The 59983-nt window shown below is 40.2% G+C and overlaps 1 protein-coding gene across 1 annotated transcript; it reads left to right on the plus strand.

The window, feature by feature from the left end:
• Positions 1 to 7016: 7016 nt before the first annotated feature.
• Positions 7017 to 55305, plus strand: LOC139467052 (uncharacterized). The gene is made up of 5 exons (XM_071248765.1): positions 7017 to 7250; positions 7735 to 7988; positions 51853 to 51994; positions 53379 to 53541; positions 54044 to 55305. Exons 2-5 carry the CDS (start codon positions 7883 to 7885, stop codon positions 54170 to 54172), a joined length of 540 nt encoding a protein of 179 aa, XP_071104866.1. The 5' UTR covers positions 7017 to 7250; positions 7735 to 7882; the 3' UTR covers positions 54173 to 55305.
• Positions 55306 to 59983: the final 4678 nt, after the last annotated feature.

Below are 59983 nucleotides of genomic sequence, written 5' to 3' on the forward strand. Positions count from 1 at the left end.
TTTACCATGTTTTCTAGTGGCCTACACATGATGCAATTACGGAGTTTATCTCCCATTGCCTTACACATACTTTCATTCCGGTTTCCTTTGACGCTTGAGGGTAATCAGCATCCTTGGTTTTCTTACATTCTATGTTGTGTATGTATGTAGATTCTATGAGATCTTGATGTAATTGTGTGACGTAGTGGGGCAGTTAGGTTTAGGTTAACGGTTGCGAGAGTGATGACGTGGTACGGAGGGCTGAGCCGATTGTGTCTCTATTTATCGTTTTGTCAATTGTACATTGATTGCAATGTGGGCCAAAATATTGACCCTCTTCACACTTTCTTCATCTTGGATCGAATACGAGGCTTGGAGAGCAAAGGAACTCAATGTACCCCTGTTTCACTGAAGAACAATCCAAAATGGTATCCTCTGGTAATGGCATCCAAAATAGATTGTTTTATCATTATTACCTTGGCGAACTCAAGATCGTCATGTTTATTTCACGTGTTTTGGTGGTGTATGCTGCAGCCTTCACTATCCAAATGCCTTGATTCCAGTAGAAATAAAGCACTCTTTCTGGTATGATCTTCATCTAAACATATTACGATGTGAATGAAAACAGTTTACAATAATTCGTGTGTCAAAATAAGTATTCAGAAGGGGTGATAACTCTCTTCAGTTTTTACAATGACAGATAAAACTTTACTTTTCCTGCAAACATCACATATTTAACCGAATAAGATTGCATCGTACACGACAAAGGTAGGAATGGGTGGAATGTTTTAAATAGATTAAAATAAAATAACCAAATTTAAATATTTCATGGAATATAAGAAATCTATGAATTGTACAAACATATGATTAATATGGCGATAGGGAATTATAAAACAAAAGGAGGCTACTAATATAATATACAATGTCTGGATCAGATATGGGTTCATATGAAGGAATCAAGGATGAAAAGGATCTTCAATCGGTAATCAGATCAAGATGAAACATAAATGTACTAACTACATGTATGTTGATGGAGTGAGACAAAGTAAACTAACTAATCAGTAAATACCAATCCCTGTCACAGGTTAAAATATGTCATGTGCAATTTATGACATCGAACTGAAAGCCAAATACAAGCTGGCTGTTGCTATTTAGTCGCAGGAGAATAATCAATAATTAGTTTAATTTCAGAATGTCAATAGAAACCTTGTCAATGGATTAATTAACGTAGCGATCTGGGCCTGTACATATATTTTGTTACACTTCAGTTCAGAGTGACATGAGTATACATAAAGTCATCTTCTAACAAACGTTTGTATATTATTTCTTGGACACTGATCATGATCCACTAACAACCAAACTATACATACATTAAATCTGCTAAACATAATTACACAAATACTGTGGAGTAAGAAAATAGATTTGGCTAACTTCAGGGTAAGATTTAGTGAAACAGATATCCAAATATACCAAGTGTCTCTGGTAAAGATAATGAAGTTCAGGAAATTAAATATTTTATTTGATAAAAGTCTTGACCAAACAATATTTTGAAAGTATTCCTTTCATAAATGTTCACAAATACATACACAAATATTTATTTACAGTCTATTTTCAGTATTTCTGGAAAGCTGGATATGTGTACATATTATATTAATATTGTTTATGAATAATTCAAGACTGATTGCATATACCATATCACACATGTCCATTATCATGTTTCTTGATGCCATTTTCATCAGAGGTTCGAAGGGAATATTGAAATTGTCATTGTAATATGATTTCAGCCATTAGATGATTGAGATATCACACGAAAGGTTCGGCATGCTTAGAATATCTTTATCATGTTCATACGTTTTTCAGATATTATCAAAATCTAATGATATTATTTTCCAGCAAAACATGTAATTTTACCCCCAAACTGGAACATGATAGAATTATAAATAAATAAGGAATTAATAATAAATAACTATCTGACATATCATCCCCATACATTGTTATTCTTACTAGGTTTCCAAAACCCGACAATACATTTAATGAATCACTATTATTCTAAGTTCAACCTAAAAACCAAATAATTAAAATCAATTCTAGTATCTAGAACAGGTAAACAAAATGTTTGTGGGTTCAATTAAATGATTCTGATCAACCTTATGGTTGGATATTATTAGTGAGTGCTTGATATGCAGTTATCTAAAATATTCCGGATTTCCCAAATTTAACACTCCAGATTTACCATATTTAACAAAACAACAACAAATAAACAAAAGAAATACCATGCCTTTATTCATCACAATATGAACTTGTTTATCAATCATATCAATTATTCAAACTTTTCAAAAGTGAATATGGCATGTGCTTTGCCCAGGTGTCCTTGTTAGTCAAAAGAACCTGATTAAATTTCAGGAGACAACAATTTTATTGGTTGTAAACAAATGGTAAAAGGTCTTTTTCAGAATAGTGTCTTTCATAAATCATAAGTCTGATAAATATATTGACCACATGGCCGATGAATATGGTTTTTCACCACATCGAGTACCATATTAGTAATGACACATTGACATAAATGAGACACATTGTACCAAGAGACACATTGCATCGGATCGAACCCCGGACCTTCCCCTCTCCGGGCGGACGCTCTACCACTCGACCACGGAGGCGCTTTGTTAAAATGATCAGGTATTGTGTTTGACAGGTTTTGATATTTACATCAAGTATTTAATCACGAAATACTTTGTTTGGTCCGAACACGCCGAAAACATACTTTAGCTGGAGTGAAATCACTTTATTAAAATAAAATAGAATATAACGTTTTGTCACAGCCACAGTCAGTCTTCCTCATGAATATTGACAGTAGGGTTTTCAGAGTAAGATCACAAAGAAAATATGATATGAATAAAACTTGCATTGATTGGTAAATAAAATGTTTATCTCATTTTGTGGTTTACTCAGATTGATATGTTGTTGTGACTGTGCCACTCATGAAAATATGATCTTTGTCATGTCACAAGGTGCGATACATACATGGTAATTTAATAAGGACAACCAATCTCTATGTATTTTTAAATTGTATTTTTCTTGACTTGATTGATTTATCAAATGATCAAAATGATCACACCACTTGAGTTCTAAACAGTGTTTAGAAAATCCACATATAACATTATAATAACATAATTATTGTTTTGCCGCTCAACGGCTCTTTGGGTGAAATAAAAATCGCAGTCATAGGCGACGCACAACAGCAGTATTTGTGGTACCATACTACCTATGAAATTAGAACTAGATACAATAGAGGGAAAAGCAAAAAGTTGTCATCGGCGACAGCAAACGTTATGTTTTGACGTCATAATGCCTACATGGGGATGTTTTATAAATTATACTTTTGAATATTATAGTGTAGGTTTCAAAAGCCTAATGAACATCTGTTCTTTTCCATTCGTAAACATTTGTCATCGTAAACAATTCATAAAACAGAAAGACAGTTAAATGTGAGAATATTAATAAACTGTTTAAGAGTTATCGGTTTCTGTTCATTTCTGCTCACATGAATTCACATGTAAATGGAACATATACAGGCCATTAATTGGGTTTTTGTTCATTTCATGACATGATTATTTTGGTACAGAGAAGTAAATATTTTGTTTACAAAATTGCAGATCAAACTGTATATCACTTAAATAGGTCTACACCATTCACGTTATAATTGAGGAGAAATAATTATAATACACCTCGAGTCGAGATATCTTATCTGTCAATATACAAGTAAAATAATTACTGTTCAGTCACAGCAGCTCTAGTAGACTAGTAGAGGTCTAATAATTTATTGATGTGTATTTTAGTGCATTACAATTTACATCTAATCAAAACTGATGCAAATTCTCATTTGTTTATGTTTGCAATAAGATAAAAAACTTAACATATCAGTTAAGTTAATTTCTGACATCTTTCTAGGTATGGTCAAAGGTTAATATTTTCTACTCGCCAAAGACCCAGCCAACTTCAAATTCAACTCCCAAAGTTATTCAAACTCACACCTTGACCAAAACAAATAATTTAAAAGCTTGGGTGAATGGTGTGTAATGAATGCGGTGTTCAGCTACTATATACAGCTCTGGGAGTTACCAGGTGGTCATGGATGTTTCAAATTGAAATCACAACAGAACGGCCAGACTCACTTGCTAAATTATTTCAGTAAGGAAACAAGATGACAGTAGAATATTATAAGGGTAACGCTATTTTTCAGGGCAATATCATTTGCAGAAGCCCGAGGTTTTTCATTAACTGCCCGACGAAGGAGGGCAGTTGAAAAGATCGAGGGCTTCTCCAAATGATAATGCCCTGAAAAATAGCGTTACCGTTATTATAGCTAAAATGGATGGAATTTGTTATCAAATAAAAAGAAACAACAATATCGGTTTTGTAACATTTACTGCAAAACACGAATGTCACTGACCACATTTTACAAATATGGAAACGTCATAGAACAAACCAGATGACGTCACTATAATACGTGACGTCATTTTCTCTACCCTATGACGTCACCTAACAACGGGCGTGATAATGGCCCGTCGTCAAGTGATATGAGGGCATTATCAAGTTACAGGGGCCCGCTCATTTCTGATAACGTGCGGGCGGTTTAATGATAATTCTATCCATTTTAGCTATAATTTGTCAATAATACAAATGTGAGGTGTTCAACAATAAAGGTTGCCGTGATAGTATCGCATTGTCATATTATCACAGTTTGTCCCGATTGCGTGCCTTGTTGACAAAGCCATAAATTATGTATCATGTGCTATCCGGTCTCACTCGTATGCTCTCGAAGCCTCGCTTTCAAACCGGAAGTAGCAAAGTTTGAAAAGGGTCAATAGAAGTGGAATAAATGTACATGTTATTGTATCCTGTGTTTCCGGTATAACTTCAGCAGCATCAATATCTTGTGTGACCTCCTCGGCGATGTCCTAATTGGGTATACGGTCACACTCCTCAAAGAACGCAATTCAAGTTCCAGCCACTGTACGTTCATTCTTTACGGTAACTAATATCTAATTAACCTCCATGCCAAGGGCAACGCAGACGTAGCTCACTTAGCAAAACTAATTAGCACCAGCCACATATATTTCATGTAATTCATTCTTTATATTCAATTTGTGTAAACTTTAATTACTATCATGGCAATGCCATGCTGACGATAGCTCGCCTAGCAAAGCAAATTAACATCAATCATGCTATCTGAAGTGTCTACTTAAAATCCAATCGATTGTTTTCTTTAGCTGTAGATTACTTAATGACATTCAGACTGTGTAATTAACGCAGTTACCATCGTATCACGGTCACGTGACATTAACTTTACCTGTCAATTACTTAATGACCATTGTATAGACATCGAGACTATGTGTTTAACATCGTGTCACGGTCACGTAACACCAAATTTAAAAAAAAAAAAAATAGACATCCAGACAGCAGCTGTAAACACAAACTAATATTAATTGATGTAATTAACGCATCTTCCATCAAGTTCCTATTAGTAAATTACCTAATCTATTTCAAACCACCAAAATTGTAAGTAAATGACACTTAGTATGTTTTGGCCAATCAAGAGAATTCTAACGTTGATCAGTGGTGTTTCCAATACCTTTTAGATTATAAAAAGAGGTCCGTATTTCATATCAACATGTCGACGTCTTTCTAAATTAAATGCAGGAGACTAAACTCAGCAAAAAATCCCACCCGTGTACACCCAACATAGAAAATACAGAAAATAAAGATGTAAAAGAGAGTACTTTATACCCCGGGTCTCTAATGACTACACAGAAAGTGGGTGACCACAAGAGCATGCGCTAAGGTGAGACGTACCATAATGAACTCTGCACATAGACTAACGGCACTTAAGTCCGATGGAGGATTATGTCAACAAGTTTTTTGAGATTGAAAAAACAAAATTACAGAAAGAGTGTAATGATAAATGAAAGTTTTATCCATATTTAATTCATATTACATCCTTGATATCACGAGATATAGTGGAAACATCACGCGCTACGTTGTTTGCGTTGCTCAGAAAGTGATGGCGTTAGACGAGGGAAAATATCGATGTGTATGCAAAATGTTTTTAAATGAATGTAATCACCACTTTCAGCTGTTTTGTCGCAAAATTGAAAATATAACCACAATGGAATAAGGGCACTCCGGGTCACTAACAAATAGAACCGGAGGAAATCGGGGGCAGGATAGACTGGCGTAAACTATCATTCAGGCGCTCCAAACAATACGCATTTACTAGGCACGTGTTCCGTATTTCAATTTGACGGTTCCAAGGGAAACTTTGATTAAACCACGCGTCTGTATATCGAGGACCGCGACCTTTAAATGCAGGCACCACGCATGGCCAGTATTAGTGCCTTCGTTACATATGGAACACGAATTTGAATGATGGTGTCTGCTATCACTATTGATTTTCCGTCGATGAATGTTCGAGACACGAGAGTGTGATTGATCAGTCCATCAACGTCTCTCGCTGAGCGCTGGCGACACACTGCTGCAGACGACAAGACCAGCCGACCACACAGCGTGGCAGACGATCTCTTTATCAGTGACTCCGATGCGTGGCAGACGATCTCTCTATCAGCGACTCCGATACAGGTTGCGGAGATGCATGAAGTTTGTTCAGGGAAAAGACATGGCAAGAAATGTGTAGTAATACAAGTTATTAGGTAGATAAATACGTATTTTGCACTTTTTTATTAGTAACGTGGCCAAAGGAATAATGCTTAAGTAGCAAATAAATGGAAGTCTTGTGATGTCATGAGGGTAAAACGCAGCTTGAATGTGAAAAATCAGGATTTTACAGAAATTGACATGATTATTTTTTCATGGACATACAACACCACGATTGTCTTTGAAGCCAATCCGTCAACAGCCAGTGGCCTTTCAAGATAGAAACAAGTTCTTTATACTTCAAAGAGACAAAGTCATCGAATGAAGACGCGGATAAGCCTTTTGTTGTACCAGTACGTATAGAATGTCATGGTAACAATAAGGATATGAAGCGAAGTATATAGACACCAGCCAGTCGCGTGCATCCGGCGTATTGAAAAGCTAACCAGTCGTGAGGAATCATCGTGAAGTTATTTCAGACACGTTCATACCAATAATAGAAGACGACGAGGACAGAGTTGAAAATCAACTGCAGCAGACGACATTTGAAGACATGGAAGCAGACGACAAATGAATGGGTGTTTGAGTTGTCATCGAATGAAAACAGTTCCTGGACGAGGGTGAGTATTACGAAGAAAAGGGTAATCCTATTTATATATTGTACATGAAGAAACAGAAAACCAATACACGGATTTGTACTAAATTAGTTAATGACAAGAAATCTGCGATACCATTTTTTAGTAATTAATCGCCTTTGAGTGAGTGAGTGAGTGAGTGAGTATGGTTTTACGCCGCTTTTATCAATATTCCAGCAATATCACGGCGGGGGACACCAGAAATGGGCTTCACACATTGTACCCATGTCGGGAATCGAACCCGGGTCTTCGGCGTGACAAGCGAAGGCTTTAACCACTAGGCTACCCGACCGCCCTAATCGCCTTTGAGAAAACATAATATAATAGATATAATGAAGTTATCCAAGGCACTAACTAAAAACAATCGGTTTGAAGACACGACACAAAAAAAATTAACTTTCCAAGGCAGGGAGCGCGTATTTAATATGTTCCAGTGGGTGGTTTGTAAGTAGCGTATCGTCTTCCTCAGGATCGAAGAAACAATAACAAGACAGCTAATAGGCTCCCACGGGCATCACTTTACCTCCTTCCAGAAAAAAACATTCCATCTGTGTGACGTAGGTGAAATTGAGGCAAAGTAGATACACTGAAGCATTACATGCTGCGCGGGAGAGAAGATGAGTAAGATCATGGCCGGATACCCAGTTGGAGGGTCGGTTTTGATCGCCATCTACGTCTTTGTTTTGGACATCGTCACCAACGTAGATGGTGCATCCAATGCAGGTACGTCCGTTTCCATATCTTCTTGATACGTCGATGTTTTGTCTTTGTTATTCCTGTATTCAAAATGTGATTAATTGACCATCTATACTTACACGATCAACAACTATGGTGCCTTGTGTGGTTACGTTTCAGGCCTAAACGGACATTTGAATGAGTGAGTTGGGTTTAACGCCGCTTTTAACAGTATTGAAGTTTTTGAAGTTTTAACATTCATACGCACGTTTTGATCAAGTACATAAGTAGGTCTACTTAAAAGGATTTTCTTCACGAGAAAACTAGTTGGTTACTGAGTGAGTGAGTGAGTTGTGTTTAACGCCGCTTTTATCAGCGAATTGCGGCGCCTGAGACCAATGTCAGCCGCTTCCCCTTGCTTAGAACATAGGTTATTTCCTACCCTGTGTTTGTCAAATCTTACGAGCATGAAACATCCATATTTTGGATTTCCTATTCCCGTGATTATATCAACAATAGTTCGTGTATAGACGGACTGTTTAGTCAATTATTCAAAGCCCAATAACATATACATCGTTATGCTGTTGTTTTATTTCTGAAGCACCACATCTGTTATTTGGAAACCAATGTTTAAGTTGTTATCGAATCGCAGTCCAGTAGATGTATCTCATTAGTAAAAATGCCCAGTTAACCTAAAAGTTCTGAAACAAACCTGTCAGGTAATTGATAATCGGATTTGAAAAGTGAATTAATCTCACACAGTTTGACATGAGAGATGATCTTATAGTTCATCTTCAGACATGGCAAAACAGTTCAGTCGTAAATGTCTGTTTTATAAGTAAACAAGTAAACATGTCAGGCGGCTTGTCAACATGGGGGATGGGTTTATCTAAATGTTGGAATCTGCGATGTTTATCCCAGATAAGCATGTTTCCTAAGACAACTCATTACAGTATGTCAATACTTAAAAAGCCGTTAAACGTATGGAGAAAATCACTCATCGTTATTGATAGAAGATTCAACATGAAGTACCAAGCATGTATGTCTGCACGTTTGGCTAGAACTTGTTAATTATAGGTTTGTATCGTCCTGCCAGTGTTGTTGTTGCGTATCCTGATTGAGTGAGTATTGTTTTACGCCGCTTTTAGCAATATTCCAGCAATATCACGGCGGGGGACACCAGGAATTGACTTCACACATTGTACCCATGTCGGGAATCGAACCCGAGTCCTGGGCGTGACGAGAAACGCTTTAACCACTAGGCTACCCCAACGCCCCGAGTAACCTAGACGAAGATCTGAAATTCATATGATTTTATTGCATTGGTAATAATTTGATGTGATTTAATGTTAGACAATAAGATGAAATTATCAGTCCTCAGATAATAATTCTTTTGTCGGGATCTCACGTGTTATCTTCTCACGAGGAGTTCGAGTTAAAGGAGTTCGAGTAAGTGATTATATAGCGATATATGCGATGTATAAATATCACGTAAAAATGACTATGCTATGGTAATTAGTTGTTAAAGATAAACAGATATTGGAATAATAATAATACAATATGTACATTTGAAACCCCTGATTTATCATTCCATGTTACTTGTGAAAGGACCGAGTACAACTGGAATAGTAATACAATATACGCCTTCTGCTAACACGTTTGAATCCGCAGATATATCATTCAATAATACTTTGAAAGGACTGAATATAAACGGAATAATAATACATAATATTTTTTCTGTCTGGTTTCGGCTACATCTTAAGTTTAATAATTCAGATCCATGTCCGTCGCCTTGGGAAGTTTAAGTCTCTCGCGCCTATTTGTCCTATGTTTGACTTGTGTTTTATCAGTGGAAGGAATCGATAACATAAACAAAAGGATCGATTGATACAGCTGAGACCTGTTTGAACTGATTGAATAGTTTAAAGATAGGTAGGCCAGAGCATTCGTCAGAAATAGTAATACCGGCCTCTGCTATTTGTTAACGCTGCACTGGCAATATGCCAGCATAAATGACGGCCACCTGAGAATATTACAATCACTGATATGATCAAGTGATTTGTATAATAGCAACGTCAATGAACTCTGCGTTTTACAGAGGTTTCTTGTGATTATGGAAAGGGTTTTGTCGCTGTTATTTCTAGGAATCTAAGAACTGTGAAACTTTCGTAGTGATCACAATTTCCCGAATGGTATAAATCTCGTTATCTCTTCTGTTCCAGCGAAAATATAGAGACTACCCTCTTTTTCCTTTATAATCTTATGTCATTCTTTAATTCTGTAGTCGAGAAAAGTAAACTCGTATCTCATAAACGGTATCTTACAATTGCACGTTTTTTCTGAAATGTGCGCATTAATAATTCACTTCACAAGATCAGTGATTAGTCAGCCCTGATAACAGGCAATTGCAGAAGCAGAAAGAGAAACGTGTTAAGGCAGTGTCGTGACTACCATATAGGCAAAAAAAATAAAAGCACAAAAATAACTTTGTGAGTGATCGCCTATCGACGGCAGTACATCGGTCTGCCCGCTAGAGTAACCGCCCTTCATCAAAGGGACGCTACTCCATTCAATGAGACGTCAGAATTGTTTTGGGTCTGCCTGGTTCGCTCAGTCATTTCATTGTAATAATGTAACAACTGTTGTTAGGTGTCCAACACAGCGAGAAAAGAAAAAAATTAAAAGTTCCGACATAGTTCGGCCAAGTCCTTCAGTTATTATTAAGGAAAAGACCTAAAGACGCAGAGGTGGTGCCGGCGATTGAAAAAAGGCCTAAGTTAAGCCAAGGTTATATCTAGACTGTTATTTGCAGTATCTCGGACCAATATTTGATATAATGATAACAATGATCTGTAATTTATCCAGATTGCAGTTGGTCAATTCTGAGCGCCGTTAAAAACGCTCGACGCCGTGTTCGTTTGTAAACACTGAAAGTAGTACCTGCCTGACCTTACGTTTTTGAATATCTAATGCTTAATGACCCCAACGGATTCTGTTTTTATCCGTTAGCTTTACATTGCCGAGAAACAGACAAATAGAGGATTCATTTACAGTCGTGTTTCTGAGATGCGACCAGAAGGTCCGGCCGCGTCATACCAAAAAGCGTTAAAAGATAGTACCTGTTGTTACCCTGTCTGGTGCTCGGCATTAAGGGGTAAATCAAGGACTGGTCGGCTCGGAGTCAGTATACTCAGTGGGGTATCATGTTAAGCAGCACCATATCCGTGGATTATACTTTCCAGTCTATTTCAACTTGAAAACAGGGGCACGGATGGCCCAGTCGTCTAAGGCGCCGCGATTCGCTGTGCAGAGCTGCGTCCCTTGGGCACGCCAGGAACCTATGATTGTGGGTTCGAATCCCGGTTCGCCCCGATTATGTTTCTAGATTTGTCAGCACCATACCCGTCCTCGTGGGTTTCACCGAAGTGGTAAACGTCTGAGACATGCATCACTTCGGGCTTTCATCCCACATTAAGCTGACACGCCGTGATATAACAGGAATACTGATAAAAGCGGCGTTAAACCCAACTCACTCACACTCACTCACAATAACCTGACACCGACCGTATTGAACTGATTACGTTTTAATGATTGTGGTGGTTTGTGAACAAAGGCATGTTTATACAGCTAACGGGACATATTTATATACTACTCAAAAGAAGTAAAGGAACATCCAATTTTTGTATATGACTTTGGCATATTAACTATGGACATTATGAAAATAATCGTGTGTTCTTTAACTTCTTTTGAATAGTCTATAACACTGATCTGAAAAGGCTCACACGAACCGAACAGCTTAAAATAATCGAAATGCTATTGGCATGCAATACATTCACTAGTATATTTAAATATTGTTTGTTTATTTGTTGTTTAACACGCACACAGCAATATTCGAGCTAAGTGATGACAACCTGTAAATGATCGAGCCTGGATCATAAAATCCAGTGATCGATATTGTAAGCAACTATCCATTTCGTCGGCGGTACGGGGACATGCTATCATATAGGATAGTGGCCTCTTACTGCAAGCATGAGTTGCTGAAGATGTATTCTCTACCCGGATCTTCAAGGGTCTCGATGCTCGTGTCAGTCACTGGATTGTCTGGTCCGGATCACCCGATCCATTTGGTTGGGATCAATCCTAACCCGGAATCCCTACAATGTACATATATACAGTCAAGTCCCGTTAATCCGACATGATTGGTTGCATATGATTATGTCAGATTAACGAGTATGTCAGATAAACGAAATTAAGAAGTATCAACGTTCGTGATCGAAAATCGGACAACTACAAAATAGATAACGATACAAACACGTAATGTAAAATGTAAAATGAAATATTCCGAACGTTAAGTTACATTGTTTGTGGAATATGTTATGTACTCATGCAACCTCTAAAGCGTAACACAAAACAACTGTTACGGGCTGTATGACTGATTAAAAAAAGCCTAGTCTAGAATCGATGTCGCCAGTTTGAAACTGGTACCGCAAAGCTCAAGAAAGCTGCTTCCTTTTTGTCATTTCATTGGTCGGTCACAGTTCGCGAAATGTCGTTTTGACGTGACCTGTAATGGGATGTCCTCGGCGAAAGCGACAACTTCAATCTGATTTTAATGGGATTGAGGTAATCTTAGCATGCGATACAGGTGAATTGGGGTTTAATGTCGCGTCCAAGATATTGTACTTGTATGACGATGTGAATGCACGTGTGTGTGTGGTTGCTTGTACTAGTTCTGACTGATGTCGATTTATAGTGCTAGCTCATGATCACTAAGATACCATGCCACAGTTTAACATAATTACCCCACTCAGACACAGTATACTGACTCCGAGCCGACCAGTCCTTGTTTTAGCCCCTTATTGCCGAACGCCAGGCAGGGTAACAACAAGTACCATCTTTTAACGTCTTTTGGTATGACGCGGCCGTGGATCAAACCGCGGACCTTCCGCTCTCCGGGCGAACGCTCTACGACAAGACCACGGAGGTGGTCGTAAGTACATGTCAACATTTGTAATAAATATCAGAAATGTATTAAACAACGGCAACTTATGTACCATTTACAGACGGGTGCGTAAAGTCACATTTGATGCAAATTGACCTGTGTATGTAAATGCATTCACGTGACTTATCGTTTTGGTTCATTTCAGTGAGTGAGTGAGTATTGTTTTACACCGCTTTTAGCAATATTCAAGCCATATCACGGCAGGGGACACCAGAAATGGGTTTCACACATTGTACCAGGGTCAGTCGAACCCGGGTCTCCAGCGTGACGAGCGAACGCTTTAACCACTATGCTACCCTGACGCCTGGTTCATTTGAATATTATTGACACATATCAGACATTAAATGACTGACAACTATCATTTCGTTCTTACACAACGTCCAGTTCTGTAAGTATGACATGGTCAAACATGTAAGTATAACCAATATGTATATGGTTGGTTGGTTGGTTTGTTGTTTAACGCCGCGCTCAGCAATAGTCCAGCTATATATAGCATCGATCCACGCAATTGGGATCGATGACATGCATTAAACAAGTCAGAGAGCCTGGCCACCCGATCCCGTTAGTCGCCTTTTACGGCAAGCATGGGTTGCTGAAGACCTATTCTAACCTGGATCGTCACGGGTCCAATATGATTTATGGCTGAAAAAGGTCGTCATTTCGAAGTCTTTGACTCAAGATGTATATTTCTACAGATTATCGGCTTGGATCGAAGACATGCTTATGTCCAAAAAGTAGAAAATCAAGATCAAAACTCAGCATTTGTGAGACATTGTAGCCTTATCAATACAATTAGTGTTGTGTAAAATTGAAATATTGATGTAGATTGGCACACACGTGTTAACCGGCACAAGCCTGAGGCGGAATGAATAAGATTTTGCTGTTTAATTCCACACACAGCAATATTCCGGCTATACCACGGCGGTCTGTAAATAATCGAGTCTGGACTAAACAACCCAGTGATTGACATCATGAGCATCGATCGACGCAATAGGGATATGATGACAAGCAACATCCAAGTCAACGAGCCTGACCACCCGATTCTGTTTGTCGGCTCTTACTGCAAGCATAGTCGCCTTTTATGGCAAGAATGGATTGCTGAAGAACTATTCTACCCCGGATCTTCATTAATGCATCCTATAAACAGCCTCTCATTCCATAAACAGATCCACTGCAACAGGACTTCTAATTAGAAAAACGATTCTTTTCAAATCTCGACCGAGCGGCACTTCTAAATACTTGTACGATACAAGAATGACGTGCAAGTAGTCACGTGCAATGGGAGTAGCTGTTAGGACATGCAGGAAGCTCCTGTCGAGAAAAAGAATGGAGGCAGATTGTCAGCGATGCGTTATGTGCATCTCTAAATGTCGACGATAACTTGTACTGGGAACTATTGACGTTGAAGGTCAGTCGGAACATTTGCATTGTCTTCGAAATGAAGGAAGTTGCATTGGTTTGAAACATACAATAGCCGTCCACACAGACTCACATATGCACCTAAAATGAGAAGAGGATTTGGGAAAATGTTGTTTGACGCCATCGTCACTAATATTCAAAATTCGTCACCGTGACGAATATCGAGTGTGGACCAGGACAACCGGCGATAGATAGCCTTGTCGTAATGTATATTTTCTTGTCTGACTGTCTAATTATTTCATCCTTTCTGAAACCAGTCTCAGTGTTTATATCACGACATCCCGAAAAAGGGATCGGTTGCTACGCGGTGTGGTTGTTTCTGAAGGCTCACAGAAGCGGTACGTGTTTTTTTCGTAATGACGTACTGTTCATGTATGATTCGACATTCACTGGAAGCTGATAAAACTACAATCCTGCTTCTATACCTATTGCTATGTTGGACAGTTGGAGAATAGGAGAGGTTCGTAGCAACGCTGTTGCAACTGCAACTGGAGCTTTACTTTGAACATAAAAATTAAAAAAACGTCATTCTTATCAAACTACAACGTAGCCCGAAGCCACAACGGACCATAAAACGTAAGAAACAAAATATCCGATTGATGTCCGTATAGATTTAGAACTAATTATCATTGCGATGAACCTTCGCATGAATATTTAATACTTTTTCCAATAATGCTAAGATGAGCGATAAGAAATATTGAAGGTGCTGACTGTAACAAAGTGTATGCAAACATGTGTATCAAAAAGTGGGACCCGTGAAGATGATTGACGCAGCAGGATGTAAGGTGACGCGCCGACGTCCAGAGAAGCTTGTCTTTCCTTTTTCGGACGTTAACGCAACTCATTTATTCTCAGACCCCTGAAGATCCGGGTTAGAAGAGGTCTTCAGCAACCCATGCTTGCCGTAAGAGGGGACTATGCTTGTCGTAAGAGCCGACTAACCGGATCGGATGGTCAGGTTCGCTGACTCGCTGACCCAATTGCGTGGATGGATGCTCATCAATCACTGGACCACTGGATTGTCTGGTCCAGTATCGATTAGTTATAGACCGCTGTCATATAGCTGGACTATTGCTGAGTGTGGCGTTAAACAACAAACAAACAACAAAATGTGGAGAGAGGTTGAATGTTAATTTTGTTTTCGACATATGTCACGACTTTTTTAAATATCGAGCCAAGACAAACCAGTGGTTGATAGTATGAACATACACGTGGACACGGACTGAAGGTGCTCGGTATCGGCTTTGTTCCAGAATACCCATTCGTCATACTTCAACTTAAAAAAATTAAATCGTGAAAAACATGCCGGAATAATGTATACTGTAAGATTGCTTATAAAGCATGTACCGCAGACTCTTGATTATAAAGTGCTCGCCGTGATATTGTTGGAATATTGCTAAAATCGGCGTAAAACGATACTCACTCACTCACCCCCAATTATAAAGTGAGTGATTGAAGAATGTAAAACAAACTGTGTTTGCAATGTGGAGCTCATTGTGAGTGAGTGATTGAGTATCACTGCATTGAGCACATTTGTACGGTTAGTTCTGTTGATACCAAAATGTGCAGCATTACACAATGTCCGTATTTAAGAATATAAACAATAAAAAAAGCTTTTAAAGTGGTATGAATCCATACCTCGCTCCCTTCCTTCACCACATACTTATTCTCTCCCTCACTCCAAAATTCCTGATTCCCTCCCTCTCATCCTTCCTCCCTCTTTCTTTCCCTCTGTTCCTCGGAATATATGATCTCACATGTCAAGCTATCCACATACAGTAAACTACGGTTATCACGAACACGCTTATAACGAACTGACCGATATAACGAACTTATTTTTAGTCCCGGGCATTTGTTGTATTTATGATGTATATATGCTTATAACGAACTACGAGTATAACGAACAAAAATTAGTGGTCCCTTTGAGTTCGTTATAACCGTAGTTTACTGAAATGGGTAAAGGGTGCCACGTCCTTTATATTTTCACAGTAACAATCTCCCCACCGTAATTCATCTCGATATCTATCATATCTGATTTCACCATGGCAACTCCCTTGGGTCTCTTGGCGGCCATATTTGATTCAGGTTGAAAAATAAATTCCATGTGTCACGAAGGCCAGTATTTTTTACTTAGTAGCATCAATTTGTTAGATTCCCAGACCTTATGTAGTTACGCTTCAGAATAATTGCTTATTTTTTTGTCTACTCTTGCAAAATAGATTGCTTTTCGCTTTGATATAAAGCCCGAGCACTGGAAGATAATTGATTACATTTGATGAAGTGCTACGGGCGTGGATATATAAATCGATGGCGGTAAAAATGATAACTTATGTCATGTTGCCCCTATTTTTCTGAGAAGGCATATTATAACCACATGCCGAATACTGATTGTGGACACAGTTTACCACAAGGTTTGCAGGCACAATTATGTAATTTCGAGCTATTATTCCCCTGGAACTAAAGAACCGAGCCGATACAATCATATTGGAAAATTCATAAGCCGTGCCTGAAATTATTTTATGTAGTTAATAAAAACATTGACATTCCGTGATCCGACGTTCTAAACCAAACAACTGACCTTTTGGTAAGGATATTAAGTTATTTATATTTACAGTGACGCCCCATAAATCCGGAGGTATTGTCTCCAGTAAAATCGTCCTGATCGTCCGCATTATTAAAGAACTATGGACGAACTACAATTGTAATGTGTGCAAGTTGTTCCTAAATGAACTTGTCCTCAGTTTTCGAACCAACGGGTCTGGTCATCGGGGTTTCACTGTTTCACCTGTGGGTGCGAAACGAATTTGCGATAGTGAGTGAGTGAGTTTGGTTTAATGCCGCTTTTAACAATATTCCAGTTATATCACGGCGTGTCAGCTCAAATGTGGGAGGAAAGCCCGAAGTGATGCAGGCCCCAGACGTTTACCACTTTGTTGAAACCCACGAGGACGGATATGGTGCTGACAAACCTAGAAACATAATCGGGGCGAACCGGGATTCGAACCCACAATCATAGGTTTCTGGCGTGCCCAAGGGTCGCAACGCGGCGCCTCAGACGACTGGGCCACCCGTGCCCCCGCATTTGCGATAACTGGTATCAATCACATTCCAGATTCGTGATTGGTTGCTCCATGGTGATGACCTGAGGTCGGGTATATGGCGGACTACTTTCCTGATTCTAATTCATTGATAAGTGACGCGTGTTCCAGTCGAATTTCACGAAGTTTGATGGTTTTAGAGTGTCATTAAATGGCACGTTATCTTATCTTGCTTGTATCCACAAAATATGGCGGCATGAATAGTAGGCAGTAAGCCATATGACGTCATTCATGACCGTTGTATTATGTATCAGTGCGCCACGGCGATCAGAAGAATAGACGATATATGCATCCATTCGAGGCTACAATGATGACATTAGACACTTTTTGAAACAAATCTGTGTAAGCTAAATGGTATATGACAGCCACTTCTGTAGCAATCTCTATATTAACTATCTAAACGTGGTGGTGGGGGGGGGGGGGGGGTACTCGGAAATAACTTAAATTTTCCAAAACACGTTTACAACCGGTAGTAAAGTATGACAGTAGATGTTATGACTGCCAGCAATCATGAAGGAAGATAGGGTCAGATTTGAAATTTGACATTTTTGGATAAGTAGTACCGCCATGATTTGTCAAACATTCATTCTCGACGAGGCATACTCCGTATCAGTCTCCCAATGGCAATTTGTCCCGCTCAACCTGCAGGACCTGGAATCTGTCCCACTCAACCTGCAGCACCTGGAATCTGTCCCACTCAACCTGCAGCACCTGGAATCTGTCCCGCTCAACCTGCGGCACCTGGAATCTGGCCCACTCAACCTGCAGCACCTGGAATCTGTCCCACTCAACCTGCAGCACCTGCAGCTGGCCAAGTTCAGCCAACGTGGTCGGCGGCCTATGACGTTGACGCACACGTCTCCCTGTCATGTCAAAGAATAATAATCTATATCGCAATCAAACTCTTAGTGTAAACAATACAGTAAAAGATATCCAACGAAATAAGTACTTCCACTTACTATTCCTGAAAGTACTGTACAAATATCTTGAATTAATGTGTTCCTACTTTCGGATAAACAGGGGCGGTCGGGTAGCCTAGTGGTTAAAGCGTTCGCTCGTTACGCCGAAGACCCGGGTTCGATTCCCAACATGGGTACAATGTGTGAAGCCCATTTTCTGGTGTCCCCCGCCGTGATACTGCTGGAATATTGCAAAAAGCAGTGTAAAACCATACTCACTCACTAACAAAAATCCTAGTTCCCAAAAAATATATATGGACGGTCTGGTAAAATTTCTTTTTGGAAATCGTAGTAATCGCTTTTTTCCATCTAAAAGTAAATTGTCAATAGAGATTTACTTTCAGTACGGCAGTGTCTGTGGTGTGTGCTTTGGGATATTTAGCTCGTCATTCTGGCGCATGCCTACTTTGATCTCTGCGCTGTGTCGTAATTACGTGCTGATGCTGCATACTCAGATTGCACATAATTTGCGTAGACAACAGTGCTTGCGTTATGTCAGTCCGTGTACGACGCCATAAGCGCGAGACGCACTAAATCATTGGCTAAGATAATTAACAAAAGGTAAGTGAGTGACTGTTTTTCATTGCCATAATCTAACAAGTCTAGTTGTGGTGGCACGCCTTCCTGTGCACAGATCAGGAGAAATTTAGCAAACGCCGGACGCGGAGAGTAGATGGGTGGGTTTTTTGGTCCTCGGTCCTGAACCACACAGAAGAAGCGCATGTGGTGACTCCTAATGTAAGTGACTTGAATCGAAATGTGCCTCTTTTCGCATAGCGGTAAATGGGTACCTGGTAGGGTGTAACTGGGGGTATACGCCCTAGGGGTAATAATCTAGCGCTTTGAGAACGCTTCAGGGCCTAGATTTGGCCATAATAAAATGCACATTATAATTGTTATTATTATCATTATTATTGTTATTGTGTAACGATTAAATTAAAAAATGCAGCAAAGAGGGTTTGGGTGATCCTGGCACAGTCAGGCTGATTAGGCTCATCATCGGCTCAGGGCCCTTGCCCCCTCTACACGCAGCCCTGACAGTGAATGGGACTTCTCACAGGAAGTGCTCCCGAGTCAAACCCACCCAGAACTTTTCGGAGAATGTGAAGACTCCCCAACACTGCAGACTTCTACATTACACAAATTGTCAGAAGGGCTGTATTCCTGGTAGCAAATCCGGGTACTCTCCCAATGCCAGTCAACTTGTTGGGAGGCACCAAACCTAAGGCACCGAGAACAATGGGGAGTCGGACAACTTGGTACTTAGGATGCAGATCTGAAAGCGAGATCTGCTTATGTGCCATTTGTTTCATCAATCTTGTCAATCACATTAGTGTCAAAAGTGACAGAAAATGCAATGATATATATGATTTCATTGGATTTCTATAAAAGACAAGATCAGGTTTGTTGCCCTGAATACGTCTGAGGCTGTGTGCGGGCCTATTCTACAAAACGTAATTTGTATTTATCATTTTCCATGACGCCCTCAACATATTCTGGGTTGTACCATGGATGGAGATCTGTGTCAAAACCACAAGCATTGCGAAGACGGTAATAAAAGGATCGAGCCACTCCATCATGTCGCATAAGATTCTGTGTTTGTGCCAAGGCTGGGAAGCCACTGACAATGTTTTGGACAGTATCATTAAATTCATTACATAATATGCATTTCATATTTACATTTTGATGCAAAATTACACATTGACGGTTTCGAGTTGGAAGCGACTGGTCCTGAGCAGCAAACAGAAAGCTTTCTGTTTAACTTTTCAGGCCAGTCGTCTTCATCCTTTCGAAGTTAAGCTTACCGGCCTGGTGGTCAACCATCCAGCTACTCTCCGTCGGCGGCGTTAAAGTTGTTCTTCATCTGATGTTCCAAGCGCTCAACGGACCGCGTGGTACATGACGTGTTACCTTGGTAATTTTATTGCTTCCTCCCGAAACGCTCTTTGCATGCGAACTGCTGTGTTTTTTGTCAGATTTCAACTGTAAAAAGGATGAGGTAATTTGTTTGAGTTGGGATTGGAGACATCTTGTATGCCATTGTGTGAGTACACAAACCCAGGTACCATGTAGTTATTTAGTCACCAACATATGTGTCTGGCCCAGACTCGGGTATTTACAACGGCAGTGATATTGCTGGAATATTGCTACCTGTGGCTTAAAAGATCATTCAGTCATTCAGTTTACGTACGTTTCAGGGTTTTGTCATCCAGTTAATGCAACTTCATTGAATTCAATATTTGTTACAATGTAGAGTTAAGAATATATCTTGAACAATATTAATTATGTTACCGACATACCTCGAAGTGGCGTTATATTAGGTATGGGGTGGGCATTCCAGTCACTTCACACAGGATCAGCTTTCTCAACGTTGCTAAAAGTGTTATTTAGAAATTAATCCCCGATGGAGAATGAGTGAGTGAGTAGGAGCTTCAGAAGGACCATCTGCCGGGATGAGGTAGGGTATGACGCGGCCGGGGATCGAGCCGCGGACTTTCCGCTCTCCGGGCGGACGCTCTACCACAAGACCACGGAGGCGGTCTCTGCCAGGATGAAGAGAATAAAGAGGACGAAAATAACACAATCGTTGTATAAAAAATAAAATCAGACAAGTGATGTTTATCCTCGTGGAAGTGATGACTCTGGTATTTCCCTGTCTTCTTGGTGTATTAATTTCGATTTTAATCATTGACAATAATTTTTGTCTTCTTATCTTTGCAATTCCTGTCTAGCGGAAACAGACACATCTCCGTTGTTTGACTCGTATATTGTTTATCAGAAAGATTTCTCGATATTTTTTCTCTAAGTTTCATACTAGAATTCAACACAACATCAGCAGTACATCAATATTATATGATGTGTGAAACGGGCTTTGTTATGCGTCGCTATATATTCTGATAGAATATTCGCATTCAGTCGTAGTCATTATCGTGGCCTCTCGGTCCCTGTTAATTCATCCTTTGAGATGAACAACTGCCCGACTCGCAGGGGGCGCGGCCTACAGTTCACGTGGTACTGCAAGTAAGATGGAAAAAAACACGTTATCTCGAAGTCAATAAAATCATAGAACATTTCGAGTTATCCGTAGGTCCGATAAGGATTTTACCGAGACCGTGAAGTAGCTTTGAATTGAAGGTCGCCATGGCTCAATGTTCGCAATATTGACGGTCAAGTAGCCTCCACGTTTTTACTCGAAAACCAGGGCTCTATATATCCATCCTATTTCGATAACTATCCAGGGACCATTCGCCACCATAGTTGCGATTTTAGACTGAACCGAATGACACGGTTACAAAAATAGCTGGCCAGTCAACTTACGCTCGTGAGCGAGAGAAATTATGTGCTACGTTAGAAATGAAAGGAATGGAGACGGTGAGATGATAAATCGGGAAACCAAGCTGTGGTGGCAAATAAGTCCAGAGTATTTATCAAACAACAACGATAAAAACAACAACAACAACAACAACAACAACAACTTTTATTCAGAGTGTCCGCTCGGAGAACGGAAGGTCCGCGGTTCGATCCACGGCATCGTCATTCCAAAAGACGTTAAAAGATGGTGTTTGTTGTTACCCTGCCTGGCGCTCGGCAATAAGGGGCTAAAACAAGGACTGGTCGGCTCGGGGTCAGTATACTGTGTCTGAGTGGGGTAATCATGTTAAACTGCGCCATGATATCTCAGTAGGCTAGCACTATAAATCGGCATCAGTCCGGACTAGTACAAGCAGCCACACAGACGTGCATGCACGTCGATATATAAGTGCAATAATCTTGGAAGCGACGTTAAACCCCATCTCAGTCTAGGGGAAGGGGGAGGGGGCGCAATCAGTTGTGGTACATGAGCAATACAATCCATTAACAACATTAAAAACAACAACTAATAATAATAATGATAATAAACAAATATACCTATTGTACGATTCCGACTATATCATAAGCATTTGCTTATGAATCGCTATCAAACAAAGATGCTACCATGTGTTCGCCACAAGGTAAGCGTATCCTGCCCCACCGGTTGCATCCGTCACAAAGTCATGCAAGGGCCTGCCCCATCGGTAGCATCCGTCACGAACACATGCAGGGGCAAGTCAATTGCTCACCTGATGATATTAATAAAAGTGATTTTGAAATGATGGGCAGTCTTTAAAATAATGTTAGTTCCCTTTTGAAGAGTTATCGATATCATTTCTCCATCATTTGACTTGATAAACTGAAGACGTAGGACGTTATCAAGTCGAGTGAGTGAGTTGGATTTAACGCCGCTTTTAACAGTATTCCAGATATGCCACGGCGTGTCAGCTTCTTGTGAGAGGAAAGCCCGAAGTGTTGCAGGTCTTAGACGTTTGCCACTTCGGTGAAACCAACAAGCACGGGTATGGTGCACACAATCATAGGTTCCTAACGCGCCCAAGGGACGCAACTCTGCACAGCGAATCGCGGCGCCTTAGGTGACTGGGCGATCCATGCCCCCGTTTCCAAGTTGAAATAGACTGAAAAATATACTCCACGTATGCAATGACACGGCAATATCTGCCGTATTGACCAATTGGATTATCTTGCGCTCTAGTACCACCTTGGGGGGTTTATGGAGACATAACAGATTCATTTCAGGTATTGCAGAACGCGTAACCGAACGCCATTCTCCTTCCGCCACCCATCAGGCATACCACTATAGTTACCTGTATCGATAACATGATCAATCAGCATAAATATTCAGCTGGATGTCACCGCCGACCACGGTAGGGTGGTTTATGATAAGGGTAACGTTACTTTTCGTAGAAAACAACCTGCTGTGATCGTAAACCTATATGTTAAAAGCATGGGATTTATCACCTTGGCGCTAAGATCCCTTACATTTGTACAACGGCGCCCGCCTGCCAGAGCCCACTTGCACAAAGCGATCTTAGCGCAACGACTGTTGTAAGCCTGTGTTAAAGTATGGGAGTTACGATCATCTTAACGCTATGATCGCTTTGTGTAAGTGGGCCCTGCATTATCATTTGCAGAAGACAGAGGTCTGCGATTAACTGCTCGACAAAGGAGGGCAGTTGAACAGACCCGATGGCTTCTACAAATGATAATGTCCTTAAAAAAATACATAACCGTTATCATAGCTAAGATGTGAATAAAATGTAGCTAATCTAAAATGAATACAACCAACAGCAGCATAAGCTTGGTTGCTGTGTGGAAACCTCACAAAAGAGGGCAATGATTATCAATTCTACCATGAATTTGGGAATTACACGATTCTGATTGGTCAATCGGAGGTTGTCAAATCACAATAAACCCTCTCTGATATGAAACAGCCGATTAGACGACTTTATTTCAGTCTTTGCCGGTCGGCATGTTTAAATAAGTATATCTACAATTTTAGGTTACAAAATTGCGGTTACTACAATATTCAAAGGATGTGGTGCAATACATTTCCTGCAGAAAACACGATAGAAATCTGTACAGAGAATGTATTGTAAGTTTTGGGGACGTCAGAGAGCTTGGAATTTGTCGCTTTTCTACTTACGGTTGTAATGCGTCATAATGCGTGATATGACATCATAATGGTCGCGTGCGGTGTCGAACGAAAACTTAGCAATGCTTGCTTACTTATCTTTAGGGGTGCTAACCTCGTGTTAGCTCACCAGGTTGCCGTGCTTATATGCTTTCAATGCCTGTCTTACGTTCGAGTGAAATACGTGTAAAACAAACAGCTTGACCATGTACAGCGCCATATTTTTTTAAGGCAGCTGTCGGTGATCCCGTAATTCAGATCGACAACCCACTCAAAACACTGGACAGAACACATGCCGTATGACAATATAATTGCTGACACCAAAGAGTTCGCGTTTTATTTATTCATGGTAGAATGGAGACAAAATTGTTTGTTTTCCATGTCGATCTTGGTTACCTGTAGATTTAACCGCGCCTTATTTAACATGTGTAGCCCTAAGCAGCGCGTTCGGTTCCAAATGTCCGTGGATAATATTATAACAGTACCCAGTCTACACATTGATATATCATATATTTACATAACAACACCAGAGACCGTATGCAGATACAACTTCCGAATTCGTATCTACTCAACACATAGAATTATATACGTGTACATATATTGTACGATCTCTTATGTATTTACATATGAATTGTTTTGCGGTGTCTACTCTATACACATAAGAATAATTCTATACTCTATTTACAGACCGTAGGGATGGGGGGCATTTTTCACTCTTAGGAGTGCATGATCCCAAATTGGCGGTAATTATAATTTTTTGTTTGTCAGCACAAGCCGTAACTCATGCGATGGTGGGGAATTAACCTGATAGCGCTGGTCACTCGGCTATCATCTTAAAACAGAGAGAAGGTTGCTGAGTCTCTTAGAGGGGAGTCCTTATACGTGGCTGCCGAGTCTCTTATAGACGTCGCAGAGTGAAATATTTACCATTGAACTCGTAATGTAGAGGTACTCTGGCCCTCTGTGGAATGAATTAGTGACCTAATGTGTACGCTATAATTTGACTAGGTGCATTAACTGTATTAACCGGTTACTTACGGAGTGAGCTGACCACTGCATATAATTAATATAATAAATTATATTACTGCTTAACTGGCTCTGGTGCGCCCGACCTTGTATGCCATCTTAAAGCCTTGGGTACGACTGTGTCACATAATCCAGTGAGCGAGAGAGGTGGGTTAACGCCACTTAGAACGGTTTAATCCAGAGATACTGGTTTGTGATGCAAAGCTACGTAAACAGAGAAAGGTTATCTGAAGAAATATATTTAGTTTCTCTAACTGTAAATTAAATATTGATAAAATAAAACTTATTATAGGAATATAACAACTGTAATTATGGATCAATTATAATGATTGTAGGACAATTATACCTGCATTTCGGATTTCCTCCCACACGACGTGATAAAACTGGTGTCCTGTTCAAAGCCGGGTTGAAACAAACCCGCTTTCATATGTATCTGTCCTGCACGTTTATTTGTAGTCAATGCAGAATCTAAGCTAAGAGAATGGTTTTACGCCGCTTTTAGCAGTATTGAGGCAATATCACGTCGGGAACACCAGAACTGGGCTTCACGCAATGTGCCCATATGGGTCTTCGGTGTGACGTGCGAAAGCCGAAACCACTCGGTTATCCGATCGCCTCCTTATGTATCATCAAGGTTCTACTATTGCCTTCAATGCAGATCAAGAGACATCTGCAGGCTGTGATTGGATGATATTGTGTAAGATTTTGTATGTCTTTTAAATGTACATCCATCCAGTAATTAAAACTGTCCCTTTTTTTCAATATTTGGTGCGGATTTTTTAAACAAGATGACTTGTGCTTTATGTGAGCACAGATATTTTCAAGTAGGTGACATTTGGTGCGGAACTGGGGTTGGTGTGTTCAGCTTCCTGTACTCGGAAAAGGAGCTGACTAACCTAGCCAAAGTCTGTGTTTTTATTTCCGCTTTAAGGCCTGATTGTGCATATATGTAAATGTAATGGCTGTTGAATACCTAGTTAATTTTTAAAAAGATATAAGGTTACTATAGAAGTCTATGGGAAAACATTTGGTTGTGTGTAACTTCAAAACACTTTATGATTATACATGTTTCAAGTTTAGTGGCGAGCCAAGCTGAATGTAGGTTTGTAACTATATACATTACACAGTGTGGGTAAGACATACACGACCCTGTGTAGGGTTGTCATTAGGTCGGTCAGGTCTATCAGTGTTCTTAATATAGGGTATGGGTATTGGATGTTTAAAGTGTATCACACTATTTTACAATGCACAAAGCCGTATGATGATACGTTTCGCAATATATTGTTCAATTCAAATTTACGCCGCTTTTAGCAATATTCCAGCATTATCACGGTGGCGGACACCAGAAATGGGCTTCACACATTGTACCCATGTCGGGAATTGAACCCGGGTTTTCGGCGTGACGAGCCAACGCTTTAACCACTAGGCTACCCGACCGCCCCTTGAATTTAGAAGCTATTTGAACATCACTGCAGGATTTGAAGTTCATAACTGGACAAAAAGACGCTTGAACAGCAAAATGTTTACTCAAAAAATAAATAGGTAATGGTGGACGCTCCGGGACAGTGATGCCACAAACAAACTCCAGAATGCGAACTTGCATTTTTGAATTACTGAAACATTTCGAAGGTACATGTATTTTCGCAAATGAATAACATTAAACACAAGATATTGCGATACGTATCATGAAAAGAATGAACCTCTGAACATTTCGAAGGTACATGTATTTGGCAAATGAATAACATTAAACACAAGATATTGCGATACGTATCATGAAAAGAATGAACCTCAATTTACCGGTATACCAGTAATACGGCACACCCTTCGTCTTTATTTATACATATACACGCATTGAATCTATTAATTACTGAGCCACTTCTTAACGACATTGGTCTGCGAATAAACCTTTTATTGTGACATTAAACCTGAGTTCATACCGTATGCTGAGATTTAATATAACCCAAAGACATGTTTGAAGACAACAACCTGAGAAAATCCATCAGAGCGTGCGTGATTGTTTTGTTAAGTGAGTACTGCAAGTATCGGATGCGGAGGATTAGTAATAAAATAAGCTCTAATACTTCTTCGATGTCCGATAACCAATACACATGACGTGTTAACATTCGACCACATGTTCTCTGCCTCGCTGGTTTTAGTGTCATTAAAGCGAAAAACATTCTCTGTGTCAGTAAATCGACAAATCTATATATAACCTTCTTTTGTATTCTGATGTGCCTTTCTTGGAATTGAAATGCTGATAGGATTCGTTCTATGCCGCGTGTTGATATTCTCACAGATTTGAGACGTGTATCAGCAATCTAATCGCTGACTGCAGCAAGCGTTGATTGTCTTCATCAATTGTAGTTTACGATGAACGTGGGATGGCTTTGTGAAGAACCCAATGCGGCCGTGAGCATATTGCGGTGTGTCCCAAACGTTCCATTAAGAGGAATATTCAAGACAGTAAACAATAATATGGCCTCACTGATGGAGTGATTGTGGTTTTTGTTTCCATGGTTACTGGATTCACTGGACAGAATGTTTGGGTATAGATGCTGGAATATAAAATACCACATGTAAAGGATAGGCGTCTATGCTTTTTAACGACATCAGAGAAAAAAATGAACATCACAACGCGATGCTGCTGTCGCGGCTGCTGCTGCTGCTGCTGCTCACTATACCCATCCCTTAAAACCATTTTCTGTCGGATGAAATATGAGGAAAAAACCCAAATAGGAAATAAAAATTAATACAAAGAAACGTTTTCCGAATCACAATTGGAAGAACAAATGTTCTAAAAGAGGATTCTGGCACGCACAAGGGGCGCAACTCTGCATAAAGAATTAAGACGCATTAGACAACCAGTCCCCTATCATTGTGATCATTATTCGATACCAAAAAAAAGTGTTTTTTTAAATTTAATCCCGTTATGTTCGTTGACCTCCACATACCAGTTCATCTTGTGATACTGTACTTACGAATCTCCTCTGATATCTCAGAAGTTTCCAAGCTTCATGTTTCCAGATACTCTTTCCAAAAGTTGCTCTGAGAATTCCGATCCGCAATAAAATATGACCATTGTATATTGAAAATAACTACACAGTCATTTCTGCATGTGAGTGAATATGGTTTTACGCCGCTTTTAGCAATATTCCAGCAATATCACGGCGGGGGACACCGGAAATAGGCATCACACATTGTACCCATGTCGGGGATCGAACCCAGGTCTTCAGCATGAGGAACGAACGCTTAAACCACTAGGCTACCCGACCGCCCTCATTTCTGCATGTATCATGATGATATTTAACATGCAGTTGACAATATGTTTTATGACTTGTATAGGTGTTATGTTCTCTGTTCTGACAGTTTGCTCAACTTTAACTTTTGTAAATCATTTATGCATGTATCAATGTGATGTAAGTACAATGAAGATGTCTGCTGTGTAGACACTATTCTATGTTCTTTTTAGCTTTGTCTTCATCTGATCTAAATGGAATTGCAGGTGGGCTTCAGAGCCATGTAACTAGAAATATCTTCGTCCTAGCGATTGAACATCTTTCTCAATGCATAATTTGTTATATATTCACCAAACGTGATATCTGATCTGCGGCGTTAAATCAAATTATATCATTTTTATGTTATAAGCTGTTACAATCTCAATAAAATCAGATCTTAGTTCTCGTTATCGCTAAAGAAAGATCTGAGGACATCCCATTAGGGGTCACATCAGACCGACCTTGCGCGAATTTTGACCGACCAAATGGAAGGACTGACGAGAAGTCGATTTTAGCCAATCAGAAGGCAGATTTCTCGTGCTCTACGACACTAATTTCAAATTGGCGACTACGCTTCGAAACATATTTTCACAAATTCTCGATTAAAAATTTGAAACCTGAACAAAAGAACATTCTGGAATGGCTAATAGATGGTCTAGATTGTATGCATTTAGTTTTTTAACCCGTAACTATCGTTCGGAATACGCCGTGTTAAAGTTTTTGAGATTGTATGATTAGCAATCACATTCCGACTGTCACTTTCATCATCTGGTAAGCGACGCTCTGATCGGTCAGATAAAAGGTCGTTCTGACGTGAACCCCAATGGGATGTCTTCAGATGTTTGTTTAGCGAAAACTAAGATCTGATTTTAATGAGATTGTAAGCTATTTTTGTTCAGGTAATTTTAACCCCTGGAGATCCGGGAGGGTTAAGCTCGACAAAGGAGGGCAGTTGAACAGACCCGATGGCTTCTACAAATGATAATGTCCTTAAAAAAATACATAACCGTTATCATAGCTAAGATGTGAATAAAATGTAGCTAATCTAAAATGAATACAACCAACAGCAGCATAAGCTTGGTTGCTGTGTGGAAACCTCACAAAAGAGGGCAATGATTATCAATTCTACCATGAATTTGGGAATTACACGATTCTGATTGGTCAATCGGAGGTTGTCAAATCACAATAAACCCTCTCTGATATGAAACAGCCGATTAGACGACTTTATTTCAGTCTTTGCCGGTCGGCATGTTTAAATAAGTATATCTACAATTTTAGGTTACAAAATTGCGGTTACTACAATATTCAAAGGATGTGGTGCAATACATTTCCTGCAGAAAACACGATAGAAATCTGTACAGAGAATGTATTGTAAGTTTTGGGGACGTCAGAGAGCTTGGAATTTGTCGCTTTTCTACTTACGGTTGTAATGCGTCATAATGCGTGATATGACATCATAATGGTCGCGTGCGGTGTCGAACGAAAACTTAGCAATGCTTGCTTACTTATCTTTAGGGGTGCTAACCTCGTGTTAGCTCACCAGGTTGCCGTGCTTATATGCTTTCAATGCCTGTCTTACGTTCGAGTGAAATACGTGTAAAACAAACAGCTTGACCATGTACAGCGCCATATTTTTTTAAGGCAGCTGTCGGTGATCCCGTAATTCAGATCGACAACCCACTCAAAACACTGGACAGAACACATGCCGTATGACAATATAATTGCTGACACCAAAGAGTTCGCGTTTTATTTATTCATGGTAGAATGGAGACAAAATTGTTTGTTTTCCATGTCGATCTTGGTTACCTGTAGATTTAACCGCGCCTTATTTAACATGTGTAGCCCTAAGCAGCGCGTTCGGTTCCAAATGTCCGTGGATAATATTATAACAGTACCCAGTCTACACATTGATATATCATATATTTACATAACAACACCAGAGACCGTATGCAGATACAACTTCCGAATTCGTATCTACTCAACACATAGAATTATATACGTGTACATATATTGTACGATCTCTTATGTATTTACATATGAATTGTTTTGCGGTGTCTACTCTATACACATAAGAATAATTCTATACTCTATTTACAGACCGTAGGGATGGGGGGCATTTTTCACTCTTAGGAGTGCATGATCCCAAATTGGCGGTAATTATAATTTTTTGTTTGTCAGCACAAGCCGTAACTCATGCGATGGTGGGGAATTAACCTGATAGCGCTGGTCACTCGGCTATCATCTTAAAACAGAGAGAAGGTTGCTGAGTCTCTTAGAGGGGAGTCCTTATACGTGGCTGCCGAGTCTCTTATAGACGTCGCAGAGTGAAATATTTACCATTGAACTCGTAATGTAGAGGTACTCTGGCCCTCTGTGGAATGAATTAGTGACCTAATGTGTACGCTATAATTTGACTAGGTGCATTAACTGTATTAACCGGTTACTTACGGAGTGAGCTGACCACTGCATATAATTAATATAATAAATTATATTACTGCTTAACTGGCTCTGGTGCGCCCGACCTTGTATGCCATCTTAAAGCCTTGGGTACGACTGTGTCACATAATCCAGTGAGCGAGAGAGGTGGGTTAACGCCACTTAGAACGGTTTAATCCAGAGATACTGGTTTGTGATGCAAAGCTACGTAAACAGAGAAAGGTTATCTGAAGAAATATATTTAGTTTCTCTAACTGTAAATTAAATATTGATAAAATAAAACTTATTATAGGAATATAACAACTGTAATTATGGATCAATTATAATGATTGTAGGACAATTATACCTGCATTTCGGATTTCCTCCCACACGACGTGATAAAACTGGTGTCCTGTTCAAAGCCGGGTTGAAACAAACCCGCTTTCATATGTATCTGTCCTGCACGTTTATTTGTAGTCAATGCAGAATCTAAGCTAAGAGAATGGTTTTACGCCGCTTTTAGCAGTATTGAGGCAATATCACGTCGGGAACACCAGAACTGGGCTTCACGCAATGTGCCCATATGGGTCTTCGGTGTGACGTGCGAAAGCCGAAACCACTCGGTTATCCGATCGCCTCCTTATGTATCATCAAGGTTCTACTATTGCCTTCAATGCAGATCAAGAGACATCTGCAGGCTGTGATTGGATGATATTGTGTAAGATTTTGTATGTCTTTTAAATGTACATCCATCCAGTAATTAAAACTGTCCCTTTTTTTCAATATTTGGTGCGGATTTTTTAAACAAGATGACTTGTGCTTTATGTGAGCACAGATATTTTCAAGTAGGTGACATTTGGTGCGGAACTGGGGTTGGTGTGTTCAGCTTCCTGTACTCGGAAAAGGAGCTGACTAACCTAGCCAAAGTCTGTGTTTTTATTTCCGCTTTAAGGCCTGATTGTGCATATATGTAAATGTAATGGCTGTTGAATACCTAGTTAATTTTTAAAAAGATATAAGGTTACTATAGAAGTCTATGGGAAAACATTTGGTTGTGTGTAACTTCAAAACACTTTATGATTATACATGTTTCAAGTTTAGTGGCGAGCCAAGCTGAATGTAGGTTTGTAACTATATACATTACACAGTGTGGGTAAGACATACACGACCCTGTGTAGGGTTGTCATTAGGTCGGTCAGGTCTATCAGTGTTCTTAATATAGGGTATGGGTATTGGATGTTTAAAGTGTATCACACTATTTTACAATGCACAAAGCCGTATGATGATACGTTTCGCAATATATTGTTCAATTCAAATTTACGCCGCTTTTAGCAATATTCCAGCATTATCACGGTGGCGGACACCAGAAATGGGCTTCACACATTGTACCCATGTCGGGAATTGAACCCGGGTTTTCGGCGTGACGAGCCAACGCTTTAACCACTAGGCTACCCGACCGCCCCTTGAATTTAGAAGCTATTTGAACATCACTGCAGGATTTGAAGTTCATAACTGGACAAAAAGACGCTTGAACAGCAAAATGTTTACTCAAAAAATAAATAGGTAATGGTGGACGCTCCGGGACAGTGATGCCACAAACAAACTCCAGAATGCGAACTTGCATTTTTGAATTACTGAAACATTTCGAAGGTACATGTATTTTCGCAAATGAATAACATTAAACACAAGATATTGCGATACGTATCATGAAAAGAATGAACCTCTGAACATTTCGAAGGTACATGTATTTGGCAAATGAATAACATTAAACACAAGATATTGCGATACGTATCATGAAAAGAATGAACCTCAATTTACCGGTATACCAGTAATACGGCACACCCTTCGTCTTTATTTATACATATACACGCATTGAATCTATTAATTACTGAGCCACTTCTTAACGACATTGGTCTGCGAATAAACCTTTTATTGTGACATTAAACCTGAGTTCATACCGTATGCTGAGATTTAATATAACCCAAAGACATGTTTGAAGACAACAACCTGAGAAAATCCATCAGAGCGTGCGTGATTGTTTTGTTAAGTGAGTACTGCAAGTATCGGATGCGGAGGATTAGTAATAAAATAAGCTCTAATACTTCTTCGATGTCCGATAACCAATACACATGACGTGTTAACATTCGACCACATGTTCTCTGCCTCGCTGGTTTTAGTGTCATTAAAGCGAAAAACATTCTCTGTGTCAGTAAATCGACAAATCTATATATAACCTTCTTTTGTATTCTGATGTGCCTTTCTTGGAATTGAAATGCTGATAGGATTCGTTCTATGCCGCGTGTTGATATTCTCACAGATTTGAGACGTGTATCAGCAATCTAATCGCTGACTGCAGCAAGCGTTGATTGTCTTCATCAATTGTAGTTTACGATGAACGTGGGATGGCTTTGTGAAGAACCCAATGCGGCCGTGAGCATATTGCGGTGTGTCCCAAACGTTCCATTAAGAGGAATATTCAAGACAGTAAACAATAATATGGCCTCACTGATGGAGTGATTGTGGTTTTTGTTTCCATGGTTACTGGATTCACTGGACAGAATGTTTGGGTATAGATGCTGGAATATAAAATACCACATGTAAAGGATAGGCGTCTATGCTTTTTAACGACATCAGAGAAAAAAATGAACATCACAACGCGATGCTGCTGTCGCGGCTGCTGCTGCTGCTGCTGCTCACTATACCCATCCCTTAAAACCATTTTCTGTCGGATGAAATATGAGGAAAAAACCCAAATAGGAAATAAAAATTAATACAAAGAAACGTTTTCCGAATCACAATTGGAAGAACAAATGTTCTAAAAGAGGATTCTGGCACGCACAAGGGGCGCAACTCTGCATAAAGAATTAAGACGCATTAGACAACCAGTCCCCTATCATTGTGATCATTATTCGATACCAAAAAAAAGTGTTTTTTTAAATTTAATCCCGTTATGTTCGTTGACCTCCACATACCAGTTCATCTTGTGATACTGTACTTACGAATCTCCTCTGATATCTCAGAAGTTTCCAAGCTTCATGTTTCCAGATACTCTTTCCAAAAGTTGCTCTGAGAATTCCGATCCGCAATAAAATATGACCATTGTATATTGAAAATAACTACACAGTCATTTCTGCATGTGAGTGAATATGGTTTTACGCCGCTTTTAGCAATATTCCAGCAATATCACGGCGGGGGACACCGGAAATAGGCATCACACATTGTACCCATGTCGGGGATCGAACCCAGGTCTTCAGCATGAGGAACGAACGCTTAAACCACTAGGCTACCCGACCGCCCTCATTTCTGCATGTATCATGATGATATTTAACATGCAGTTGACAATATGTTTTATGACTTGTATAGGTGTTATGTTCTCTGTTCTGACAGTTTGCTCAACTTTAACTTTTGTAAATCATTTATGCATGTATCAATGTGATGTAAGTACAATGAAGATGTCTGCTGTGTAGACACTATTCTATGTTCTTTTTAGCTTTGTCTTCATCTGATCTAAATGGAATTGCAGGTGGGCTTCAGAGCCATGTAACTAGAAATATCTTCGTCCTAGCGATTGAACATCTTTCTCAATGCATAATTTGTTATATATTCACCAAACGTGATATCTGATCTGCGGCGTTAAATCAAATTATATCATTTTTATGTTATAAGCTGTTACAATCTCAATAAAATCAGATCTTAGTTCTCGTTATCGCTAAAGAAAGATCTGAGGACATCCCATTAGGGGTCACATCAGACCGACCTTGCGCGAATTTTGACCGACCAAATGGAAGGACTGACGAGAAGTCGATTTTAGCCAATCAGAAGGCAGATTTCTCGTGCTCTACGACACTAATTTCAAATTGGCGACTACGCTTCGAAACATATTTTCACAAATTCTCGATTAAAAATTTGAAACCTGAACAAAAGAACATTCTGGAATGGCTAATAGATGGTCTAGATTGTATGCATTTAGTTTTTTAACCCGTAACTATCGTTCGGAATACGCCGTGTTAAAGTTTTTGAGATTGTATGATTAGCAATCACATTCCGACTGTCACTTTCATCATCTGGTAAGCGACGCTCTGATCGGTCAGATAAAAGGTCGTTCTGACGTGAACCCCAATGGGATGTCTTCAGATGTTTGTTTAGCGAAAACTAAGATCTGATTTTAATGAGATTGTAAGCTATTTTTGTTCAGGTAATTTTAACCCCTGGAGATCCGGGTTAGAATTGATCTTCAACAGCCCATGCTTGTCGCGAAAGGCGACTATGGGATCAGTTGGTCAGACTCGCTGACCTGGGTGATGCATGTCATCGTATCCTTATTGAGTAAATCGATGCTTATGCTGCAGTCTCTATCTGGTCCAGACTCGACTATGTACAGACCGCCGTTGCATTGCTGGAATATTACTGAGGGCGAAGTTACACAATAAATGAAAAACAAAACAGGATGTTGCAAATCAATTTTACGCCCATGCTTAAAATACAACTACCACTGAACAAAACAAGGTAGATAGTTCTATGGATATACAACTTCTTTATTACAATAAATGCGATGTATCGGCATTGGTTTACTCTATCATGCCTTGTTAATCCTACATAGTGTTATGTGTACATCAATCAGGCGTTTATTCTTCTGTTGTGTAAAGATCAATTCATCGCCTTTCAATATCGTATAAGACCCATGAAGATCCGGGGAAGAATAGGTCTTAAGGAACCCATGCTTGCCGTAAAAGGCGACTTCGATTGTCGTAAGAGGCGACTAACGGGATCGGGTGGTAAGGCTCGATGATACATGTCATCGTGTCCCAATTGCGTGATCCGGTGCTCATGATGTCAATCACTGGATTGTCTGATCCAGACTCGATTATTTACAGACCGCCGTCATATTGCGGCGTTAAACAACAAACAAATAAACCTTGTATATACAGCAATTTCCCACATCTATACATATTGAAACGTCGCACTCATTGTAATAAAGAAGGTATTTAACCATAGAATTAAGTTCCTTCTTTATCATTCCAACTTCTAAATGTCACTTAAAGAAATCACTAAACAAAAGCAGATGAAAAGAGGATTCCGCATTTGCAGTTTGGATCATTGTCAAAGGACAGGTCGTAATGTATATAATTCAAAGTAAGATAAACTAATTGGATGGCAAGTGCGAGGATTAAATTCATCAATGGTTATCTGTTGTTTATTTGCGTTAAAAATGAAACATGTTGTACGGGAAAATGTATAATTGCATGTCACATGAACGCTAAGCTGATATTCATAAGCGTATGGACGACACATTTTGACGTTCGACGTTTTTTACGAAACTTGAAATGACGTAAACACTGACGGACAAGGTCCACGTTCCTGGGGAAAACCCTGGGAATTCCCTTGCACGAATACATACAAAAGCGTTGTTTCTGATTATTTAGACTCTTTGGTCGTGAACTCGAACGTTTCAGCATACATTTGGAAAAGTTAGAGAGTTTGATTGCATGCGTGTGAACGACGACACATCCTAGTGAACAAAATCATGAAACATTAATGCATCTCCACACTATCGACTCGATCCGTGTCTAGACAGTGACCGTCATCAAAGTTCTACAGAAATAAATTAATCATCCCCATTATCTATGTATCACATCTATAGATCACCTTTCAATGATCGGATAATTGATCAATGATGTTTGACACTAGCACTTGATATTCCTCTCGTCACGTAACGTGTCAGCCATTTTGACGTTCTGTACTTGATGTAAGTGAGTGAGTGAGTGAGTATGGTTTTACGACGCTTTTAGCAATATTCCAGGAATATCACGGCGGGGGACACCAGAAATGGGCCTCACACATTGTACCAATGTCGGGAATCGAACCCGGGTCTTCGGCGTGACGAGCTAACGCTTTGTGACCACTAGGCTACCCGACCGCCCTGAGGTAAATGTTTTACGACACACTGACATACTGAGGTTCTTCTTGTCAGATCTTTCTCATGTAATGATGATATTATTTGAGTCTATTTCTTGTGACTAAAACTACAAAAGATGTTACTGTTGCGACATTAGAGCATACATATGCTCATGTAACCTCTCCTGTAAATGTTATGAGGAACCTTTCGAAGTAAATAAAAAATATAATTGTGATATAAAAAATTATCCAAACAGTTTTGTCCTGTATGAAGGTACATACTCCAATAAATCCATACAAAATGAAAGACTATTCTTAAATAGTTTCTCACGTTATATTTGATATATTTCCCATCAGTGTTACGTGTGAGTGAGTGAGTGAGTGAGTTGGGTTTAACGCCGCTTTTAACTGTATTCCAGTTATATCGCGGCGTGTCAGCTTAATGTGGGAGGAAAGCCCGAAGGTCTCCGACGTTTACCACTTCGGTGAAACCCACGAGCACGGATATGGTGCTGACAAACCTAGAAACATAGTCGGGGCGAACCGGGATTCGAACCCACAATCATAGGTTTCTGGCGTGCCGTAGGGACGCAACTCTGCACAGCGAATCGCGGCGCCTTAGACGACTGGGCCACCTGTGTCCCCTGTTAGTGTGAGCTCGTTTAGATAAACTACTAAATGTGCGTTAACAGGTCAAATCTAGTTTCTTGGTTAAAAGGAATATATTTATATTTTTTAATTTATCTCACTGTTGTCTCAGGCCAATCATTATTCCCAACATGCTAACAATAACTGATTGTGTCATCGTACTCCTAAAGCTTAGATCGTTTGTCATGCTATCAGCCATTATTTTGTCTGGCACTGACTCAATTAGTTTATTATGGCGACTGTGGCTCAAACGACCATTCGCTCACACGCACGCTCTTCGCTCTGATTGAGATCTGACAATTGAAGTTCAGAGTCTCTCACTAGCAACATACACCCATTACGCGAAACATTGTTAATACGGCCATTTTCCCCATGTTCTATTGACTGGTTTAACACCAAATAAACGCTTGATTCGGTACGGAGTAATGTCTGTAACAGTAATTGTCCGCAAAGTGCGGACTGGTTATCTAGTTTGAATAGGTTTCACTGAAAAAAACATCTGCTTTGACTTGATCCTAGCTCACGACTCGTTCATCCGAATCAATGTACAGGATTTCAAACTTGGAGTCCTATATCCTGTAGCGCCACGAGTAGTATCGATCAACACTTCGTTACCTAGGTTGTGTCCCTGGTTATAGACCAACCCTTAACCTTGTCCTGCTTCCTCTGTGTGGGATGTGTGTGTGTGGTCTCGGACAAACAACGCTGACTGGTGACGTTAATATACTTCACAGGCATAAGCTCTGCAGGTATTATCCCATAAAACATAATACATGGGAATAGATCTGAAGTTACACCACGGAGACAGAGCGAGGATGACTCGACTAGATGGAGGGATGTTTCAGCTGAAGCACGTTCAGACAAGCACACTCAGTTCCGTGTTGGGTTCAGTGAGTGTAGGGTGCAGGGTGGGGTATGTCGGGTAGGGTGGGGTACTGTATCCCGTATTACTGCATGGTCCCTTACCTTCTTCACCTTCAACAACCAAAGAAAATTATCCCGGGAACTTATACAATTGTCTGTAAAAGATACAGATACAATTGGCTCAGCCCTCCGGAACACACCCGATACCCAGTGCTGACTGCCCCACAACGTCACACAATTCCATCACAATCTCATAGAATATTATACATAATTGAATTACGTGCACGCCACAAGAAAAAGCAATCTCCTAAAATCAGATCTTAGTTCTCGCTACCGCTAAATAGATATCTGAGGACATCACTATTATAGGTCACGTCAGAGCGAGCTTTCAAGAACTTTGACCGACCAATGAAATGAATAAGTTGACATATTTCTGTAGCTTTACGGAACCAATTTCAACCTGGCGATTTCCATTCCAGACTACGCTTTGAATGGGTTTACTTAAAACTCTGTATTCAAATTTCATAAACTGCACAAAAGAAAATTGTGGAATGTCTTATAGATGGCCGATATTGTATGGCAGTACTTCCCAGGGGTTGTGGAAAGTCTTTTCCATTTCAAATATTAGCTTATTGGAGAGAGAGATAGGCGATGATTTTGACGGATTCAGTTTTGAAAACACATTCCGACTGTCACTTTCCTATCTGGTAAGCGACGCTCTGATTGGTTGGATGAAAGGTCATTCGGGCGTGCCTCGTAACAGGATGTTCTCAGATCTTTGTTTACTGGTAGTGGGAACTAAGATATAGTTGCACTGATATTGCAACTTTACACAACCAGGTAGCTAACACCATATCCTTTGGCATTACAACATCCCATGTGGTTGACCTCTGGACTTCTAACATTATGACATCTGGATTTCTCGTTGTTGAACTCTGACATTATGACATCTGGATTTCTCGTTGTTGAACTCTGACATTACGACATCTGGATTTCTCTTCGTTGAACTCTGACATTATGGCCGCTGGATTTAACTGGGTTGAGTGAGTGAGTGAGTGAGTTTGGTTTAACGCCGCTTTTAACAGTATTCCAGTTATATCGCGGCGTGTCAGCTTAATGTGGGAGGAAAGCCCGAAGTGATGCAGGTCTCAGACGTTTACTACTTCGGTGAAACCCACGAGCACGGGTATGGTGCTGACAAACCTAGAAACATAATCGGGGCGAACCGGGATTCGAACCCACAATCATAGGTTTCTGGCGTGCCCAAGGGACGCAACTCGGCACAGCGAATCGCGGCGCCTTAGACGACTGGGCCACCCGTGCCCCCTTTTAACTGGGTTGAGGATGATGGTCCGGTGCCTAGTAGTGAAAGCGTTCGCTCGTTACGCCGAAGACCCTGGTTCGATTCCCGACATGGATACAATGTGTGAAACCCATTTCTGGTGTCCCTCACCGTGATATTGCTGGAATATTACTAATAGCGGTGTAAAACCATACTTACTCACTCACTTTCCCTGGGTTGTCCTCTGACATGACCTCTGGTTTACTCGTGGTTGACCACTGACATGACCTCTGTTTTACTCCTGATTCACCTCTGACATCATAACCTCTGGTTTTCTCGTCGTTTACCTTTGACATTATGACCTGTGGTTTTCACGTGCTTGACCTCTGACATTATAATCTCTGGTTTTCTCGACCTCTGTCAGTATGGTATTTGGCGTTAATGTTTCATTTTCTCGTGACATTTGTTACATTTGACCACTTTCTAAATGGCATTGTGTGTTCATAGCATTCGGCCATGGGAGCCGTGCCAATTTACACTTGTCAGAGGCGCACACAAAGTACGTGATCTAGACTACCAGTTGTCGAACTTTCATTTTTTGTGGAAGCTTCGGTGGCTGTGTGGGTTAGATCACTGACTTACGTGCTGGCGATTAGGTGCCTCACCCTGGCAGTGTGGGTTCGAATCCCGGAAGGGACTCAACCCAAAAAGTACTAGAATCTGTACTTTACTAAAAAAGTGTCATCCCAAATATAACATTTGACACTTTCCAAATGGCATGATGTGCTCATTACGGAATACCTGATCGTCAAAATGGAATTATGAAAAGTTGACAAACAAATAAATGGAGCTGGGAAACGTATTCTGCGTTATCGCCTGTTTGTACGCTGAGATCAGTCGGTTGTGCGAAGTTGTAAACCGCCAAGCGCAACAGAAGACCGCCTAGCGCAACAGAAGATAGACCGCTGAGCGCAACAGAAGTCCCCCAAGCGCAACATAAGACCGCCAAGCGCAACAGAAGACCGCCAAGCGCAACAGAAGACCGCCAAGCGCAACAGAAGACCGCCTAGCGCAACAGAAGACCGCCTAGCGCAACAGAAGTCCCCCAAGCGCAACATAAGACCGCAAAGCGCAACAGAAGACCGCAAAGCGCAACAGAAGACCGCCTAGCGCAACAGAAGATAGACCGCCGAGCGCAACAGAGAGTGGTAACTCGTGGCAGCGATAAAATGGGGAGCTCCTCGAACGAGGTATCGCTATGAGGAGCCTATGGAAGTTTAGACTGGTTCCCGTATGTTCCGCTTAGCAAGTATGTGTCACAGCTTATGTTTACTTGTTTAAACATGATGAGACTAACATACAAAACAAATACCGACCTCTCAGCCGCTTCTCTCTATGCATCCCTTTATTCGCTGTTGTTGATACGCAACAAGCCAACATAACAAAACTCAAAGGAAGTGAATTGATTTTATTTCCGCTTAAATGAAGTGGATAATTGCTTTTTTAGTACGTGTGCTCTCAGTCAGATAGGCAAAACTTTAAAGAACGTGGAAATAAGCACGTTATTGGACATACCACCGTGTAGGCAGTTATAAGATGAAAGTGGTGATTTATTGATCTTTCGAACATAAAGAGTTAGCGAAATAACTGATTAGATTTTTAGTTGTGTATATGAGAGTTCATGAAGTTAGAACATCGGCCATACACTCCTCTGAACAGCAGAATGTCTCTCTGTAGTGAACTGAATGACGCTATTGAATGTATATTAGGAATACGACAGCTACACAACGAAACACAAGTACCTGACAAAGACGGTTAATGAGACAGAATAAACTCTGTGTGTTGTCCGTTTACTTAATAAACAATCGCTGGGGTAATTGAACCTGATGCATGAAGCTTGAACTATTTCATATCTTATCGAGGAACAAGGTCCTCAGTCGCGCTTTGAAATATACTTATGCCTTGATTGTTTATTAGACTTGTCAACAGCCATGCAGAACAGGTGGATGTCCCAGTCCTTTATATTTAAGTGCCTTGTAAGAAGCTGTAGTGTCAATGAAGATGGACAGGTGGGTTGGTACAGTATTTGAAGGCTGGTGTCCCGGTCCTTTATATTAAAGTGCCTTGTAAGAAGCTGTAGTGTCAATGGAGATAGACAAGTGGGTTGGTACAGTATTTGAAGGCTGGTATCCCGGTCCTATATATTTAAGTGCCTTGTAAGAAGCTGTAGTGTCAATGACGATAGACAGGTGGGTTGGTACAGTATTTGAAGGCTGGTGTCTCGGTCCTTTATATTTAAGTGCCTTGTAAGAAGCTGTAGTGTCAATGAAGATAGACAGGTGGGTTGGTACAGTATTTGAAGGCTTGTGTCCCGGTCCTTTATATTTAAGTGCCTTGTAAGAAGATGTAGTATCAATGACGATAGACAGGTGGGTTGGTACAGTATTTGAAGGCTGGTGTCCCGGTCCTTTATATTTAAGTGCCTTGTAAGAAGCTGTAGTGTCAATGACGATAGACAGGTGGGTTGGTACAGTATTTGAAGGCTGGTGTCTCGGTCCTTTATATTTAAGTGCCTTGTAAGAAGCTGTAGTGTCAATGAAGATGGACAGGTGGGTTGGTACAGTATTTGAAGGCTTGTGTCCCGGTCCTTTATATTTAAGTGCCTTGTAAGAAGATGTAGTATCAATGACGATAGACAGGTGGGTTGGTACAGTATTTGAAGGCTGGTGTCCCGGTCCTTTATATTTAAGTGCTTTGTAAGAAGCTGTAGTGTCAATGAAGATGGACAGGTGGGTTGGTACAGTATTTGAAGGCTGGTGTCTCGGTCCTTTATATTTAAGTGCCTTGTAAGAAGCTGTAGTGTCAATGACGATAGACAGGTGGGTTGGTACAGTATTTGAAGGCTGGTGTCCCGGTCCTTTATATTTAAGTGCTTTGTAAGAAGCTGTAGTGTCAATGACGATAGAGTTTAACATCTTTAATCTTTCTATGCGACGCTTCGGTACAGATACCAGTGCCTGTATCACACAAATGTTTTTTGTTTTTGTTTTAAATATTTTTTATTTAATTCAGTATATGACATTGCAGAGTTATACATGGAGTAGCACGTCTTGTAGCATACTTGTTAGGTATAGGTTACCTATACAGCAGACAGAAGGTCAGCAAGTTTAAGTTCGCTACAGGTGTCCATCAAAGTTTACAAATGGTGAAAACGGGCAAATATTTGCCATATTTATTAACTAAGTGTGAAGCTAAATCCTTACAAATTGACTGTGTAAAAAAGATATTTTAAATGATATAGAAAAAAATACATAAATACTTTTTTTTATAAAAAAATATCACACAAATGTTGTACACGAGCTGATGTTGAGAGGACCCTATCACTCATTGAGGTATTGCGCTTGGCTTTGCAAGTCAGTGTTGGTCCACACAGCAGAGAGAAGGGCTTGTTTGTGTTTGTTTGTTTGTTGTGTAAGGCCGCACTCAGCAATATTCCACAGATATTACGGCGGTGTGTACCAGACGAGCGTCGACCTACGCTATGTGATACGATGACATGCAACCACATCAGCGAGACTGACCACCTTATCCCGTTAGTCGCCTCGTACGACAACCTTTGGTTCCTGAAGATTCTAACCCGGATCTTCACGGGCGGCTGCTTTGTGGATCCAAATGAGATGAGATGAGATTGTTAGTTAAAGATGAGAATCATCGAGTCCTGGTGCAGTTGTGAGTTTGGATGAGACTTTCATTTCATTTCGACTCGTTTTTGTTTCTAGTGCTCTGACAGCGTTGGTTCACTTACCTGACCACGCCATTCCGAAAGACGTTAAAAGATGTTGCCTGATTTTACTCTGATTGGTGCTCGGGCTCGGTATTAAGTCAATATACTGTGTCTGAAAAGATAGGAAAGTCATGTGTCATGTCATCCAACCTCATCAAGAACTTGTACACTTATGTCTGAAGCAGTTATTGGTCTCCAGATATAGATTAATGTTTTAGACATGAATATAATGTATCTGTCAAATTAGATAAAACAAAAGTTGTTGTATTTAAAAGCGCGTTGGGAGTTCAGTAAGAATATATTTCATGTTATAAATATGTTGGAGTAATGTTTTATAAAACACTATCATTGAATACACATATTGCTAATGCTACACATCTTCCCGATGCAAGAGCGTTAACTGACTATAAAAGTCCAGTTTCCACCCTTGCCGAACTAGGCAGGTATTATGGAATTACATTTTGGCCGGACTAACGAGTCTATGCATAGTCCAATCAAAATCGCGCACCGAAATCGAAATCCGGTTCGTAAACTGTCGTGCGGATTTCGGTCGACTGCAGGATTTGCAAAACATGTGGACCGCTAGCTCGTTGTTAGGAGATTTTTTCCAAATCTTATCATGTTTTTAATCAAGGTGCTCACGTGATTTGATGCACTTCGCGATGTAAGACTCGTTTTATCACAATATAGATCTTGATTATCGATCAGATCGTCTTGACTGGGCACCACCATTTTGTTTGAAGCAAACACATGTGATACGAGAGGTGGAATCTGATTGGTCCATAGGAGAGGCTTAGAAGAGACGTAACTGGTAATCGCCACTGGTGGCGCTACGATCGAGCCCAGTAATTCCAGCCAAGTTCGGCAAGGATGGAAACTGGACTTTTGAAGTCAGTTAACTCTCTTGCCTCGGGAAGATGAATGCTACACTGCCGGCAAATAAGGTTTTATGTGGCATGAGCAACAATGAAACCCTTACCACTTGACTCTTTTTAAAGATTTGATACAAAAATGTGTCCTATTCTCTTATATGGTTGTGAAGTCTTACGTCTGAATATTTTTTAAAGAAAGTGAAGCAATACATTTCATGGCATGTAAACGCTTTTTGTGTGTTCAATCTTCAACTTCAAGTCATATGGTAGGGGTGAATGCGGTAGATATTCATTATATACTGCATGTGCCCTAAAACATGCTGTAAAATACTGGTGCCGCATACTAAATTTACTTTAATTAATTAATGCTATAAAAGGTTGTTACGAGCTGCTAACAATGATAAAGTATACAGGGTATCTAGGTGAACACATTGCCATGGAGCTGTGTTCCTATGATCAGAGTTGTCATTCAATGAGAATAAAGTGATAAAGAAAACGTGGTAATAGGTTCACAGGTTTATTAAATAACTACTAATTGTACTAAGTGTCGACAATTACAAAGAAACCCATTCTGCGCTCACACAGAACACAAATTAATTCTATACAGTAAAATACGGTTATAACGAAATCAAAGGGACTACTAATTTTAGTTCGTTATAACCGTAGTTCGTTATAAGTACAAATACAGCATGACTACAGCAAGTAGTCGGGACCAAAAAGTAAGTTCGTTTTATGCGTCAGTTCGTTATAAGCGTGTTCGTTATAACTGTAGTTTACTGTAATTAATATACAACAAAGTTTTAGCCAAACAACTGTATTACAGCTATAAAATGGAAGGTAGCAAAAACGACACTTTGACAAGATATGGACCCGGTGCGTCGACTGCCAATTTAGTCGTCTGTAACCAATTAACACCTGAGTCAATTAACTCCACGCTCTAATGAGTGGATAAACTCAGGTAAGTAAAAAAAGCAGAAAAAAATCAATATCACCAACCCTAGTAACTGCGTTTAGTTTAGTACAACCAGACTAGGTCAGAATCTAGATCGACAAAGTCCCGAACCCACTTACTCACGTAACCTGAGTTTCTACCGTCACCACTCCAGTTGCGAGACAATCTTGAACGGTTTGACGAAGCCTGGAGGGTGAAGATACTAGGTCTCGAAGTCTATATGCACAGCGCACGCGGACGTCGGAGGGGTCATTCTCTGTGGGAACATCGGGGGATACAACTGACTGAGGCGACGAGCCAACGTGTGTTTCTAAACACGGGGAAAACACGAACAGCAAACTCACTACTATATCTGCACTTGAGATGTAAGTAGGGGTGTCACGATAAATCAAAATATCGATATATTGCTATTGGTAAGCACTTAAAGTCAATAAATCGATTGTTAAATCAGTTTCCTATCAACAGTATCGATTTCACTTAGGAATATCGATAGTTCCTATTGTATTTACCATATCATCCGATTGAGTCACCGAAACACGCTCGCGGTGAAAGAAGTAATGTGGAAGTTTCTTTTTCTTAAATTATGGGGTTAAAGAAAAAACAAATCAGTCATATCTCCAACTTTACTTTTTATTTGTTGTTATTGTTATCACATTCAAAGGAAAGTGAGTAAAATTGATGTTTTTCCATGAAAGCTCGACGTATGACAGCTTACTAACGGTCTTATAAGGCTATGTGCAAGTTACTCTTATACGTTGTAGTGTGACAGGGCCATTAGCAAAGCTCAGATGTAGTTCGCACAGCTAAGAATAGAAATAGGAATGTACATCCAAGAGCCACGAAATGAACGATAGTTTTTTTTTTGTAAAGAAGGTTATTTTGGGGGTGAATATTATTTCGTTCTTGTCTGTGAAAATTTCCATTCCATCAGATGTATCAACTTGCCTTCAAACATTCATGTTAACCCCTCTGTTCATAAATTCAATTTACTCATGTGAACAAAAAATGAATCACTGTTAAGACAGCTTGAGTCTACAGGGGCTACATTAGAAGAAATAGGTGGTGTACTTCAAAATTGCACAGAGCAAACGGAAAATTGTATAACATCGGAAACGCAGCAAATAACAAATGTCGATAGTTCTCATGAAATTCAATCCTTTTACTCTATCCATTAATTCAAAAGATGAATATCGCATGTGTTGTCATTTCATGACAAGTATTTAAAAAGGTTGTCTCTCTTTATCAGGCCAAAGATCTTGTTCGACAGGCAGAAAGTCAATACGATTCATGTAAAATAAAACCTGTCACGTGTCGGGCAAGCAAAATATCAATAAACCCTTGGTAATTTAAAACTCACAACATAATGTTGTTTTGTATGTATGTGTCAGCTGCCTCAACAAATTTATTTATTATCCCGATTTTTATCCGTATGTGGGCCAATCAGATGTCAGGTTTCATAAAAACATTCGGCTTCGTTTCGTTACCGCCTCGATTCGCGAAGTTCGATCTCTGCCAAAGAAGCCGCCGTAGTACACAAATATACCCATCATAGTAACTCTTTTGAGTGTAGATTCCATGGCGCTCATAAACGACTGAGTGTATCAAATATAAAAAAATACACATTATATCTGGGCATTATTTTTTTCACATTCGGAGAGCCTCGAATATGTTCGTTAGAAAGATAAAGAAGTCTGATATGCTTGTCTTGAACCTTAGACGCCGTGTTTCTGAGCATAGACTTCACTTGAAACGGCGGTGTCCTCAGATCCCCAAGCACAGAGTTATCGTATGGGAAAATACCAATCTCATTTTAATCAGATGTTTTACTTAATCTCATTAAAATTATATCTAAGTTGTCGCTACCGCTTGACAAAGATCTGATGACACCCCATCATTGGTCACGCCAGAACGCCCATTCTTCCGACCAAACAGATCTGATTTTAATGAGATTGCGTAAAAGATCGGAATTTAATGAGATTGGTTATTCGTTAAACGCGAAAAACGAAGAGTGAACTATTAATGAGGACAGGGCTGATTTCTCCTTCGATAAAAGAAATAACATGATTGAATTATTGGTGTTGGGTCAGGTCGACTTGCTCATGTAACCATGGAAATATCTGACAAAACATACGTCGTTGCAAAGTGCATTCGTTCCTGTCAATACACCTCCATGACACGGAGATAACAAACACACATGGGATTCAGCGGTCGCACTGTTTCCGAAATCCCCCAGTGAGCACGCGTAGATCGATACCTTGTCGCAGGATGTGGATTAACGTTCAGGGCAGACTTCTCGTATAAGGTGTTATCTCTGAAAAAAACCACAAATCACCTGACATATTTGATTTGTGGTATAATAATAATAACGACACTAGAATGAAATCCATTTTTTCATGAAGACGTGCACTGGCACGTAATGTCGTCCGCATGCGATTGAAAGTTTTTTGTTGTTTTATGTCCAGACTATTTACAGTTCCCAGCTGGAGTAGACATTCTTGTGACTACTACTTCTACTTATGCTTCTACTGGGGCACGGGTGGCCAAGTCGTCTAAGGTGCCGTGATTCGCTGTGCAGAGTTGGGTCCCTTGGGCACGCCAGAAACCTATGATTGTGGGTTCGAATCTAGGTTCGCCCCGATTGTGTTTCTAGGTTTGTCCGCACCATACCCGTGCTCATGGGTTTCACCGAAGTGGTAAACGTCTGAGATCTGCATCACTTCGGGCTTTCCTCCCACATTAAGCTGACACGCCGTGATATAACTGGAATACTGTTAAAAGCGGCGACAAACCAACTCACTCACTATTTTTCTACTTCTAGTCTTATACTTCTACTTATACAAGACCTTTTACTTGACATGGTATTCGGTATTTTTATGATATTCAAAGCGGTCGACGTATGGGACTTCGTTTTGGGCAATCTATTATAGAAATGATCGACGACTTCACCCATAATCTCTTTGAAACTATCCAACGGGTAATGCAATGCAAGGAAATATATGTTTAATCGATCACTTTGTACCCTTTGAAATCATTACCCCTACATGTGTTTCTTTGTCATGTTATTTACTGAATACATGTTACTTTAAGTAGGACTGTGCCCCCGAGGGGCGGTCGGGTAGCCTAGTGGTTAAAGCGTTGGCTCTGCACGCTGAAAACCCGGGTTCGATTCCAGACATGGGTACAATGTGTGAAGCCCATTTGTGGTGTCCCCCGCCGTGATAGTGCTGAAATATTGCTAAAAAAAAGCGGCGTAAAACCGTACTCACTCACTCACTGTGCCCCCGAAACAGTGACCTACATACTATGCAGTGATCTAACAGTTCCAATCAAAGTAAACAACCCCATGTTACCAGAACCAGAACCAGAAATGAGGGTTTGGTTAGCACTGATTCGAACAACAAAACGTTGTGTCAGGTTTATGTGCGAGAAACACGAACTTACTCTGATCGAAGACCACTTACATGTATTTGAAGTCCACGAGCGTGCACGGTGCTTCCAGAGCTAGAGCATTATCAGGATCTTGTATTTGAACCGAAGCCCTGCCAATCCTGACACGGCAGAGATACGGATGTCGGCCCGGACACAGATAAAAACATGATAGACAAACCATGTGCCGGACTGTTGACGCTGAAGCTAATCTCTGCTCTCCTTGAAACAATAAAACGATTACCAACTTCATGTTGATATCCGTGAGATGATATTAAAGTCGGATATTCCTCAACCAGCTGTTTATTTGTAATGTGACACCGGATATGTGTTTAAGTAGTTACCAATGCCTGTTGGTTGATGATCAGGATTTGTTCATTTGTTTATCGAATAATTTTTAGTGATATTTCTTTTTTGCTTGTTATTTTCTGTTTTGATATTTGTGGGGTCAGTTATCTTCCATATCCGATTCCTCGGACTCAGTCCTGCTTGGACTTAATGTGATCTGTATTATCTGTAATTTTGCACAATGGTCAAGTTGACATTTGTAAGTATAGAATACTGTAATATATTTTTCAAATCAATATAATGCCTTCATTTTTTTTTATTTTGCACACTGTGTAATGCATCACAGAGGAATTTAAGCAGAGTGTGCACTCCCGTTGTTACAATGTGCCTCTATAATCGCAATCCCGTTTTTACAATATGCCTCTATAATCGCACTCCCTTTGTTACAGTGCCCCTCTATAATCGCACTCCCGTTGTTACAGTGTGCCTCTATAATCACACTCCCGTTGTTACAGTGTGCCTCTATAATCGCACTCCCGTTGTTACAATGTGCCTCTATAATCGCACTCCCGTTGTTACAGTGTGCCTCTATAATCACACTCCCGTTGTTACAGTGTGCCTCTATAATCGCACTCCCGTTGTTACAATGTGCCTCTATAATCGCACTCCCGTTGTTACAGTGTGCCTCTATAATCACACTCCCGTTGTTACAGTGCCCCTCTATAATCGCACTCCCTTTGTTACAGTGTGCCTCTATAATCGCACTCCCGTTGTTACAGTGCCCCTCTATAATCGCACTCCCTTTGTTACAGTGTATCTCTATAATCGCACTCCCGTTGTTACAATGTGCCTCTATAATCGCACTCCCGTTGTTACAGTGTGCCTCTATAATCACACTCCCGTTGTTACAATGCCCCTCTATAATCGCACTCCCGTTGTTACCATGTGCCTCTATAATCGCACTCCCGTTGTTACAGTGTATCTCTATAATCGCACTCCCGTTGTTACAATGTGCTTCTATAATCGCACTCCCGTTGTTACAGTGTGCCTCTATAATCACACTCCCGTTGTTACAATGTGCCTCTATAATCGCACTCCCGTTGTTACAGTGTGCCTCTATAATCGCACTCCCGTTGTTACAGTGTGCCTCTATAATCGCACTCCCCTTGTTACAATGTGCCTCTACAATTGCACTCCCGTTGTCACAGTGTGCCTCTATAATTGCACTCCCGTTGTCACAGTGTGCCTCTATAATCGCACTCCCGTTGTTACAGTGTATCTCTATAATCGCACTCCCGTTGTTACAATGTGCCTCTATAATCGCACTCCCGTTGTCACAGTGTGCCTCTATAATTGCACTCCCGTTGTTACAATGTGCCTCTATAATCGCACTCCCGTTGTTACAGTGTGCCTCTACAATTGCACTCCCGTTGTTACAGTGTATCTCTATAATCGCACTCCCGTTGTTACAGTGTGCCTCTACAATTGCACTCCCGTTGTTACAGTGTATCTCTACAATTGCACTCCCGTTGTTACAGTGTATCTCTATAATCGCACTCCCTTTGTTACAGTGTGCCTCTACAATTGCACTCCCGTTGTTACAGTGTGCCTCTATAATCGCACTCCCGTTGTTACAGTGTGCCTCTATAATCGCACTCCCGTTGTTACAGTGTATCTCTATAATCGCACTCCCGTTGTTACAATGTGCCTCTATAATCGCACTCCCGTTGTCACAGTGTGCCTCTATAATTGCACTCCCGTTGTTACAATGTGCCTCTATAATCGCACTCCCGTTGTTACAGTGTGCCTCTACAATTGCACTCCCGTTGTTACAGTGTATCTCTATAATCGCACTCCCGTTGTTACAGTGTGCCTCTACAATTGCACTCCCGTTGTTACAGTGTATCTCTACAATTGCACTCCCGTTGTTACAGTGTATCTCTATAATCGCACTCCCTTTGTTACAGTGTGCCTCTACAATTGCACTCCCGTTGTTACAGTGTGCCTCTATAATCGCACTCCCGTTGTTACGGTGTGCCTCTATAATCGCACTCCCGTTCACATCAAAACATTAACACAAAATATTGAAGACAAAAATACGAAATCAGATGTTACCAATTTCGTGTTTTTGTCTACAATTTTGTGTCTACCTCTCGGGCCGCTCCGTGGTCAAGTAGATTGAGTATCTGTGCGGAGAAGGGAACGTCGGTGTTCGATCCCTGTCCGCGCCATGCCAAAAGACTACAAATGGTACTTGTTTGTTCCCCGCCTGGCGCTCGGCATCAAGGGATATACACGGACAGCAATAGTACAACCGATGCCCCGCCCACCCTATTATCAGCCAATCAGGAAACAACAGTCCGGAAGTGGATGTTGTCTGATGTTTTTGTTTTGATGGAACATTAAGGCAAAAACTATTGCTTGTTTAGCCAATTAAATGTCACGGAACCACTTGCAATATATGTAGTAAATATTGATTAAAAAAAGACCAAAAATGAATAAAAGCTTCCACGAGTGAAGTGATATCTTAATTCACTTTAAGTTTGTAATTAGATATATATTTATATAATAAACTCGAACTAAAGACATAATGATATGGAGTTTGGTATATCATGAAATGCACTTGGTGATATCAAAAAAGGCATTTTATGTCACTAATACGAATTTGTTATGTTTTGGTTTTCTAAAATATGAAGTAAGACGAGTTCTATTATTACAACTAGTGCGACGTTTCGGTGTAGATTCTAACACCTTTATCAAGCAAGTGATGGATAGTGCTAAACAAAATAGGTATGTATACTTATTAACATCAAAGCTTATACAGTGAATTGATTGATGGACACAGAGAGCTGATTAAGATAATTGGAAGCCAGTGGATGACTAATGAACACAGAGTCGACAAGCAGACTGATAGAGATGATGGAAGCCAGTGGATTAATTGGATGAACATAGGGATTTAGCCATGAGGTGATCGTAAGCAGGCGGGATGTTATAGCCTTGGTCTCTGTTCATTGCCTGCTGGATCCTTTTGATGTAGATAGCGTCTAGGAACTCGTCCATAAAACTCGTCTTACTTCACAACACCAACTTCTAAATGCCACTGAAAGAAGTTATCTAAAATATGTTTATGTAATGATTTTGATTTAGTGATATGTCTGATTTGTTTTTGTTATGGATAAAATAATAATTGCTACATTTCAGATAACAATGGTCTGTGTTTCCGAGCAGAGTCTCTCGGTCATCGCGAGGGCAACCTTTACTACTGCAATGACCCCGCACTTCCGTTGTGCTGCGAGAAGGACAGCACGCATACATGTTGCAAGGCAGAGACAGCGAGAAACATGTAAGAACTGACCGGACACTTTGAATTGTGTTATTGTTTGTATGTTGTTTAACGCCACACGTTGGCAGATGCATGTTGGCATATACATGGGAGGTGAAATGCTTTTAAACGTCGTGTTTAAGATTATTTGACTTATGCATGCATTTGTCTCTGTGAGTGTGTGTGTTTGTTTGTTTGTGAGCCGACAAGTCCAAGTGTATCCCTTCATGCCGCGCGCCAATCAGGCAACAATCAGGGATCGAAACGCCGACCTTTCGGACGCTCAATCTCCCAGATCACATTATGTGAACTAATCAAGCAATCAGCAGGAATGCTCACGAACGTAAACAGGCAGTTCCGAATGAATAATAATAATGTCGTTCAGTATTGTACATATTCTACACCCCATCGTTTTAGTCGCTCTTTCAAACCAAGACGAATTTCTTTTAGCCGTAGTTTCATTTCTCTTGCTGAAAATATGAGCCATGCATCCTTCGTTTTGATTGGGCGGTCAAAGTTCCCGAAGCGTTAACCCAACGTGTGTGGAGACGTGCCCTCCAACATGGGTTTGTCATGATGTTTACGGAAATGAAGAAAATGTCTGATTTAATCATATTCAGTGACGTTCGACTCCCGTTAAACGAATGGCGTTGATACTCTGCTGCTGGACCATTTTAACCTACCCATCACGGTTATAGATACTCATAGCATTGTTGGGCTTAAGAAGGTTTCTTGATACAACTGATGTTTTACAGTTTTACAGTTGGCATCGCTTACTGAATGTACGAGTGATGGCAGATAGTTTCGTTGGGACTCCATGCTCCCTACTCAAATTTTACGTGGGACAAAGCAACCATACTTGCCGTGAAAAGGCGACTATGCTTGTCGTAGAGGCAACTAACGGGATCGGGAGGCTACTCAACCGCTCCAAACAAGCCTTAGGTTAAACAATAGGTTAAACAATTTGTCTTTCTCGAAATTCGAGAAAGGTCTATCTCCATAAGTTTCAGTTCTAGAAACCACGTTACGCCCGCAAAAGACGCAGTTCAAGGAACCAAACAAACGAAAATTCGTTTAATCCATCATTCGCTAATTACAAATGGCAGTGTCCCGTGGAGATCAGGATTATAACTGGTCTTCAAAAATTCCATGTTTGTCGCAAGAGGCGACAGGTTCGCTGACTTGGTTGATGAATGCCATCGCAACCCAATTGCATAGATAGATGCTCATGATGTCAGTCACTTGATTTTGTGGTCCAGACTCGATTATAATGACAGCAGTCATAAAAAAATGCGTATTACTGACTGGGGTGTCAATCAAACAAACGACTGTTGTTGCTTCTTAAAATGTCATATTTTAAAACAAAGAGAAAATGAAAATGTTAGTACCCTTCCTCGTGTTTCAGGAATGACCAGCTGATCTTGTGGGGGTTCATGGCCTTGACAATCATGTGTTTCGGGGGAGTGTATTACTACTTCTCCAAGGAAGGGGATTACTGGGAGTCCCCCACAATGCGTCTGGCGGCCGGCCACATGGCGAGAAGGTTTGGAATCAGAAGCTTTGGGCAAGTATTAAGGAATTGTTTTGTTTTTTCATAAACAATATTTTTCAGCCACTCTTTCGTCCATAAACTTTTGATCCCCCCTGGGGTTTTTCTTTATGTGTGAAGCCCATTTCTGGTGTCCCCTGCCGTGATATTGCTGGAATATTGCTAAACGCGGCGTAAAACCATACCGATTCACTCACTCACAACGTGTCAGCTTAATGTAGGAGGAAAGCTCGAAGTGACGTTTCAGACGTAATTACCACTTTGTTAAACACCACGAGCACGTTTATGATGCTGACAAACCTAGAAATATAATGGGGGCGATTCGAACCTACGATCAAAGTTTTCTGGCAACTCGGCCACTCGCAAATCTGAAGCTGCGTAACTATATATGTTCCGTGGCCCTGTTGGCCCATTCTCCAAATTTCTTATGCAGAGTTGTGTCCCCTTGTTCGAAATAACCGTTGTGATAAAACAGATTATTGTTGATAAAAAGAAGAGTAAATTCACATTTTCACAGGAAGAAAAAACTGGACGACAGCGCATCCCCAATACAGCGTGATTTTGACATCATGGAGGATTCCCACCCTGTGACATCTCTTTCACCGGAAGCGCCCGCAGTTGAGAAGCCGGCAGACATTACCTTGACGTGAAGATATCATATATGAAACACACTTTGAAAAAAATATATCTGTGATAAAAAAGACGTTGGAGTAAAGAATATATATTTTTTATCAATAATAATTGTCTAAGCTTGGACATTTTCAATATCATTGTTTAGCTTAACTATTCCGTCCATTTGGTCGAAATATCGACACGGCATTTGCCCAAACTCGGGATGGCACAGTGGTCAGTGCGATCTTGTAGCGAGTTCCTTTCCAAGTGTTACTTTCTTGCTTTTCCCTTTTCTTGCAGAGGCACTATTATGATGTTTGACGCCGTTTTGATCCCTTGCCGACCTAGGCTGGAATTCCTGGGCTCGATCGTAGCACAACCAGTGGCTTTTACGAGTTATGTTCCTTTTTGGTCCCATTGACCAATCAGATTCCACCTTTCTTACATTTACTTCGAACAAAATGGCGGCGCCCAGTCAAGACGATCTGATCGATAATCAAAACGCACATTATAATAAAACGGTTCTTACATGGCGAAGTGCATCAAATCACTTGAGCACCTTGATTAAAAACATGAAATGATTTGGAAACTATCTGTTTACGCCGAGTTGCAGGTACAAATGCTCCGCAAATCCTGCAAGCGACCGAAATCTATATGGCAACCGGATGTCGACTTTGTTACGCGAATTTGATTGGACTATGCATAGACTCGTTAATCCAGCCAAAATAGAACTCTATAATGCCAGCCTAGTTCGGCAAGGGTGGAAACTGGACTATTGTCAGTTAACTCTCTTGCCTCTGAAGAGATATGCTAGCTGGTGGTAGTGAGTTCACTGCACGTATAGGTACGTTTCCTTCAAGCATTGTGTACATTCCTTGATTGAGTAAAGTGTTTTGTCATTTGTGTTTTCTGCATCAAACGTTATGGACACATGAATACATGCTGTTGAAATCAATGTGTGTAAAGACATTAAGTTACAGTGTGTGTGCTTGGTCTAACACCTCTTTATACAGCGCCAGTTATGCCACGTTGTGTCAGCTTAACGTTAAAGAAAAGGCTAACGAGTCGCAGACATTAAAACTTTGAAACGAGTTCGGGTATGATGGTGATAGAAGATCCTCATTATAAGGCGTTGAAGGAAAATCTAGGATTGGAACCAACAGATATCGGATCTAGGGACGACTAAGAAACATAACTCTGAAAAGCGAATAACAGAGAATACCACTTGGACACCTGTGCCCCAAACGCCCATAAGTCTTATTGAGTTGCCGATAAGCAATACGGTAACTTGCAATGTTACCACTGTGGACAGCTTCGTGGCTATGTCGAGATAGAATTGGTCCTCAGCAACATTTATTGATGTATCGTGTGTTTTGGGATGATGGCGTGTCATCGTTATCAAGTCACAGGTTTGTCTTGTTCAAACTCAATTATTTACATGAATGAATGAATGAATGAATGAATGTAAAGACAAATAAGTTGTTTGCAATACGCAAATGCACAATGAAAGAATACAATTTTACACACTTTATTTCCAGAGTTAATTCCAAAGAATATTCAGAGGCAAATATTAATATTTACAATACTTATAAACCATAAAACAATATAAACAATATATATAAACCATGAAAAAAACAATACAAACAATATAAACCATGAAAGCATGTGATACAGTGCCTCTGAATACTATTTAACATACTGGTTGCAAGATATTTTTCATACTAAGGTCATACTTACTCTTGTCACAATATGGCTGCAATACCGCCAAACTGGCTTAGACTTTCAATCGCACAACTGATAATGTCCAATTTGTTAGCAGCAGCGTGTGTCTCTGTCTGGAAGATTTAATAAGATGTTTTAATGTTTCATATAGAGTAGCAAACAGACAGTGTAGTGTATTCCGAAGAAGTGTAGATTCTATTGTGTGTTGGCCAAGCGAGTATTTCAACAAGCTGACTGCGTGTGTAAGCGTTAGGCTGTAAAAAGATCTCAAAAAGTGACTATGCGATGACGACACTGGAGGTATATTTGAAACATCCGATTCAGTGGATAGAGCGTTTGCCCGGAGAGCGAAAGTTCGGTTGTCAGCGTCATACCCCAAACGGTAACAGATGGTACTTATTGTTTCCGTGCCTGGCGCTTGTTATAAAGGCGATGAAACCAAGACTGGTCTGCTCGGAGTCCGTATTCTTTCTGAGTGGGGTTCACTGTTAATCTACAGGATGGCAGCTCAGTGGGTAAGCACTGTAAAACCGGCATTGCTCCGTACTAGTACAAGCAGCCACACACACACGTACGCGCACGCACGCACACGCACGTACATACATTTGCAAACTTCGCTGCACAAATGCAGTAATTTTTAATGCAACGTTAAACCCCATTTCACCTCACTGTACCTTATATTTAAGCACAAGTTCACTCAGCCCGTGTGTGTATATGCTTAACTCCTCTTTCTCGCGGAAACTACACTGTGTCTTCTTGGTCAATCCGTGACAAGATTAGATGATCAACGGCAGTTGCACATGACTGTATTTTCATAAGTATCTATTAATCACTCTCTGCAGTAAGTAATACGTCCATATCTTGACATGTGTTGCTTTTTCCTTCCAACTGTCAGCAAAGATAAATTAAGACGTGAAGAGAAATGTTGGATTGTACGCGCGCTTCAAATTAGGGCCATAACTCTTCCGCCCTTGTCATGCATTCGGCTCGCCTCAAACCCGGAAAAATATTCTCATATTTCTAGATTGTACCCCGCAAAATATCGATTCTAAATATGTCCAGACATCTTCATCTGAGAACAAGCCTTCAGTTTTTTACAGTTGCCTTGCAAAACATGTAAACTTATACATATAGCTGTAGTCATGGGGCATGTATTAAGGCCAACAATCTCAAGATGTTTTGTTCAGTCTTGGAATATGAGAACAGGAAATATCTGAAGTCGATTGCAAGATGTCGCAGTGTTTCGTCATAGGAAATCATAATGGCACTTATAGTGCGTTTGACTTATTGTCCTACGCATTCACTGAATGCAGCACAGGTTGAAATAGAGTCAGGTAAATTTGGATAAATCAGTCACGGGGCATGTATTAAGGCCAACAATCTCAAGATGTTTTGTTCAGTCTTGGAATATGAGAACAGGAAATATCTGAAGTCTATTGCAAGATGTCGCAGTGTTTCGTCATAGGAATTCATAATGGCACTTATAGTGCGTTTGACTTATTGTCCTACGCATTCACTGAATGCAGCACAGGTTGAAATAGAGTCAGGTAAATTTGGATAAATATTTAACAGGAACAAACCATTGAGCACTTGTACGAAGGTACAGTTGACATTACAGAGCATCATAATATCACCAGAACAAAACATTTATTGCAGCCAGGCAAGTTAGAGACAGTATATCCAAAGAATGAATTGTACTGACACGTAGTCAGAACTCAAAGAATACTTTTACATGGTTCTATTGATTTAAATAATTTGATTTAAAACTTTCAACAATTAAAAACAAAATAGAAAACTGCTGATGGGCATCTTAGACATCTCATCTTTGAAAAGCGACATATTTGTTTTTATCGTTTTTATCCCAATCGTATTATTAGGTACAAATAGAAAGAGGGTTGGATGATCCTGGGAAGTCAGGCTGGTTCGGCTCATCATCAGCTCAGGGCCCTTGCCCCCTCTACACGCAGCCCCGACAGCGAATGGGACTTCTCCTAGTCAAACCCACTCAGAACTTTTCGGAGAATGTGAAGACTGCCCTACACTGCAGCCTTCTGCATTACCCAAATTGTCAGAAGGGCTTTATTCCTGGTACCAAACCCGGGTACTCTCCCGATGTCTGTCAACAGATTTGGAGGTACCAAACTTGAGGCACGGAGAACAAAGGGGTGTCTGACAACGTGGTACTTGGGATGCAAGCGTGTCGTTTCGAAAGCGAGGTCTGCATATTTGCCATGTTTTTTTCTCATTATTTCGATCACGTTAGTGTCAAAAGGGCCAGAAAATACAGTGATATAAATGATTTCATTGGATTTATCAAAAAGGACAAAATCAGGTTTGTTGGCCTGGATACTTCTGAGGTTGTAAACGGGCCTTTTCCAAAGAGTTTTGCATTCATCATTTTCCAAGACCCCCTCTACATATTCGGGGGCGTACCATGGGTGGACATCTGTGTCAAAAGCATGGCAAAGACGGTAATAAAATGATCGAGCGACTCCATAATGTCGCTTAAGATACTCTGTTCGTACCAAAGCTGGGCATCCACTGACAATGTGTTGGACAGTCACATTAAATTCATTAACTACATTTCATATTATTATTATTATTATTATTATTATTATAAATCAAATATGCTTCATATTTTAGTAGTAAGATAAAACACGTCATCATAAGTGGGAATTCAACGTGCATTATACATATACATGAAGTAAGAAACAGCCGACTGGACACACACACACACACACACACACACACACACACACACACACACACACACACACACACACTCACACACACACACACACACCTACTGACGCATATACATAACAACCTCGACTACATGCACTAAGATCAGATATCACATACATACATACATTAACCACTTAGACTTGTCTGACAATGGGAAGTGACAAACATTACGACATATATTATGAAATAAAAATTATAATGATACTCTTATGCATCCTGTATAGTGACACCCTATAAGTCAGGACACTGTCTGTTGGGGATAACTTTTATCAAGTGAACGGAAATAACAAGACGATCATGGGTCAATCAGAACGTTTACACTTGGATCGGTACCTCCAAGTTAACGAGGTTGGATCTGTAAAACTGGCACAAACGCACCCTAGATGACAGACTTTGGAAGCGCATTAGTGTCATAGTCTAAAAAGATCATCTACGTAGAGGATACTAACATTTACGTAGAGGATACTAACATCTACGTAGAGGATACTAACATCTACGTAGAGGATACTTACTTCTACGTAGAGGATACTAACATCTACGTAGAGGAAACTAACATCTACGTAGAGGGTACTTACTTCTACGTAGATGAGACTTTCCGGAGAAATCACTTGAATATGTTTATTCTCATGATTTCTCCATCACGGAAAACGTGATTATGACTATAAAAAGCAATAAAAACTATATCAAACCAATAATCGTCATCATCCTATGAAGCACTGAAGCACTTATATTTTAGCGCAGATTATTTTTAAATGATCTCAGTATGTTGTGAAAATACGGCCAAATGAAAATATACAACAAACATTCAATTAAATTATGAGTAATTAAATAATCACCTTTATCTAAAATATTAATGTTCATAAACTACATGTAGTATCCGACTAGGGTCGCAATTTCACAAAACAAATTCCCTGTCTGAGTACGGATACGTGCGATTATTATATCACATAGTATCATCTACGTAGATGTAATTATCATCTACGTATATGTAAGTATCATCTTCGTAGATGTTAGTATCATCTAAGTAGAATATTTTTTAAGACAGTGGCACTAATACGCTTCTATAACAGACACATAACATGGCGCTTTCGTTGTGCACGCGGGGCTTGTATTGCAGGCCCAGCCACACACTTGACAAGTCATAGTTACTTTTATGTTCCTTTATATTGTATCAACCTGTTTGAGTGTGTCAGTGCTATTGCTTGTTTTGTACCTGTGTTTGCCGACTGTCAATAAACGTTTCGACAATGTTTACATTCCGTTATTTTCTGTTTCATTCTACATCTGCTGATTCTATTGGCAGAGGACGTCGGGTTAACAAACCAGCACGACCGTGTACAATCAACTAGTCTATAAGAGTAAATTAGTTTACTTAAGTGGGC

This window comes from Haliotis cracherodii, unplaced genomic scaffold (assembly GCF_022045235.1).
Source record: "Haliotis cracherodii isolate W230 unplaced genomic scaffold, xgHalCrac1.p SCAF_19, whole genome shotgun sequence".
Lineage (NCBI taxonomy): Eukaryota > Metazoa > Mollusca > Gastropoda > Lepetellida > Haliotidae > Haliotis > Haliotis cracherodii.

Coding starts and splice junctions, on each gene's coding strand:
- LOC139467052 (XM_071248765.1), top strand. CDS start 7,883: ATGAGTAAGATCATGGCCGGATACCCAGTTGGAGGGTCGGTTTTGATC. Junction 51,995..53,378: donor GCAGAGACAGCGAGAAACAT/GTAAGAACTGAC, acceptor CTCGTGTTTCAG/GAATGACCAGCTGATCTTGT. Junction 53,542..54,043: donor GAATCAGAAGCTTTGGGCAA/GTATTAAGGAAT, acceptor TTTCACAGGAAG/AAAAAACTGGACGACAGCGC.